This window comes from Condylostylus longicornis, unplaced genomic scaffold (assembly GCF_029603195.1).
Source record: "Condylostylus longicornis isolate FDR11 unplaced genomic scaffold, ASM2960319v2 ptg000004l, whole genome shotgun sequence".
Taxonomy (NCBI): Eukaryota; Metazoa; Arthropoda; class Insecta; order Diptera; family Dolichopodidae; genus Condylostylus; species Condylostylus longicornis.
This window is the reverse complement of record NW_026577973.1, coordinates 10,623,379-10,695,467: the sequence shown is the minus strand read 5'-3', so window position 1 is coordinate 10,695,467 and position 72,089 is coordinate 10,623,379. Positions and strand designations below refer to the sequence as shown.

The following is a 72,089-nucleotide window of genomic DNA, read 5'->3' as shown; positions in this document are numbered from 1 at the left end:
TGCAATATTATTTTCTTTTGCTTTGCTCATTATGCTTACTTTATAAGATATAAAAAATCAATGATTAAATGAATGAATTTGGTTTCGTTTTTATTTGTTAAAATTTTATAAATATGGGAACTCTGTGCTTTTTTTTCTCTTTTTGTAATAATTTTTATTTATTCATTTATATATTGAGTTTTTGTTTTTTTTTCTTTCTTTTAAGTTTTTTTTTTCTTTCTGTATAAATTTACATGATAAACAGTCGAATTTTAGAAATGTTTTAGTGAAATTTAATTGCCTATAAAAATAAGCTTTTTGAAAGAAAATGAGGAATCATCTTCAAAACAATTTTTTTTTTCACCAAACAAAATTACTATTAAAATAAAAGCAAGAATGTGGACAAATATATTATATTATACTTTATTAGCGATATTTATAAAACAGTGACTGCAAAACTTTGAATATTTTGGTCCCATTACTACTTTGTTACATTCAATTCACATTAAACTTTGACTTTTTACGAGATTTTCTTGATCATGTTCGCAATATCCGCAACATTTAGGCAACATTCATTCACAACATAAAATTTTTAAGTATATTCGAAATGAGTTTCTTTAAGTTCTATCTCCGTTTCAGAGATGTTTCATACATTTCACATTTAACAAAATCTTTTCGAAATTATCAAGCCAAGTTACAAAGATTTTTAAAAATTTTAATGATCCAACATTCGGCAAATGAGGTACTATTAACAAACTGTAAGACCTAGTCTATATCAAATAATTTTTTTTTTTTTTTATTTAAACATGGCAATTTTAAAATGCTTTATTCCTCATATGCTTACTGCACACAAAGTCTGCCGAAACTCTTTATAAAAATATTCTTTAATAATGATTAAAATCAAAAACATAGTCTGCCTCAGTTTCAAAAAATTACAAATTTAATTTAAATATTAAAAAAATGGCGAACCACTGCTTGTTTGTTATTCCTGACATAATTTTTATAATAAATTTTTTTGGTTATCACACAGCTAAGGTTTGTTGCTTACAATTATCTTATATGTATAGATAATATACATACATACATTCTAGAAGACATATGTATATGTGTATTTAAAAGTTAATTTTAAAATATTTAAGAGAATTTCACCAAAATTTTGTTTGTAAGCCTATCAAATCGCATTAAACTTTATATTTTAAGTATTTGAAATAAATTATAGAAAAAAGCCTAGAAATAAATTTCAAAGATAATTTTTTTTTTACTGCGTGTTTAATATGTCATCTGAAATGGTTTATTCGATTATCGATAAAATAATAAAACCACTTTCATTTTATCTTACAAAGTATTAAATTTGAATTTTTATGACTTGTATTCAAACTTCTATAACATATTATAAAAATTAGTTAATATATAACTGATATTATAAATATACTTTGCAATGTTTCTACATACATACATAATGCACATAATACACGTATACATATAAAAATGTTGTAGGATACAGATACAGATCAATAGTTGTACGGTACGAATACGTATAGGTTTTCATAAACCACTCGAGGTAAAGTATATTTTAATGTTATTCTTGTTGACTTTGGGATATTGGTATAAAACTCGAAATTTATATGGAAGCGGCATCGAGTAGAAATTGAAACAATTGGTGTTATAGTTAATTAATTGAGCAATAGAATTTGAGCCAATGTAGGTGGTGTTTAATGTCCACATTTATTAGATTTTAAATTAAAATTCAGTTTTTGGATTAAAAGCCGCTAAACCTAACAAAACTTTCTAATCCAAAAAATTAAAAATGTCAAAAATTTTAATTAAATATAAAGTTATTAATTTGAAAATCTTTAAGATTATTTCTCTTGAATATTCCCAGAAAATAAAGAACAAAATTTTTAGTCTCCATTTTCGTAATTGTTAGAAGTAGCTTAGCATTGTGTCCATGGTTTAAGTATATTTAAATAAAATATACTACAGGCAAAGATATTATATCGGCTTCCTTTATTTTCCAAAATTATGGGCCTGATCGTCTATCTCGCTATTTTACTCGATGAGTCAGAAGAGAGTGAGTAGCTATCATATATTTGTATAATCTAATTTTCGAGTGAGAAAAATTATTCCGTATTGCGTATCTCATTTTCTTCTAAAATGTAAGTACGAAATTTATTTATTTTGTTTTTGAAAGTCGATTCAGTCGATAATTTGAGAAAAAATGCAAAAATCAAATTAAAAATATGAGTAATCTAATTGGAAAAATGAAATATTTATTAGAAAAACGGAGAATTCTGGTTTAAAATTGAATTAAAAGTGAGAAAAAAAGCGTGATGCACAATTAGATTACATTTAAATCAAGTATCAAATTAACCTTTTTAAGGGACCAAAAAAATTTCAAGAAATAGACAAGGGGCTTCATTTTTTAATGAGGAATGTATTCCATATATCTATAACTATTCCGGTTTTAACTTCTTTGGAAGATATACAAGCTTTTACAACGTATCTGCAGTTAAACTGAAAAACTTACTAGAGATTGAGTGAAAATAAGTATTCCTTTGAAAAAACCAACAAGAAATTAAAATTGCATATTTCTGGGATAATATTTTTATTACAAAGTTTTTTGCATACAATTTATTGCATCATAATTATCACAAGCATTCAATAAGAAAGTGTGAATCGTTCAACGTAATTATATAAATTGTGTATAATAGCTGTTTACTTTATGAAATATTTATGAAACTTTGGAAAGAAAATGGAATTTTGCCTATGTTTGGGTGCGTTAAATTGTGAGCTATATTACATTGCATAACGATTTGAAAATTATATAATATTGTAAAAAAATTCAAATTTTAAAAAATTTTGCTACCTTACAATGTAAAAAATAATTTTTCGCTTATGTAAGAAATTATTTGTTACGCATACTTTTGGGCGAAGATGAAAACTTTTACATAATCATCAAGTTTTTTTTTTAAATTTTACGAAATTAAACTTGTGCCAACTGGTAGGTAATGCCTTGTGTACCTCTTACAAAAATTTGAAAATTAAAAATTTAACCTACCTTAGTTTATGCAATGAAATTACCCGCCTATTTTATGCAATTTTTATGGCAATAGCTAGTTTTCATACATGTAGTACTTTAAACATTGTTTGAAAAATTCATTTTAGCAACATGTTGCTATCAAAATAAGAAAAAGGAAAGTTAATTTAATTGTTATTGTTTGAAGCTAGAAACGAATTCCAATACCAATTAGTATGTAAACAGAAAGAAATATAAAAATTTTTACTTATTTATTTCATCATTCTTGTATCATATAAAATCTTTTGTTTTACGAATTGCTCTATTTTAATGAAACTCTAATATCGTTCAGCATTCATGTAAGAATGTTATAAAATATACATATGTAGGTATAAAATAAATTACGAATTGCTAAAATTATCAAGGATTTTTTCCATTCCAAAATTACGTATGATATTGACATAGGTTCTGAACTTTTGAAGGTCATAGGTGGTGGTTTTAACCTTCAATTAAAATTAAAATTTTATAACAAAGTTTTGTAATCTATACCATACATAGAAACAAAATACATAACTGTTATACAATATTATTCTATTTTAATAATGAAACCAGAAAACAAAACAATTTTCCATAATATAAAGTCGGATATCCATGTATTTCGGGAGTAAAATTAAAAAAATTTTATAAATTTTTTGTAACTCTTATTAAACTTTTTTTAAATAAACAAAATCACAGAATTAAATGAATGATATCATAAAACCGTTTTGTTTTAAGGATAATCCCATATTATGAAATTATTTTGTTTCCCTACACCCCTTGTAATCTCCAAAAACTTTTGGTAAAATAAAAAACAAAATACCTCGACAGGGTTTTTATAAAAATTAAATCTAAAATTGTAACTTTTTATTTTTATTATAGGAAAGGAAAAATATTTAAATTATTTAATGATATAAATGAGAGGACAGAAAGAGAGAAATATGTGTAAAGAGACATGTATATGGGTCGTAGCTAGAAATTACATATTAGGAAATTTTTAAAATTGATGGGGAATTTGTTGAATAAAACATTGTGAAGCCAATAAATGTGAAAACCAAATTTTCTAGATTATTTAATTTAAGTGGTTTAAAATTTTTAAAGATAAAATCCGAGGGATAAATTTATTGTAATAGGCGAAAAAGTACATAACAATTTTTATTGAAATAGACTCATAGCAAATACTCATAATTTGCAAGTATGAAGCTTTCAAAGGCGTGTTATTTCCCTTCTCGGAATAGTATAAATTTTTGGTTTGTTTTCATTAAAAGTATTTAATTGACGAATACATTCGTTATAGTTGGCCTTCTAAGCTTCAGTAATTTGCTCTGTTTGTTGTCTTGTACGTTTGTTAATTTATTATTCTATATTTTCGTAAATTTGATTTAAAAATTTCTTTAATAAAAGAATATTTTTTACGAAATTTTTGTGAGAATATTTTAAAATTATTGTCTCTAAGGATAACCGAACATTTTTGTTTTTGGCAAAACAACATTCATACACACTGATGTAGAACAGTCGTGTACAAATTTGATGTTCAATAAATTTTAATTTTTCCTTATGTAAATATTTAACAGTTTAATTCCAAATTAATTGGGGTCAGTATTCGCCCATAATATTTGAGTATATTCAGTGAATTAACCGAAATCAAATAATGAAAGAAAGCACAATAATTCAATTATAGTTTTCTAAATAAAATTTAAATGTTTATTGTTATTCTTTTCTTCGATCAAAATAAAATGCGGAAACTTTAAAAAAATTCAATTTTATAATAAAACTAAAACAATGAGAAATAAACCGTACCTACCAAATTATTAAAAAATTTTTTATGGATTTATGAATCTATTTAAATTTTTCCCAAAAAAAATTTTTTTTGAAGATTTCAATTTCAAGAGAGTAAAAGTTCAAGTTATCTGTCTCTACGTTTCTATTTGAAAATATTTTCAAATAGAGATGTTTTTACACCCTACACTTTATAGTGAAGGTTATTTTTACTATAGAATGGAGTTTACAAACACTTAAAGAAGTTGTTTGTATAGTATGAAGATGTGAATATATTTTCGCTCAGGGTAAAATTTTAAGTTGATTTATGCATGTCCACTCATCTGCTCCTCCGCCTGCTCGGACGATAACTTTAAAACGAAAAAAATTAACATTTCCAAAAATTTTGTATTTGTTTCTTTTCGGTCAAGGACACCTGCTATTGTAACTAACTACAATAAAAAGTTCGGACAGCTGCCATAAAGCTAGAGCTAATTTTAAAAATTTGAAAAATTAATAAGTCTATCTACAGGAAAATTGGAAGTAATTTGCCCAATTATAACTAAGATGGTTTTGTGGAATAACTTGGAATTTGGCACTAATTTTCCCAATTACAACTAAGATATTTTTGTGAAATGACTTGTCAGGTTCCAGTAACTGCCATATAAACCTGAAACTAGGAAATTATCATGGTTCGGTTCGGGTGCTGGGTATAATACAACCGGTTAAGGTCGAGTGAAACGTTTCTACTTGTTTTTTTTTTTTGTAAATAATGCGTGCACGAATAAATAAAAATGGGAAGATGAAGAGATTATCATCAAATATGAAGATATTAAAATTTTAGAGAGATTAATAACAAACAGTTATTTCCATTTTTCTAATTTTGCATTCAACTTCTTTCTCTTTTTTTGTTATGTTTTTTATTTATACCTACCGACATACATAGACATTTAAGCTTTGATTGAGTTTAAACACCTTTTGTGTATGGTAAACTTTTTGATTTGCTTTGCGTTTTGTAAGAAAAATTGAAAAAAAAGCATAATTAGAGATCGCTTGTTAAAAGACCTTGAGCTTTAAATAAAAGAATAAAAAAAAACAGCAAAAAAATGAAATTTGTGTTTTTTTATAGAAAAATATTCGTAAAAGAAATTTTTTTTTTATTTTCAAAAGAAATGCAAATTAAGTCACAATTGAGAAAGCATTTTTCTTTTCTTTTTTTGGACTTTCCGAAAAGAAATAAAAAAAAAACGGTTGATAATTTTTGTTAATGATTTTGATTTCTCTGTGTATAATTTAAAATTTTGTCTTCTTCATCTTCTTCTTCTTCTGTCTTAAAATTTAAATTTTGCTTTTTTTTTTGGCATTGTAATGACGGTGACTTACAAATCTAAAAAATTTCAATACATAATCATAAATTTTTTTATTTATTTTTAAAAAGACACTTCATAATAATGAATGCAAATCCAAAAAAAATGAAAACTTTCTACGAAAGTTTTGATAGATTTCTTAATATCCACACAGTAACACATGTGTCTACACTATTATTAAGTGTGTATAAAAATAGAAATTTATAACTATAAGAATTATAATCTTTTCCTTTCTTGAAATTATTATTTATTAGCGAAAATATAAACAATAATAATCAAAGAATTATTTATTATGATTTAAAAGAAAGAATGTGTATTGTGAGAATCATAGACAAGCATGTTGATACGTCTGTAAGTATGTATGTGTAAACACCTAATTTTAGTTTTGATTATTCATTCAAAATTTTCTATATTATTATTTCGTTTTCACTATTAAATAAGGAATTACAATTAATTATTAAGTTATTTTTATAAAAAAAAATTCAGCAGTAGAAAGTTGAAATTATTGGAAATTTTAATAATATTGATATTTCTGTCCATTTGAAATAGTTTAAATTTATTTTAGTGATCAATATTCAAAAACCATTATTATGGACATATAGCATTTTAATTGTAGATAACAGTTATTGTAATTTTTTATAATCTTATAATCAAAGTAATCCCTAAATTAAAGTGATTTTTAATAATCTTTTAAAACAATTTAGTTTTAAAACAATACCTACACATTTATGCTTCAAATTTTCAACTCTTGCAGACAATTATCAATGAATATACAATATTTTATTCAGAATTTAATAGCCATTTTGAAATTATCTAGAAATAACGGGAAAATGTGCTGACCACTTTATATAGAATTCAAAATATGTAAGTATCCATGATATTCTGAATAATAAAATCTAAATGTAAAACTGAATTTTTGATTCCATGCGCTTTGACAAAAAGCAATGAAGTTTTTTACAATATTCCTTAAATTTATATAATGCCGGTTAATGTAATACTGTGATGCTAGGCCATCCAGTAATTAAAAGATAACAACACAAGGCACTACATAATATTAATACCATTTTACTGCACTTTCGCAATTAGAGAAGCTTATTTAATTATTCGTATTTGTGTTTCTGCTTTAGAAACTTCTTTTATCGGACCGTGATTATGTTAACAACAAGTCTGAAATTTGTACTGGCAATTAGAATAAGTGTTTAATACCAGTACAATCGGTTTTACAAAATTATGTTTTCTTTATAAATTTGTGATTATTTTAAATTTCAATTTAAGTATATAGAAAATTTATATTGGTTTCCGAAAATCCCCGGTATCTTTTTGCCTGTAAAAATAAATTATAAACCTAATTTATTAAAAATGTTTTAAATAAGAAAACAAAATGCAAATTAATTCACATTATTTAAGAAATTATTAATTTTATTTGATCATTTTTCGATATTTCCAGAAAGTTTTTTTAATATTTAAATGCTATTTTGTAAAAGAAAAATGATTTTATAAAAAGATATTCTAAATTTTTTTTAAAAAATATTTCATATAATTTTATTCAGTTTTCGAAACAATATTTTTTTAATTACCTTTAATCTGACATTTATTTTTTAGAAAGAAATTATGAAAAAAAGACGGCTATATCAAAGACAATAAAGATTAAAATTATAGATTAAGAAAAAGTTTAGAAAATAATAGGTTTTCAAAAATGATGAATGAAGATATTAAAAATTAAGTTGAAAGACAGAAGAAAAGAAATAAAAATACAAAGTATAACTGAAAAATATTAATAAAATAGACGACATAACAAAATAAATTAAAAAAATAAAGAGAATATTAAAACTAAATATATACAAAACAGAAATAGAGAAAAACAGTTATTAAATAAAAAAGTACGACAATATAGAAATAAAAAGAAAAAAGAAAAGAAACTGTATAAATTAGATTTACGAAAATAGTCAATAAAATTGAGAGAGTATAATGAGAAGAAGTGTTATTAGAAAAAAATTGAGAGGATAACAAGAGTAAATTTAATAAATACAAAAGAACTAGAATGTTATGACAGTAAGTTTTGGAAAGAAGATTCTTAATTAGATTGATTAGTAACAGTAGATATAGAAAAGAAAAGATTTAGAAATAAGTAAGAATAAATTAAAATATAATTAATTCCGAAATTTAAGAAAAAAGGGAAAGTAATATAGTTGTAATTGTAGTAAGATGAAATTTTATAAAATTTGAAAAAGATAAAGTAATTGAAAAAATAGAAAGATAAAAGACTAAATAATTTTTATCGTCTAAATTATTTAAGAAATAAAACATAGACTAGTTAATGAATAAAACTGAAAAGAAAGATGAAGGAAACACAGAAGTAACGTATTCTAAAACAGTAAGAAAAAAAGTTAGTGAAATAAAATATGAAAAGAATAGACGAGTAAGAAAGAAATAGAATATAATAGAACAAATAGTTAAAAGAAAAAAATTAAAGATTAAACTTAAAGAAAATTAAGAACAGAAAAAACAGAAAAAATAAATGCCTGGTTAATTTTTGTTTTAAATACATGTGGACTAGTTTCATTTATATTTTTTGTTTCCTATATTTCGTCTATATTCGTTATTAATAAATTAATTATTTTTTTTCATAAATTAGAAAATAAATTATTAAATAAATATTAAATAATTAAATCGTTTGTTTTTTTTTTTTTACAATTCATAACAAAATTTCGGCAACAATAAATTAAAAGTGTTCTCGTTTTTGTAAAAAAAATAATTAAAAAAAAAATAAAAACGCCTATCTTAACAATTTGTAAAAAACAAAATAATTCTACATACATATACAATAATCTATAATTAAAAAAAAAAATAATTTGTTAATACAAAAATTGTTTGTACTTATCGGCGACGTCTAGATGATGGTTTATATGCAGCATAAGCGGCATTATGTGAACTATATGCTCCGGCATTATCCCAACCACTACCACTTGATGCCCATCCACCGGAACCGATTGCGGCACCGACACCAGTTGAATATGTACTACCACCAACAGCTGCAACTGGTGCAGCAGCAGCACCACCACCGAAAAGACCACCTAAACTGCCTAATAATCCACCGCCACCACCTCCTAACGGACTACGTCCAGATAAACCTCCAAGACCTGATCCTAAACCACCAAATACAGCTAATGCTAAAGCTAAAATTGATACAATTAAAGCTTTTTTAGCGATGAATAAGATACCAAATAATGATGCTAATTTCAATAATGCAAATTTAGCACCTAATGCCATTAAAATTGGCATTAATTTTCTCATTAGTTTACGTTTTCTTAAACGTCCTTCAACAACTAGTTCTTTTAAATCAGATTTAACTTCATCTGGCAATGAATTTGATATTGAACGAGCTGCATTAGCAAAATTTAAATTTAATGATCTCTCTTGTAAAAATCCTGTAAACTTATCCCAGAAATAATTTTCCATAACATTATTACGACCTTCAACTGTGTGCACTGTTTCAATTTCATTGTCATGTATAGATTTACCTTGACGTACGGATTCTGGTGTCCTATCTAATGATAATCCACCAAATAATTCTATTTTTGGATTTTCAAAAAATGATTTTGCTTTCCGGAAAATCTGAAATTATTGTAAAGAAAATATTAATTAAATTGTTCTTCTCTTTATGTACTTATATAATATATAATATAAATATTATAAAACATAATTTTGTATAAAAATGTACATTATGTAAACAATTTGACTATAAAATTAATTAATGTGGTTTGAATTTTTCATAATAACGTGTATAATTTTTATGAGGTATAGATTCGGGAGTTTTGAAGTCAGTTTGTACGACTTGTAAAACAAAGTAAAGGTTTCATAAATTTTGGGTGAACATGCTGAAAATGAATAAAGCAACTAAATTTTGAAAAATTTTTGAAAATTTTGCGATACGCATTAAAAATTTTTTTTTACTCCTATTTTTTCTACAATCTTTTTAATACAAAATTGCATCAATTATTGTACAATTAAAAATTACAAAAAATTCCATAGTAGAAATATTGTTTTTGAAATCCTCTCTTTAAATAATTTTTTTTTTCGGAAATTTGCATAAATTAAGGCGTAAACAAATTTTTTAAAAGCAATAACTACCATTTGCAATAAAATTATATTAAAAAGTGAAAATAATTGATGGTAATTTATTAATTTATATGATTCACAATATTGTGTCTTAAACTGAATAAAATATGAGTCCTAATTGTTGTTGCATAACATTTAGAAATTAAGTACCAGATATTAAAATAAAATAAAATAGAACCGGAGTTTTTTGTCTGACATGAATGCGATTTTAAAATTTTAGAACTTAATTACAGTACTTGTGTGGAAAAGCTTATGGTGTTCCCATAAATATTACAAACTTGGAAATAGTTATCGTAAATGTAGAAAAATTTACTACTCTTCAACAACAATATTCAAAAAATTTTCACTATAAAACCATTAACAACACTTAATTTTATATTAATGATGCAAGTCACGGGGGTGTCTAGGAAATTTTTACTAAGAAAATATTTTATTGTTATTGCTCCATACTTAAACAACTCTTCTATTTATATTAATTATTGTAATTCACAATTTTTCATTATGACTAAATCATGGCCACATTAATAACAATATAGTCTTGAAATTTGTACTTTTCAATATTTTAATGTTCATTTCACATTTGAGAATAATTGAATTTTTTATTCATAATATACGTTAATCCTTTTTGTTTTGTTTACGTTTTTCTTTTATATTTTTCTAATTTTTCTAATTTACATTTTATTTTATAATTTTTTTTTTAAATATTTTGTAATCATACCGTTAATTGAACACAGGAAATTGAATCCTTTTCTAAACAATTTTGAAAATCATCTTTATTTACTACATTTTCTTCGGCATATACACCACTTAAAACCACTAGCACGCAAATTGGTAAGTAAAATAATTTCATATTTTCTATTTTTTTTTGTTTGTTTTTTATTATTTTTAAAAAAAATTCAATTTAAATTGAAATTTTTTTTTATATAATCATATATGTTTTGTTTTTTTTTTTTTTTAATATTTTGGCGTTATTTTTTTTAGAGTATATCCTTTTTGGTGCGTTTAATAGAGCGTTTTAAAAAAAAATTTAATTTAATTTTTATTTCTGCGGATATGTTTATTCGGATGGAACAAACTGCGATTTGACATAAACTTTAAAATTACACTGTGCTTTTAAAGACTAAAAATAATCATCTTTAGAACTGAAATTTTCCCACTGAAGATTGCGTATTCGTAAAGATTTTAAATGCGGAAGAAATGGTGAAAAGAAGAAAACAATAAAAGTACAAAAAAAAAACAAATATAAAGAAAGATGAAAAGAATAAGAAAAATAGTAAAAAAAAAAAAAGAAAACAAAAAACCATGAAACATAATAATAGAAAAGAAATGAAATCAAAAATTCATCTCTTAAGAAAATGAAAACGAAAAACGATTGTAAAAAAAACAAAAATATAGTATAGCTCCCACCACCATAGTATCATCATCACCATCATAGATGTATTAAAATCACAGCCTCCAGTCTTGAAATATATGATACTACAATAAAAAATATGTAACATCAGTGAAATGAAATCAAAGATATTTAAACGTGGAGCAAAAATCTTATATGATAACCGAAAAATAAAAATTAAAAATTCCGATAGTCAACCAAAGATTTTTAAAGATTTTTTCATATAGGTTTTATTATATGAATTATTTATTAATAAAAGTATGTTTCCACACAGGGTCGGATTAATTTTTCGCCCTTTTCAGAATTAGTATATCACAGTTTGATTTGACTTCCCCACCAGTATTTTAATTAATAAATTATCTCTTTATTTATTATTAGTCCAGTAATTTGACATTCGTCAAGTCCAATGAATCTGTCGATGTTTAATTCCATTTTAATATTTTTTTTCAATTACTTCTTTCAAAAATTTTTTGTTCGACCCACAGGTGAAATGGTAAAATGGTAATCTTTAATCGTTACGGCCATAACACATTTTGAATATGTTACGAAGTAGTTCAAAAAACTAGTTGTTGTAGCCTACTTTACTTAGCTGTGTAAACTATATGGTTCGTAGGACTGGCTTTACATAAGTACTGTATAGTAGTATACAGTTTGTATGGGAATTAATACAGATTATTAACGAATATCATTCTGGCGAATTTCAATCTGTTTTGCTGTCTTTTTAACCACCACCAGATTTTCCAAAGTTGTCTAGTTTTTAAAATCTATTAGAATCGAATTAACGGTAAATAGAAATAAGTTCTAATCTTAATGACCAACTATTAAAAGGAATTTTATTTCTATGTTCTCCATTTTATATTGTACATTTTTTATTCTAAATTTTATAAGATATAGTCCAGAACGATCTTCATAAACCACACCAATGAAAACGTCTAAGAAATATTTTTAATATTTTATTTTTATTGTTTTAAATTTAATTGATTTACGAGTTTTAAAAGCTTCCCATTTGAATGGGAATGGGTAAGAAAATAAATTGGTCATAATCATTACCTGCTAAATTTTTAGAATAAATTTGATTTGCAATTTTAAGCATAATACGAGTAATTTTCTCATTCACGAAAAATTTATGATTGTAGTGGCTTTCAAAAAATAACACCGACCCTGTGCTTTTAATAGCATTATAATATATTAGGTAAAAATATTTTCCCTTTATAGGTTGACAAGATCTTTCAACTTATAATAATTATTTTCATTTTTATCTTAATGTTCATATATATACAAAAATTTAATTGTTATCTAGATGTACATACCTTACATATGTAATACATATTCATGTAAACTTATGTTTTGTTTTTTTTTTGTTTTTTTATTTCAATATTATGCATCTTTTCACCTCACACCTATCAAAATTACATCCGCTAGCTCAGTCACATGATAATTCTGTTTTAAATTGGAATTTTTGGGAATTAATTTATTTTTATTTTTTTTGAGTTTTTTTTTGTTTTTGGGATACATAGGTGTATAAAACCTGTAAAGATAATAATTGTTACCGCGATATGTGATTAAGCACTTTTTTCTTTAACTTTTTTTTTTTGATTTTGATCTGTAATTATAGTGAAGAATTAATTTGATATTATAGAAAAGATATTGAAAGAGAAAATACATAGTTATTTTTAATTATCAATCATTAGGTTATTTGGCGCTAGATCTTACATTCGATAGCATGTATTTTGTAAAACAATATATTTTTGTTTGAGTTTCTTATTTAAATTTGGCTTTAATAGAATGCACTGAATAGAAATCGAAATTAATTTAAAAGACTTTTTATTTGCTCTATGATCAATCACCTTTAGACTTAATCTAAAAGAATATACTAAATTAAAGTTGTTACAGTGCTTTTGCTGAAGTTACAAATTAAAATATTCGTTTTATTTGTACATGTTTCGTATATGTTTTAGTCCGATTTCTAATTTTCAACCATAATCAAATGTAAACCCGGAATGCGTTTTAATTAAAGGTTCTGCCGGATTATATGTAAAATATGGAAAATTTTGATATGGAAATATCGGTAAGCTTTTTTGCTTACTTAAATATGGGTCTTTTCGTTAAATTTCAGTATTACTTAGGGATAGGCAAAGTGACTTTTTTCTTTAATGAGAGAATTTTTTTCGAATAAATTTTGTTATTTGCTATGATAAAGTTCTTGATTTATAATATTTCCAGAAGAAATATCAAAAATTTATTAATAATTATTAGATATTTAAAAATTATTAGTAGTTAATACTATTAGTTTAAGAAATTTTCAAAATTTTAATTTTCAGATTTCTAATTGTATAACTTACCAGTCGGATTACGTAACCACATATGCGTTAAATTTAAAAAAACGAAAGAGAATGAACAAAAGAGCAAATAAAACATTACTATGTGTTACGTATACATATAATATTATCTTTAAGTATATCAATTAAAAATTTCATTTATTATATAAGCATAAAATATTATTAAATTGCAATGAAAATTGTATAAATGGTGAAAAGTGTAATAAAAACCCATTTAAAATTAGATTTTTTCCACTTTTTAACAATGATTTTACGTACTGATTACCACTATACATAATATTATTTATATTTTATTATACTAAATATAACATTTATACATTATTTAATAAAATCGTGTAAGTAAATCACTATTCTTATTATTAGAATTATAGTTATTTTTGCCATTCTATACGATTGCTTTTAAAATTTAATTAAATTTTATCTTTTTAATAATTGTGCTCAATTATAATTCCTAATATAAGATTGTAATAAAAAGTTGCAAACAATATTTTATCATTGGATTCATACAGTGTTATACTGTTAATTATACAAAGTTGTTAATATTGTGTGATGAATTTTGTAGGTGAACTTGTAAAGAATCATGAATTCTTTTTTTAATATTCTATATTTCTATTAATATGAACATGTATACATTATCGCTATTAGTAATAATAATCGTAAGGGTATATTAAATTTGCCTTACCGTTTGTAACGCTATATATAGAATTAAGTATATCTTTTTGTTCAGCGCCTGAATCTGTCGATTCTTAATCGATTTAACCATGTCTGCACGTGTGTTCGCCCGCATAAGTGAAATAACAGATTGGTATTGAGATTTTGCATAAGCGAATGTGATATTGTTAGAGCTATTGTATTTGATAAAATTTGTTAAGCTGAAAAGAAGGAGCTGAAATTGTTTAGCTTCTTCTGGTAGGTGACATACAACTTGAAAAGTTATTTGGCTATACCTTTCAAACTGTTCAACCTACAGTACTGAAATTTTTGCAAAAACAAATATGGTAAAATAGCAGCTATATATTCGTTTAAAGTTGTTGGAATGTCATGGTAGGTGCCATACAACTCGAAAATCAAAAATTATATAGGGTATAGTTTTAAAAATTTGGTCAAGCAAGTTATTAGGGTTGTTATTTTTGATAAGACCGTTGAAATTTTTTAAAGCTGAAATTTCAAGTAAACGAATTTGATGATGTATGACCATCATTTTCAGTGAAACTCTTTCAAGTTGTGCAGTTTAATATGGTAATTACCATATACCTTGTATAAATTAGCACTATATATATTAAAAGCAAAAGGTTGTATAAAACTGTATGTCAATTACCCCCGACATTTAAAATCGTTTATTCGTACGGATATCTCAAAGTTGACACGATCAACTATATCCATTCTCGTTTTACATTAGTTTATCAAAAATTTTACAAAGTTTTAAATTCAAATACACACAACTTAAATCCAAATTTACGATCCAAATTTATCCATAATAGCTAAAGAAAATATAAAAAATATGAACTAGATAATCATAATGTTGTTAAAGCTTATGAATCTTCCGTGCAATACTGTATGAATTTTTATTTATTTTCTTTTAAAGTCTATTATATTTTTTATGGTGTATGGTATAAATGCAAGTCGTATGTGTTTATGCAAAATATAAAAATGTTAAAATGGTGTTCTTCATTTTTTTTTATTTCAAATGTAAAATAGTTGAAATTTAAAAGCTTCTTCATTTCGGTCAGTTTGTGATTATTAAAATTTCTAATACATTTACAATACACGCACGTGTACGTTTAAAATGTTTTCTATAATACCTTTATAAAATATGTAAAATGAAAAATTTAACTTTAATGATTAAAGATAAAACTTCTACTTTTATGTTGACTGCTTTTTCAATATTTTCTTTTGTTTTTTTTTTATAATAATTCATAGTTACAATATCATCTTGAAATTATCAACAAGCTGCTGCTTACCATCATTATGAAATTATACGCACAAAAGGAAAAATTATATTTACTTTTACATTTTTTGTTTTTTTTTTTTTTTTTTTAGGAAATGAAATTTTATTGCTTAGACGTTATGAAAATAAAAGAAAATATTAAGAAAAAAGATGAAAAAGCAAAGTATTTAATTCCATTGTTTTGAAGAATAAAGCAAGAAAAAGAAAAGAAAAAAACAGAAGTGCCACTGCCCGACTGTCCGGATACACTTAAGAGTTTGTCACAGTTTTGCCCGTAAGTCATTTTTTTTCTTTGAAAAATTTTATTTTTTTTTACTTAAAAGTTAACAGAGTATCATAAAATTGTTATTTCATTTATAACATGAGGGGACAATCTTGCGTCACAAATTGCAATTATTTTCTTATTATATACAGCATAATATTATGCAAGTTTTAGGCAAACTTTTTAGGTTCATGATAACTTAAGTACTTGACTAAGTGTTATAAGAAAGTGAGTACCCTATCGTCGTACGTACATATATTATTTTCAAATGGGAATATTGATTTGATCTTCCGTATCTCCTATTCATATGGCGATTTAAATAAGTAGATGAAAGATGCAGTATTAAATAAAGTTAGATCTAACCAACGGTATTAGAAAATAATGCTGTTAATGACAGTCCATTACATTATATAAATTACTTTAATTTATTATATATAGCCCAATACTTCAAAGGTTGCATACTTTTAGGGTGAGGTAAAAAAAAAATTGAAGGAGACGTTGATCTAATTGTCGGCTTCAAAAATTGATTGCGTCAGTTAAGATAAATAATTATATTTTGTAATGGCATTTATAGAAATTTGGGAAAGCTTGTAGAAAACATTCGAATTTTACAAATTTTGAATGCATTCGGATCTTTTCGAAAAATTTTCTTCTAACGAAATAAACTTTTTATAAATATCTAAAAGTTGCTAAGATTTTAGATTCATATCACTTATTTTCTAGATGAAAAATTATCTATTTGCATTTTTAGCCTTTATTTTGCTTTTTTAAAATTCAACTAAGCAATGCGATGGTAGAAGAAACTATTTTGTGAACAGATCCACTGATAACCGGAGGGACAGAATGAAAATAATAAGCACTTTTTTGTTTAATATTTTTGAAGAAGTCCAAATGAAAGAGTATTTAGTACAATTATATTGGTATTGCAGGGTTAACAAAAAATTTAAATAACGAATAACTTTAAATAATATTAAATTAATTTAAATTAATCGAATTAATTTAAATAATATCGAATAGTTTTCAAATGCTAAAAAGAGACAAAAAACTTTCTTCCAAAATTTTACATTTTCGGCTCCTTTGAATTGGAAAGCTTTAAAAAAAGGGTTTTGGCGTGAAGTTTTGTTAAACGTTCTTTTTTTGAAGACGTGTAAGAGGATTGTGAAAAGTGAGGATTTAATAAGAAAAAAAATGTATGTGCAGTTGTCATAAAATTTGATTTTAACAGAAATTTAGAGAAACTTTTTAAAATATTTTTAATATTTTTTAAAGTTACTAGAATATTGTTTTTATTCTATGAATCCTATAAAAGACATCTGTACTAACAACACTACCTTTCTTTTATTATTTCGAAGTTAAATTTTTTAAATGCTGGTCTTAACGTAAAATTGAATGTAAAAAAATAAAATAAAACAAAGAACAACAAAATAAGCCCTTTGTTAGCTAAATTTTTTACTTTTTTAACGGAAGTCGTGATAGCAGCTATGTCGTTTAAAAAAAAAATATTTTCTATTAACTTGAAAAAGCACGAGCTAACGGGCAGCATTTTAAAAGTTTCATTTTTAGAATTAAATTTTTTTTTCATTTAAAATTAATTTCTTTGTAAAACTATTTAAAATCAAATCTTATATAAAATGTCATAACTTTTAAATTAAGTTTTATAAAGTATATAAGTACAAACTACTATACAAATAAATTTAATAATAGTAAAATGATTGACAAAAAAAAAATTAAATTATTACGAAATTGAAAAAACAATTTAATATTTTTTTATGCAAGGTAGAAGAAAAATTTTTTGTAAATACTTCTATAAAGTTATTTACAATAGATTTATTTTTTGTTCACGTGTAATCATTAAAAATTAATTAACTGCTGGCGTTTTTTATTTGCTACTATGGGCTGGAGAAAAAATCTTGATAAAAATTAATTTATCAACAAAAATTTCCTATCTATCTCTACTTTAATCTCTACTTTAATCTATCTCTACTTTAATCTTTAATCTATCTCTCTTTAATCTCTCTTAGAGGCCATTATAAATATGACCAAAAGCTAGCATATATTCTTTCAAGTACATTACATAAATAAATTGAAGCAATTGACAAAAAAAAATTAAAAAGAAACTTTTGCATGAATATTAGGCAACTTTTCTCAACCCTTACTTATGTTTTGAATAGCACAAAAAATGTTGAACTCCAAAGCGTCAAGTTCAAGATTTTACATAACTTCTTATGGAATATAAGAAGTCGAGAGAATTCAAACGTCATAATCAAGCAGATCAACAGGAAGGTTCTATTAATCTCTCATGCAATTTTCAAATCTTTATTTTAATTAATTGCAGATTGTTTTCACAATCAAAATTAAAAAAACTCGCTCCTTCTAATATTTTACTAATACACAAGTATAAGTATAATAATATATAACAATTAAATCTTCTTATTATTGTAGAATGCTTTAATACCATTAATTGTATACAATACAATCATTGAATATTCCTTTTTATTACAGTTCCCATATTGTATGCACATATAATATGAAAATATGTATGACAAAATTTATTGATTTCAAAAAATAAAATAAATTGTATATTGTCCTCAATCTTCAAGATTTACATTTAATTTTATAGGCTAACATTACAAAAATTTCATTGAATCGCATTGATTGTGCTCAATGTTGTATAATAAATTAAGTATTCTAAACACGATAAAAACTTTTTGCCAAAATACAATTTATAACAATTTTTTAAGAACCAGAAATGATAAGGTAACAAAATTTTGTATGGAAAAGTCATCAACACCAAAAATTTGTATGTACGGCAAACTAAAAAAATATAATGAAATATCTACATTTTGTAGGTGAATTTTTTTTTTTTCCTCATAGGATAGGATCTTTTGCGATCCCCATCCCCCTATATTAGCTCTATTCCTAGGCCTCCGACAAACCGCAGTATGACACCCACATCAAGCTGCGAGATCCTCCCCGGGGTCATAAAGCCCCCCACGAAGCACCTCAGACGCAGGCGAGCCAGCCCACTCTTACTCACACAGTAAATGCTCCATGGTTTCGTCCTCCTCCAGGCATAAACGGCAGACCTCATCCTTCCAACCTACCCATCCTTCTCATGTGGACCCTCGTGAGGCAGTGTTCAGTGAGAACCCCCACTAATGTTCTCAAATTTGGACGAGTGAGCAAAGTCAGATTCTGCCCCCCCAATCCCAGGGGACGCTCAAATTTCCTAGAGTGCGACAGGCCCAGGCAGCTGTCTCAGTGTTCAACTCTGGCCCGCTCCTCCCATTCACTGAGGGCACGCAAGACCGTTGTCTTGGGCATTCCAAAGCATGGCGCCGGCCCAAGAAAGGGAGTGTATGTGAATTTAATAGGTATAATGATAAATAAAGATTTGAGTATTTCGTGTTTAAATTTAAAAATAATAATAAGGTATTGTCAGTGGACACCACACCGAGAATTAATTACCAATGGCTATTTTGATAAATATTTTCATAATTTTAACCAATCGAGAATGTTACTCCACTTAATTCGCAATAAAAGTACAACTCTCAATTATACAAAATTAATACGGGGTCTGTTCTGAAAAGAAGGCGGAAATTTGTGAAGGCGTTCACTACATATGTAAATAATTAAAACAAATTTCAACAGTAACAATTTACATTTCTTAATTATTTAGCAAAATTTTGAAATTGATGTTATAAACGTTATATTAAATTAATTTATAATCTATATTCCAATAATAAACTTTTATAAAAATAGAAGAGCAAGAGAAAATTATTTTACAATTTTGTGAAATATTTTTCGCTAAAAAATCACGTAATTTTTTTTTAGCTTAAATGCCATATTATTTAAATTTTTGGTAGTTTTCTTTGATTACTCATTTCATAAAATGTCGAACAAAAGTATAATAATTTTAATTTTATTTACTTTACTTATAAATCAACACACAATAATGTGGATGTATGGCTGTATGCTTGCACGCACTTTATTTGCGCTATACAACTATACATAATATTGGATCTGTAAACATCAACATAAATTAAAAAATGAAACCTTTAAGTTTTTTTTAACATTTTACGATAAAAATAGATTTAAAGAAAAGAAAAAAATAGTTTCGATGTTACGAACATTGAATTTGGCCTCACCTAGGATTTACACATAAATTTTATTGTAAAAGAAATTTAGTTTTTTTTTTTTTGGACAAAAAAAAAAGAGTCATTAACATAAAATCATAATAGAGGAAAATTTTTCCGATATAGAAAACGAAATTTATAGAAATTAATGGCAAAATATAAAACAAATTTTTCTGCACCCACTCGATACAATAAATCGGAATACATAATCGGAAACATTATTTTTTCTTCTTCTTTTTTTTTTGCTTTTTGCATGGAGAAGTAATTTTACTATCATTTTAATAATACGACAAAATTCAGAAATTGCGCTATAAAAGTAATATGTTTGCTTTTTTATTATCTCCAAGCAATTGTCTTGTTTTATTGTGACTGATTTGCTCTCTAATAATGTAAAAGGAGAATATGCTAAATTGTTGAATTTTAGGTGTCAGTCTGATGTTATGTATAATATAGTCATAAAATGTAATACTTGTGACATATTGTTGCAATCAATGGTGGAATACTAAGTAAAAGACCAGATTATAAAAGTGGCCAGATTATAAAAAAATTCGTAAGTATTTTATTAAAATTAATGGTGGCAGAAAAAATGAAATTGTTGCAATAAAGTAAATTCTACAGTAACCTCATATAAGATAAAAAAGAAGAATTGGAAACAAAAGTTTAGAACAAACAAAAGATATCATAAAATATTTATGTATGATTTTAGGGATATTTGATTATTTAAATACTCTTTATAATTTGGAAATTTATTATTGTTGCCAAATCCGAACTATATCTTTTCATGCATCTCAAATTTTGACGAAAAATATTATCGTATTATTGTGCAGTACCAAGATATAATTCTGTATACATTCCGAAGAGCAAATAGTACGTTGCAATATTTTTTCAATTCATATAAATTAATTAATTAAATTAATTTTAAATTTTTTTTATCCCTTTCAGACCCAAGATGTAAGTACATAAATTTAAGAGTTGATTAACTTTCTTTTTTACTAAAGTTTGAACACTAAATTTTTTCCACATAAAAACTTATAAGCACATAAATCTTCTTAATGCGTATAAAAAATTTTCTATGGAAAACTTCAAAGCAATTTAAATAAATAAATGTCCAAATTAACTATGTAAAGGTAGGGGAATCGGAAAGCTCTTGAAATGTATCGAAATTTTGTTCTACACACAATTTAGTTGTTACATTTATTGTAAGTTATAAGCCGCGCTGCCAAGATTGAAAAATTTTGTGTGTTTGATTTCCATTACGTACTATTCTAAAGTTAGTGGAGAGATAACCATATTATGCCAAAAAGACAACGGAGCAAATGGTTTTTTCTTGCTACTTCTTCTTCCGTTATCTCGTTTATTATCAAGTTCCAACAGAGAAAAGCAAGTATAATTGGTAGCGAATAACTACTATTTTAGAGCAAATTCAATTTCAAACTCTGATTTCTTAGGTAAATTTTAGAATTACTTAATATAGGTACTGAGTAAATAAATTACATTAAATTTTCGCCTGTTTTTTTATTAAATACAGTCCAAAAAAAAATTTACCTTCATATTATTTCACTTTCATTCTATTTCACATTATTAAAAAGAGTGAAAAAAATGCAAAACACAAGTATGCGCGTCGCCTCGACATATCGTTATTCTTTATAGAATACAAAAAAAATGTTATCTCTCTAGGGTTAATATTAATAAAGGCTCTTTGTGATAAAAAATTTTTCAACATAAAATGGTGAAATCTTGATCCGCCAATTTTAGTAATTCCTTTTTTGAATTTTTCTTGTTGAAATATAAAGAAAAATGTTTGATAAAACTTTTGAAACTTCTTATGAACCGAATTTTCTAATTTTTAAATTTTCAATTATAATTCTTATCAAAAAAGTAGATGTAAAAGAAATTATTTTACTTTTATGTCACCATGCAAATAAAATGCTTTTGATGTTAAATACCGTTAGGCAAACAAATTTCCAAACAAAAATAATGATAAATTTTCACTTTGATTGATATAGAAATGAAAAGAATTGAAAATTATGATTTAAGGTTGGGTTAATAAACACCGGGTATAGGAAAGATCAAAAATAAATGTAAAATTTTTTATATAGGTATTCCTTTTGTCTTAAAAACATAAAAATCTTATTGAATAATGGTGCACGATAACATTCAAAACCCTCTACCATTATAATTTGTACACTTATTTGAATAATGTACACATCAGAGTTATCAAATTGAATTCAATCGCTTATAAACCCTAAATGAAAATCTTTTCTTTACTCATATTTTGTACATGTTCTTGTAATTCAATTTGAAAATTATAAAGAAACCAATTTTTTTTGTCGAAAGTTAAAACTTTTTCTGTTTTTGAAAAGTGAGATTTCAACTGGTTGAAAGTAAAAAATAAACATTCTTCAAAAATTTCAAGATATGCAAACTAATTCTGTAAATTATAAATAATATTTGAATATTATGTGGAATTTTCCCGATTTCCTGTTGGGAATTCATTAAAATATGCAATTACGATTAGTTTTTCAAAGGTTAACATTTAAATCTGGAATATCGAGTACTCTAACGAGATGACGATGCTTTTCCTCCTAAATCTAATGAATACCAATCTTCCTGATGAACTCGAGCAGCTTGTGAGCACATTCACATATAGAAATATGTATAAAATTTATTTAAACAATTTATCTTTGGTTATAATTTAAACATAAAATTGTAAGTCTTATACTTTCTCTTTAGCTTTGTTATATTCCATCTAATTAATTGGTGTTGCTATAAAATAAGAAAGCTACTTTCTTTAAGAACATTTCTTGTTTGTCTATTATTACATAGTACCATTCAATATAGAATTAGCTAATATCAAATAATATAGCAATTACGTTATTTGCTCTCTTGAAAGTTAGAGAGCTTCATTTTATTACGTCATCCATCTGTTCTGCAATTTTTTGTAAGACTTACTTTATTAGTTAGTCAACAATATAAAATGCAACACAATAATACATAATATGTGATTTATCTAAATTATTGCAAAAGAGCTAAGTAAACAATATAAACTACTATAATCTAGTTTAGCTGATAAATTTAATTTGAATTATCACAGATTTTGGACCAATGAGCACTATTTCTAACTTTACGACAAAAAAAATTAGAATTAAAAAATATCATGTCAGCAAGTGTTGAAAATTTCAATTATTTTTGAACTATCTGAATCAGATATTCAGCAACAAGGGCGGCATGACAAGGAAACTTCAACTCTTCCGCTTATCCTATGTGATTGCCACAATACAATATTATTTTACGCAACACTCATTTTGATTTTTAACATCATATTTGTTTTTAAAGTTTTCGTAATTTTTTTAAGGATCACCATTATAATCAAAATTTTTTGTTAAAGGATAACACAAATCCCACACAGTGTTTAAGATAAAAAAAAAAATTTTTTTAAACAATACAAAAAGAAATAAAAAGTTGAATCAAACCAATGGTTTGTATTGTAGCACTTTTCCCTTAAACAAGTGAAAATACTTCTTGTAAATGCAGTCTACGTATACCTACCACACCATTAAAATTATTTTCATTCATACACGAAACTATTTCTAGGATTGCATATATTTAGGATGTACGACATATGCAGTTTTTGAATAGAGCAAAAATTAATATGAAGAGGGTTTGACATAATGCTCGATTTTAAGGGTTAATTGTGTGAGTTAAGAAAAATAATTATATTTTTTAATGTCATGGAATTTGCTGTTAGTTTTTTGCATTTATAGAAATTTGAAGAAGCTTACGATTTCGGAAATATGATGCGCAAAAAATTAAAATTTTAAAATTTTAAGAGGCGATAACTTGAGAGGGGGTGGAGGTGGAAAAAAATATTCTTCCAACGAAATAAAGTATTTATTAGTGTCTATGGCTGCTGAAATTTCAGACTCCTGCAAACTGGGGTCTACAAGAAAAACGACATCAAAAATTTGGAAAAAACGGATTTTAGATAATGGTACATTTTAGCGGCCATTTTGTTTTTTTTTTTAAATTCAAGTATAGTATGCCGCGATAGAGGAAGCCAGCCAATATATTTCTACGTTTGAAAAATTTAAAAAATGCATATGGTTATACTACAGTAAATAGTTCAAAAATGGCATTTTTAGGGTTTTGGGGTGTATAACTTTTAGAAGGGGGGAGATAGGTAAAAGTTTTGTTCTACGAAAATTAGTTTCTAGTAAAGATCTATGTACGTACAAAATTTCAGCTATCTTCAAGGGTGTAGAAGTTTTGTAAACAGACACACGGACAGACGGACGGACGGACGGACAGAGTAAAACTAATAAGCACTTTTTTCAAAAAATCTTTTGGAAAAGTGCTAAAAAGAATTTTTCTTCCACTATCTTGTAGCTTCAATCATGCTAATTTCGTTTAAGTTTTTGATTTATAAAAGATTTAAAAAAATAATTTTAGTGAATCGTTACGGTGGATAATTTCATGGTTACATTAATGTTTTCACATTACATTAACATTACATGAAATTGAAGTTCAAAGACAAAAACAAGTTAGAATTACCATCATATTTATATTTTCCGAAAACTTTTATATTAATTTTATCACTTACATTTCTCCTTATAAAATTAATTATATTTAATTATTCATAAAAAATTTTAGCACTCGAATAGGTCAACTATTATAATTATTTTAATTAAGTATGCTTTGTATTTGTTCAATGTTATACAAAATGAAAAAAATTATAAATTATTTACTGTTAAGTCATAAAAGTGTAGACTAAATAAATTACAATAATTATTATTACCAATACCTAAATTATAATATTCATAGTAATAATTTGCTGGCATCCAATGCTATATTTCTTGGCAATAACTACAGACTCTCGATAGAAAATATTATTAATTACTGAAGTTGATTTGATTTTACAGTTCATTGCACATCATTTTTTTTTACTATTTTTGTTCTTGTTCAATTACTATAATTTAATTATAGATCTCTGACACTCTTTGAGCCAGTATAACTTAGTTAAGAAGACAGAGGATAAATTTAGAGAGCATGAGTTTGACAAATAAAATTTGAAATAAAAGAAAAAACTCCTACAAATTGTAGAAATTCAAAATAAGAAACATAATTTTGTTATTAGCACAAATTACTGTCAACAGAACTGTTGTGCTCCGTTATATTTTGAGGTGTTTTTATAGTTACAAAAGCAGTGTAACCGCAGATATCCATGTGAAATATTTACATAGCTAATATCCGTTTAGGGATGGTTTATTTTTAACAATATTTTTTCTCATATCCATAAAATATACATGAAAATAATAAGAAAAGCATTTAAATGAAATTTTTCTACTTTCATCTTAAATTCAATCATAAATCATGTTACTCAAAAATTCATACTCATCAGTTATACATTATTTTTTTAACTATAGAAATTTGTAGTATGCACGTACGTTGTATCTAATTTTTTAAGTACTGTACAGCAAAAATGTTGCATGTTAAAAAATTTAATTTCAGATAAAACAAACTATAAAGTTTTTAATATTTAATCTTTTTTTGGTATTCGTCGAAATCAAAAATTTCTAACAAGAACTGAAATCAAAAGCTCTAACAATATTATAGTTATGATTTTAGTTGTACAAAATTAAAGTTTTTCTCCTCACTAGGAAATTATATTTACTGAAAAATAATAAAGTAATGATGTTATTACAAAAAACGAAAGAAACAATATATTTTAATTTTCAGTGGACTTACGAGGTCTCATCTATTAGGTATAGGAAACAAAGTTTCACATATAAAACTTCAGATATTTGTACGTTCATTAGATTTATGATATACTTTTAAAATTTTAACATAGTAATTTTATTTTTAACCCATACCAAATTTTCCTGAAATGCAATTAATTTTTATAAAGTTATATATACGCCTGTTATGTAACCATATACTTATCGCCATTATACTGAGTGTTTCGCATACGGAGGCATATAAATTCAGGGATGATTTTTTTATCAATTTCAAACAAAAAATGTTTATTTTCGATCTGCGGCCTGTTAAAAAAAAATTATCAGATTTTTACTATATATAAATAAATGCCTTAGCTTCGGAACCATGTTACATAAAGTAATCATCGCTGCTGGTTTCAAAGGCGATTGATTGCTCTTTATTTTCGGTTTTACAACCAATTTGATTTGAATCATAGTTTTCAAGTTAAAGCTCATTAAACTAAGATATTTTTTGTTTTTCAAAGCGAAATTTTTTGAAAATAAATAACAAAAAATCGCCTGTAAAACAAGCAACCGGTGGTTACCTTTGTCGCATGGTTCCGAAGTTATGAGTTTTAATATGCTCCCCTCACTCGTACAATGTTGTGCTGGAAATTGATTAAAGAATCATTCCTGAAATAATTTGCCACCTTATGCGAAACACCCTGTTTATAATACACTATAATTATAGTGTTAAAAATTTTAATATCATATACTTAAGGTATAAATTACACAAGAATTTCTTATATGTGTTAATATGATAGAGTTTGAATATTACACTTTAAAAGTTTGTGTATATATGTATATGAAAAATTTAAAAAAACTCTCTATAATTTTTTCATTAATAAAAATAATTATTATTTAAAAATAACATCATTTTAATGGTTCATAACTTTATTTTCTACCGGACATGGGTTTTAAATTTCATTTTGAATTACACACTTAGGTGATGTTGTTGATCCGTGAACTTCTTCAAATTATTTTTCTTCCTTCAATGTTTATTGTTTTACTTTTAAAAGTATTTTCTGTTAGTTCACGATCATGGTCATCAGCAACTGCCACTACATATATAATTGAATATAATTTTACAATGTTTGTATAGGCATATATTGTACACAACTAAGACAATTTTAAATTTTTAGTTATTTAAGCATCATAGTATAAATTTTTATTCATCATTTTAACATTGTCTATTTTACAAAATAATTTCCATAATTATTGCTTATATTCAAATAAGAAAAATGGAAGAGAAAAAAAAACTTCAATATTTTTTTTTTTTATTTCATTTCATTATGTAAATTAATAATATTTTTTTTTTTTTGTTATGCAAATGAGAGTGAAATTTTTTCTTCTGAACATCTTTTAAAAGAAAGAGTCATTGAATTCTTTTCTAAAGCCGAAAAATGTAAAATTACAATATTTTAATTTAAATCTCATTTATATAAAGCCCAACAATATCCTAAAATAATAACCTAAAAATTAGGCCCATTGTTTATAAACAAAATTACCTTCTATGTATTTTTAGTAATTTTATGAGATAAAATGACCAAAAGATGGATAAAAGATGTTTCTAGCTTGTTTTTTTCTTTCTTTGTAATTTTTCATAATTTTTTAAGTTTTTTAATAATTTCATAATTTATTCATTTCCATAATATATTCATTATGTACAATGTTTTCAAAATTAGGTAGGAAATGAAATTATCCTTATAAATTGAAGAGTTTTTTGTTTTAACTTCTATGCCCATAGTTTGAATTTGCAATAGGATTTTTGTTTTATTGAAATAAATGAAAAGCCATAAGGATAATTTTGTAGCCAAAATTATACACTTACTCGTACAACAAGTCTGTATATCTAAAAAAGTTTTGAGGCAGATAATTTTCTCGTTAAGCAAATTTGTAAATAGTTCAAAAATTACAAAAAAAAAGAAATAATAGGAAAAAAATAGAAAGTTCACTCGAGTCTTCACCCTTTTAAAATAAAATAATAATTTCCTCAAATATTTCAAAATAGTACACTTCCGACTCATTTATACAAATCGGTTTTCATATGAAAACGAGACTGTGTAAAGTTGGCCGTGTTAATTCTGTGCTACTATTACGAATGAATGATTTTAAGAATCGTGTTATAATTGCCACATTGATGTTTGCGGTCTCTCGTTTTTTTTAATTATTTATAGCGCCATTTTATAAATGTGTATAAATATATGACAGCTCAAAAACTTTTACCTAAATATACCATGCAATCTCAAAAACTTTTACCGAAATACAATATTAATAAATCCGTTTGAGCAAATTTACACAATCCGTTCCAGCTATATTATTACCACTATATTACTTTCTTATTTGTATAGAAGCTACCATAAGCATTCAGGCAATTCCAACGAGTTTTATCAAAGATAATATTAGCTTAACTTAGTTTAATTTCAATACTACAGCTTCTATAATTTCAAGTACATATAACCAAGTAACTTTTCAGTTGCATGGCAGCTACCACTCGAATCACGGATTCGATGACAGCCATATTAAAAAATTTTCTAGCATTTCCGTTTAGGATTAATTCGAACATAAGATCGTACGAGTGTAAAAACTGCTCAAAACACAAGAAGGAATATAAAACTGCATACCTCCTAAAAGTATATAATTGTACATCACAAAATATAGAACGAACTCAGAGTTATATTATGGTATATTATTAAACTTTAAAAAAAAAAAATCATACAAAATTATAATGAAAGCTATAATTTGAATAATCTCCCAATTTTAGTGCCGCGTTTGCAACTCAAAAACAAACAGCTTTCTGCAAAATAAATAAAATTTCCTTAAAAAAAATTAAAATAATTACAATATTACTTCAGCAATCTTATGTTCGTGTGTAAAATATAGCAATTTGTTATTTAAAAATAAAATAATAGAAAAAAATATTAAACAATTTCCCTTTTAGACTTCGAATTTATTTCATCAAATTATAAATTAATTTAGTTTGATGTGCGGAAGTTTAGATAAAGAAGTCATCAAATAAATATCTCATTGTTTTCTAACTAAAAGAGAAAACGAAAATGTTGAAATGGTCAGCATCTGATATAGCAATCGCATTCTATATTCGCAAAATAGTATTTAAAGTATTTATTTCCTAAAGAGTGCTATAAATAATAATATTGCTATAGAGATATTTTATTTTGATTAAAAGTATATGATCTCGTTCTTCTAAAGATTCGTAATCTGAATTTCAAGCTTTTCCAATCTGAATTCTAATCGAATTAAATAAGCCTCCTTTAAAAGTTGGGTTTTTAAAGCTAGACACTTTCTAAATATTGATAAATTCATCTATAAACAAAACTTAAATATTGATTTTCGTTAAAATCGATTTAGTCGAAATTAAATAACGTAGCAATGCACAATGTACTTATACAAATAAAACGACTAACGTATTGCCTTAAAATGTTTCTTTTACGTCTGCCTAGCACTACAAATTTTATTTCGGTTTTAATAATAATTCGACGTAAGAAAGTTGGTGCTATTACAATGCCTCAAGTAGAGAGGTCAGTCATAATGTCTAGTACTCAAAAATTTAAATTAAATGCTAATGCCTCTTTCTAAGTTTATCCAAATAGCAAATTCAAAATATTTCTTCACGGTATCCATAAATTTTTATAACTACAACGAAAATAGAAGGAAGCCCAAGAAGAAGAAAGAAGAAAACGAAGAAAAAAACTTTTCGTGTTTCAAAAAAAAAATAAAAAAAAAAATTAATTTGTCGCTTAGCGATTATTAAATTAATGTAAAATATTTTCAATTTTTTCTTTTTATATATGATTTTCACCTCGATTAGATAAGAGTTTTCTAGTTTTTTCTCTTCTTTCTTCTTTTCTGTTATTTTCTTCCTCCCTACACAGGTAGATATAGCTATGTGAGTGTTGGGACTTTTAAAAGCAAAAGTGTTTTATGCTGCGAAGTGCGAACAGATGAAAGTGAAAGGGGAAATGCTATACAGTTACATAAATATATAGGATTTTTTAATTGAGCGTAATTGTTAGATTTTAATTATAAAATAATAAAATAATGTTTAAAGTCTATGACCACAAGTATTAAAATAAGTAAAAAATCTGATGTGATCATCACATAACCGACGGCAATGTTAATTTTCTAGATTAGTAAAAGTATAGAAGATTATGAAAATGTGTTTTAAACACTTCTTTACAATTTTAAGGACGCTAGTAATCTTTTAGTTAACATACCTAGAAAAATGTGAATTTGGCTCTTAGTAGAGTTTCACTTTGTGTCCTCCGAATCATACGAAAACTTTGTCAGTAAGTTCTGGTATTAACCAAAGCTTAAATATTGAATTTGAATAAATTCCATTAATTCGTTCCACAGATATTGCGAAAAATCTAAAATCGGTCCCCAGATGAGTTTCCGAACCCTCATCTTTTCAAAAAATTTATAGATTTATTAAATCGGTTGATTATTTTTCTTTATATACGCAAAAATTTATATTTAGCCGGTAGTAAACGTCCAGTTGCTGACACCTGATTTCTTCCAAAAGTTCGGTGGTTTCACAAACGGTCGAATGAAGCTTATATATGAAATTTCAAGTAAATCTGTTGAATATTTTCTTTAAAATGATCAAAAACGTAAAATAGGCTCACTAAAAAGTGCAGTTCCCGAATTTTGATGTATCCCAAAAGTTGATCAATACGTGCCATAGTCGAAATAAACTTTCATATAAAATTTCATCAAAATCGGTTCAGCCGAACTACACGGGCGCACACACAGACCGACAGGTTGCTAAAAATAATTTATTTACACTTTCCTACTATGGAGAAGTGCATTTCCACCGAAAACTCGATATGCAAAATTTGTTGCCATCACATAACCTAGCATATTGTATACAAGATGCGGTCGGTAAAAAGTAGCCTTAAGTGGAAAAATTTCGAATCCATAAAAGTATCTTAAAATCCATGTTATATTTTAATAATTTACATTTCGTCGGCTTAATTCTAATAGCAAATAACTCATTTTTGTCATAAATTTTTTCATAATTTCCTGTAACTCATTGTTCTAGGTAAATATATTAATGAAAGGTAAATAAAGGTTATATTCTAATTAAAATTCTTTTTAAACATTAAATTAATTAAAAACATTCACAAGCAACCATATAAAATATTGTCACAAAATAGTTTTTTTTTGTCTCCTGTAAAGTAGAGCAAAATGAGTTATTTGCTATTAGAACTAAACCGACGATTTGCAAACATTCAATTCTGTTTCGCGAATTTGTAGTTTCTCCATTTTGAACATTTTTCGTAATTTGGAAATTCTAAATCCTAAACTTTATGGCATGTTCTACTAATTAAAATTTTTTTTTTTGCAAAAAAGAAACGAATTAATTTTCTAAAACCTTCTATCAAAGTACTGTGAAATATTTTTCTTTGTTTTAAATCCACAATAGGATGTATGACATATTTATAGCAGTAGTGTATATGTAGTATATGCACTAATGTCGAAACTTCGGATCACGAGGTACATGCGACTTTTTTGTATATTTTTTGTAATAATTTGTAGCTCGCGATAGATGTACTAGAGTCCACTTTTAATTTTTATGTAGTTATATTTTTTAAAAAAGTTACGATCTGTTTCAAAATATTTTTTAAATTACTAACCACAAAGATGAAAGAATTTGTAAATTTTTATGCAACGTACAGTGCTTTGCAGAAAACAATTTGAAAGAAAGTACCATATTATTATCTTGCATCAGTAGAGGTGTTTAACGTGCCGTGGCTGCTGTAAAATATTGCAATATTGAAAATAGCGTGCCATATTACTATTATTTTATATTCAAAAGTATTTTATGAGGAAATGTCGTCTTGATTTAGCAGCTTGAACATGGTTGAAAAATTTATAATATATACTTTTATTGTTTGTATGTACACTTATTAAAAGAATCTAATCACATAAAAATAGGGCTTTGGGCTAAGTTAATGTGGGCGTGTGATCTTAAAGCGTTTATTATATATTAAAAGTTGTGTAAAATACATTGGTTTTATACTAAAGCAAATATTCAGATGCATCCGTACCAAAAATAATGTCATTAGATTCAATTCATTAGTCTCTTCCTCCTAAATCAAAATTCAATTTACGTTTAACAAGATGAAGTCAAAAGAGTGAAATTTTTTAAGTTTTGAATTGTTATGAATATTTTACACTTATAAAATTACAATTATTTTAACTTAACAATTTTTCTAAAAATTCATAACACATTATGACTTTTTTCCTCTTTGAAAGTTTCTGTTCTAGAATGAGTTCGCGTTCATGAAAATCTGTATGACAGAAAAGAGGGAAAGCTTAAAAGAAAAAATTTGAGTTAATTTAAATTGCAAAAGTTCACTGTGTTAATTTTCTCTTTAAAATTGTACTTTGTTTTTTAATTCGGTAGCAGTTTCGAATGCAGTTGTTAGTATTCTTATATACGTACAATATAAAATAATACCAAATGAAAAAAATTTTCAAAAAATTTGTGTTTTGACTTCGTAATTTTAAGATTAAAATTCATAAATGAGAAAATAATAAAGTTCATAATTTCTTACAGCTCCATGCATTTCAATAATTTTAAAAACCAACTTACATACGACAACAAAATTTTCCATTTAGAAAAAACAAAACCTAAATCATTGGAATGCTTCTTGTCATATTAAAAATATGTATATGAAAAAATATAAAAGCTAAATTTGAAAAAACTTGAACATATTTCAAACTGAATAAAACTAGAATGACAACTTCGTTGTCTAAACTACTAAATGGCAATTTCGTTGATGACAAAAAAATATTTATATTTTTTAAAGGGACTCCATTTGTCATTAGTTTTCTACATTTATAGAAATTTAGAAAAGCTTACAGTCTTGAAAATATAAGGTGCCGAAAATTCAAATTTTACAAATTTCGAGAGGCGGTAACTTCTGAAGTTTATAATTTTTTTTTAAATAAGTAGTCAAAAAATTGCATTTTTAGGCCGTTGAGCGGTTATAACTTTTATACGGAAAGGACATACGTAAAGATTTTTTTTACGGAAATATTTTTTAAGTAAAAATCTATCTACATATTATGAAATTTCAGTTCTCTATTTTCAAGGGCGTAGAAGTTTTTTAAACGGCTCCACGAACGAGAGGACAGACAGACGGATTGAATAAACGCTTTTTTCCAAAATTTTTTTGAAAAAGTGTTAAAAATTAAGATTTCAAGGAACTCAAATTATGCCTATAAATTTTAAATAATTTTTGTCGGTTTAGAATTGCTTTTTCATACATAATATCTCATACATAATTAATCCAAATTTCAAATTCATCTTAATTTTGTAAAATTCTATTAAAACTTGTGTTCTCATCACTGTCTGCTATCCATATTAGAAATAAAGCTTAATAAGGAAATAAATGATTGAATTCATATTCTACATATATAATGTGATTTTAAAGGCAAAGTACTTCAGTAATAACCTAAAGCGTTTAACTTTTACTGAAAAATTTCCATCATTTTGGTTTTGCTTTATTAAAATGTTGGTATATTAAGAGATAATAATATTATGAATTTGCTATTTAATTACGGATTAAATTGATAACTGGAAGCAATATCAATTATAAATTCTCAATGGTAATTTTGTACATTAAATCTTGAATATTACTATGAATATATTTGCACATTTCTTCATAGATAAAATTATTTGATGATATTTATAGCAAACTTCCAACTCTTTGAAACAAAACTCAAATCGATATTATAAAATAAAAGTAAGAAATTTGATATATTGCTCCTCACATGCTTAAAAATCCTGTAGCAATGTGAAAAATTCTTGTCCTACTAAATTTTTAATGGCAATAGCATTTTAAAAAATAGCGTCTCTTTCTTTTATTCGCTGATTGAGAGAAAACAAGTGATTACAACAGTTTTATATAACGTTTTTGTATAATTTTTATCACTTTGTTTTGGTAGATCGGCAACAAAGACTCTTCGATATTTCAAAATCTTCACACAATGTAGTAAAAAAAACTGGAAATCCCAATTGAGAAATGAGTAATACTATTCAGAAAATTACATATTATATTAAAAGTTGCGAATCCGAGTTTAAAAGTGAATAGCAGAAGTGAAAAAATAACGGCAACCATGTCTGCCTTAAACTGTTTACGATAAACATTTTTGAAGTTTTCGTTAATCATATATAAAAATCTAATCGTTTGAATTCAGCATTGTATTCGAATATTGAATGAACGCGAACTTAACGCGAAATTCAGGATATTTTTTATCTTTTAAATTTTCAATTATAAATTCCATCTATACGAAATTAAGCTCTAAGCCAATGAACCGTCAAAATTTTTGATCGATTAAGTTATTTCTCCTCCTTACATCTTATACACATATACATATCTTTTTGAAAAATAGAAAAAAAATATCTTATTTAAATTTTTTATTCAAAAGTCAAAAGTTTATTAGACGTGAACTTTTCAACTAACAAAAATAAACTTTGTGAATAAAACTTTATCTATTATAAGAAAATGTGACGAATATGTTGCCAAACTTTTTCCATAATATATTTCTAAACTTATTTTGTATCATTACATTTACAGACATATATATATATAATATATATTTGTATATATATATGGCGAATGTATAATTATGAACTTAAATAAAAGTTCCAAATACTCACTTATAAAATTTAAAATTTACTAGAAAGCCAAAATATTTTGAATACAACTAGTAGTAAGCATAAATCCGACGTTTACAATACATTGTACGCTAAATTGCGTAGCTTATTCATCTTATATAATATAACAGATTTCTATATGACCAGTTGGAGGAACATTTATATTAAAATACTTTATTTAAAACTATTCTTTTAAATATTTTGACCCAAAATTTTAGTCTCTGAAAGATGTTATTCGTGAGATTTTCGACACATTTTGTTATATCCTAATGAAGGTTATAGTACAAGCTCTCATTTCCTGCGAAACAACGATAAGTTGTTAATTTGCAGTTTTGAGTAAATGGTAATTAAAGAAAAATTAATTTTTTCAATTTTAACTTTGCATTTAAATATCTCCGAAACTAAAAAAATCTACGAACCAAATGATGCACCATAAGAATTCGATGAGCTTCAAAATGAATGCACAAAGTTGGATTTATCTATCGTATTCTCCGAGTTATAAATAAAAATTTAAAAATTAAGCGGTTTTCAGAAATTCGTTTCTTGAGGCCTCGCATAACTAGAGAAGAAGGGTCCGAAACGTTATATATCACCACGTGTTTTTTGTTTATCTGGAGGCATTCTATCACCTTGCTTTCGGAGTTTCCAATTCATTTCACATGTGAAAAAAACCAACGTATAACTTTTTATTTCTCCTTAATAGGGGTCTTTTGGCTCGACAAAGAAGAGCTGTTATTTTTGTCTCTCCAAAAAAGAAAAGTTAATTGCCTTTAAAATTTCGGTAAAATATCTTATAGTTTTCGAATTCTCTGTGTTACAATAAATAAAATGATTGAAATTTTACAGTTTCACTTAAGCACGTATACACACGCAAAATTTTTTTTTATAAAACTTTTACTGATTAAGCGATATTTGTTAAAGAAATTGTCATCTTAAAAAATAATCGTCGTATGCGACAATATTCTCGAGTTTCACTGTTTTAATTGATTTCAATTAAATTTTTAGTTGTTTGAAGGTTATTTCTTTAAAATTAAATTATTTCTAGAGCAAAACCAATAATTTTTACATTTAATATTTTTTACAAAAAGTAAAATCGTAACACAATATTTCTTTTTTAATTTAATCGTAACACGTTGTATCGAAACTTCTGAAAATGTCAATTTAAATTAATTTTGTAAAATTTGCTACATAAAAAGGGAATTTTTGTTGAATACTTAGCGTTGTAATACCTAAAAAACTAAAATATTGCCATGCAAGATTATGTGATTCGGCTAATAAAATGTACTAAAATCATCCTCTTTGAATTGTTTGTAGATTTATATAACAGGGGTAACAGTGCACCGGGACCACGTATAAGGACTTATTGTGCTCCTCTTCTCCTCTTAACCGCGGGGCATACCTTACAACACATGCAACGCGTGGAATACAAATCTACAATCTATTCTCTGAATAGCTCAAAAATGTTTTCAAAAATATTTCTATTTAATCCTTTTTTAGACAAGTTATACTCAAATTTAATATGACGTATACCTATACTTTTTTACCATATTTTAAAGAAACTCTCAAAACGATTATTTTGTGATATACGACAAAGACTTGTAAGTGAATAATATAACGTCTATAAATTAGTCTATTTAGATGATGGCGCTCTAAGAAAATATTGTGTGAAAGAAGAAGAAAAATTTGCAACTTAATTGAAAATAAGAGGTGTAAATTAACATTGAGAAATAAAAATACATCACGAAACCGTGAATTAATTTATAAAAGAAATTTTTTTTATTCAAGAAGAATTCTTGTATAAAAGTGTTTTAGCTTTTGCTCCGTTTACCAACAAAAAAAATAATTTTTTTTTGAAAACAATATTTTTTAATTGAAACTTAATTAGAAATTTTTTCAAAATGTTTTTCTTTTAATGATCGATGGTTGCTTTTTTGTTTTTGCGATGTTTAGCATTTAATCAATGATGTAAATCTGTAAATGTGGATTCCAATCTTAGTGGTATGAGTTAATATGAGTTCAAGATAATGAACCACATAAATGTCTGAAAGTTTTTCAAAAGCCACAATAATTCTTTTCATTTGAGTAAGTTGTTTACTTAGGCATATGACCAACAAAGAAGTATTTCTCTATGTAAACATTAAGTATATGGGCATTGAAAAAAATACTGCTGATGATTTGAGAGGAGCTGAAAAAGAATATAGAGAAAGCACAAAACATTGAAGAAATCTTCCAGTGTTTCCATATTCAGTAGTGTCGAGAGGTCTATGGAAAAAAACGTCAATACGATATGCCGATAGAGTATTTTTTGCTAAATAATATCGTTTGCTTTACTTATTTTATTATTATTGATTTATTGATATTTTTTATATTAATAGCAAATTTTAGAATATTAGTTTGGGTACTAACTGAACATGGCTAATCTGAAAAAGATGTCCAAATGGAAAATACATTATGCCGCCTCTGCCTAGAACAGAATGAACAGCAGGCAATCTATTTTGCGAAGTAGAAAATGCACTCATGTAGACGAGGGCGCAAATCACTAAGGGTAGGGGTGACAAAAAAAAAATATTCATAAATTGTGGTTGTACTTATAATACCTTTCATATTTTTAGTTTAGAAATAAATTTTTTTAGAACATTCATTTCAAAAATTTTAATCACTAAAGTTTTTTTTCTCGAACTTCCGATTCAATATGAATTTCATAATTTGAATTTAATTAAAATGATTTAATTTTTGATTTAAAATTTTAATATCTGAGACTTTATTTCTACAAAGTATAAATGTTGATTTTGGTGTGGAATACTCTTTAATGATTTACACACATACGAGTATGTACGTTATGTATTGGTAATTCAATAAAAATTTTTCGCAGGATTCACCAGTGCATAATACCACAAAATGTACACATTTCAATTGATGTTCAAAAAATAAAATTCGTTTAATAATAGTTCGACGTTGCATAAATTTTTGTCTATAAAAAATATATACAGGTAAATGGTAATATTATCATTTAAGTTTTTTTGAGGTATAAATACATTTCGATTTTCAGAATTATTATTCAAAGGTAATTATTATTTCCGTACACGTTATAGGTATTGTAGTTAAATAGCTTTTATTTTGGAAGAAATAATGCAATTATGAATAAATAGTTTCATAAATAAGTAAAATGCGTACAGTGATTCCGAAAAATATTTGAACATCTACATTTTTAGAATAATTAACGAATATCAAAGTACAAGAATTCGATAGTATACGGCCGTATGACTTTAACGAAATAGAAATAATGTGTTTGCTATTTTTGTATATCTGGAATATATTTTATTTAACAGACATTTCTTAATTTTTCTATTAATGAACTGTTTCGTAAACACTTTTTAATCTACTGCAAACATAAAATAAGAATTAAAATTAATTTGCCCGCACGTACGTTCGTTCGTTTGTCCGACAGCCCAGCGCTTCAAAGCCGGTTAAAAAGCAAATAAAAAACAAATTTTTTCAAATTTTTGATATAAACAAAAATTTCTAAACATGTTGGCAGAAAATTTTTATCCACTTACGCCCCCATTAAATGTTCTCCCCTCTTGACATTTTTGAGATTTAAATTTTTGACATCTTATATCTCCGAAACTACTTGTTTTTTCAAATTTATATAAATGCAGAAAGCTAACGGTAAGTGTCATGCCATCAAAACATATAATTAATTTACATTACTCACGCAATTAAGCCTTAAAGGGAGTATAATGTGCCCTTGCGCTTGATTTAATTAGGAAAAATTTTGCAATAATGCACCATTTAATTAATCTTTTATTTCTGTGGCATTTTCTTTTTCTTCCTAAAGCCATTTTTTTTCCGATATATTTTGAAAAATCTCACCATTATCACTTATAAGACACTGTAGAAATTCATTACAGTTACTATTTATTCCGTTATCATTAACAGATACACTTATGTCTTCTTGGTCGGGTTCTTCATTATTACTTCAATCACTGCTATCATTCATTATCAGGGTTATTTTAAAATATAATTGCCTTGCTTTTAGAGTTTCGATAGCTGTGGTAACAGTTATTTCATAAATTGTAATAAAAATTTTCGAAATTCAACACGCTTTTTGCCATAAATATGATAAAACATTCTGGGGAGAATTACGCACAATATCTAGCTATAATGTTATCGCAGATCGTATTAACAAATATTATGTGTGTTTAAACATGTTTAAATATGCCACGTATATTTAAATATTCTACTCGTATGTATGTACATATATTTTTATTTGCATAACGAGTACAGCTCGTCGCTGGGCATTAGATATTAAAAATTCATGACGAGTTCAACTCGTCACTCTAGAACAAGAGGTTAACGCCTCTTTAATTTTTTTTTCTCTCATCCTATATGTATGCAATATTTGAAATATTTTGATATATGAGTTTTTGTTTCTGTAGTAGTTTTATTTATATGAGTTTATTTTATTTTGTAATATTAAAAGTATTTCTAATAATGCCGGAGATTGTTATCAAAAGCAGTATTTTAATTTGTTGAAAAGAAAGGTGCTTCTTTACAAGCCCATTGGTTTGCCTTCCTTTATTTTATTTATTTTTACTAGAAATTTTATATTAACTTATTTTTTTTCATTTATATTAAACATCGATAAACTGTGGATCTCACTGCACATAATTTAAATTTACTAAATATTTCTTTAAGAGGAAATAAATCATACGAAGTGAATACCGCAATTTTAATATTGAATATCGTATTACGTATTATATCTTATTTGAAATAAGTACCATTGTGCTTTTGAAATTATAATATTGGTAATGAAAACCTACAATAAAATTACATAGAAAAATTAATTTAAATTTTTAAATTAAAATATAGCTAGTAAGCTTCTTTATTAACATCGTTTTGAAAAAATGCAATTATAGTGAACAACGTCAATAAAAACGGAAAAGGATTTATAAAATAGTTTTGAATTGCTTTCTAAATAAATTTAATATACTCTCGTTAATTTATTTTCAAATAGTAATTTCCATTAAAATTGCACTTTTATTATTGAAAATTAATTCCTATGTTAATGATATCACTGTTAAATATAATATTGCATTATATAACTGTTAACTATTTTAAATTACTACGAAAAACTCATTTATTAAAAAAAGTAATGTTTTACAGCGAAAAGATTGAAAATTTTAATTTAAATAAAATCATACTCAGGAAACACTGAAAATAGTTCTATAAAATATAATAATGTGTTAAAATATGAGTAATATTACATACGTAGGAACTAGAATAAAGAAATGAATTAAATGTTTTAATTAAAATAATTTAAGATTTAGTATAAGTATTAAAAATTTCAAATTAAGTGTATATGGAAAAGGTTGCAATAATAAAAATAAATATTTTAAACATTTACTCTATCTACATTCTGTACAAAAATGTATGTAACTCTTAATGTCTTGCTACAACACATAGTACTCCGGTATCGAAATAGTTTTTGTAATGGTAAGAATAATTAAAAATTACTCATGAACTTTGCTTAATTAGTTAATGTTTTGTGGATTATGTTTGATGAAAAATATAAAGGACAACCAACTCCTATGAAACCGCATTTGTTTGTTTTATTGAAATTTGTACAATTGGGATGTACCTTTAATACAGAATTTCGACAATGTGATCTTAATTTTAGTATTAAGGAACGGTTAACTTTTATCGTAATTTATAAAAACAATATTTTACTATTGTAATAAAATTTGTTGTCTTTAAAAAAGATTTTTTTCAGACAATACCCACAATTAAAAACCAAAATATTTTTATGTAGTATCAACATCGCAACACACATTTCTTCTTCCTAAATCTTTTAAATTCGTGTTTTGCTAAAATTTTAGCAAAATGTAACAATAACATTCCAAAAAGAGAAAAAAATTAGTAATCAATAAAAAGTAAACTTCGATGTGTTTATTTTTGCTTTTGGCCTAAAAATATTTTATGACACTCTCATTTTCATTTTCACTTCATTCTTCAAAAGAAAGTGATGAATTCCAAATTTAAATTTTTTGAATATGAATAAATTAAAAGAGAGAGAGAGAGAGATATAGGAAAATGTTGAAAAAAAAACAGCAACATTACTAATATAAAATCGTTCGCATATGATTACTATTTTTATTTCCATTACTATTAACCCTTTAAATAATAAAGTAACGCAAAGCAAATTTTGTTTCCATTTACAACCCGTTCGTCCATTCATACGACCCTAAAAGCTAATTTTAAATATTTTCGTGATGCAGGTATGATTATGAATATTAAAACTTTGACAAAATGATCAGCGACCACTGGTATATTAAGAAAATTTCCTTGGCATATTCTAGGTCTTCTCTCGTTTAATTTGACATTTGATATTTAAGCAATCATTTTTAAGCATAAACTTTAATTTGCAAATTAAATTTTAATCTTGTACTACCTGCAGTCTAGTGAAAAAGCAACATTAAGTATTTCAAAAACGAAAACCTCTTTTAAATAAAGAAAATGCGTATTCCAATAGTTTAAACACAATTGTCACTTTAAATAACATTAAACTTTAAAGGGTTAAAGAAAACAAATTTAGATGAATTAATGAATAACATTACTGTAATCCAATATTATTATTCGGTATGAATAAAATAATATTTTGTGTCAATGATAAATCCAGATTAACCAAATGAAATATGGAAAAGATTTGAAAAATTTTTGATCTTTCATATTACGTATGTGTGTTGGTTATGATTTGCTTGTGGAAACTTAAAATTAAATTTTTTGTACACACGCTAATGGTAACATATACAATTTTCTAAAGATTGATTTTTTTTTCTTAAAAAATTCTTTTTAGGGTCTTATAGAAGAGTGTTGGTTAAATTTTCTTAAATTTCAATTATCCTTTTGCTGCCACACCTAATTTATGCGAAATGATAATAATTTTATATTATTTTATTCTATGAAAAATGTGACCCAATTACATTACCTATAATGAAGATAAACTAATTTATCTTTGTAAATTGGATAATTTTTTCTTAATTAGAATTGTTATACATGAGTTTTCCGTATAATATAAAAAATAAAATACAATATGTATTTTATGTCAACTATACTGTACTGTGTAATGATGTAAAACGTCAGTCCTATGTTTCTCCCAGTCTTATGGATTATTTTATTATCTAGATTACTTATTAAATAACTTTTTTTTTTCGGTGAGAACTTATAATATAAAGAGCAAATTTGTTAAATGAGAATTATTACTGGTAAAAGAAAATTATATGATAATTTTGTAGCATATGTTGCAAAGAGCATAAATTTTGTACATGAAAAATTAAACAAATACATACTATTATATGCTTGAGTAGTATGTTAAATATTAATACGGATAAATAAATTTATACAGCTACGCTTTTGCTTTAAAAAATATAATTGTGCGATAGTCAGAAAAAGAACTCCCAAAAGAATCTGCAGCCTTTAAACTGAAGATTTTTAAAATTTGTTGTTTTTTAGTTTACTAAGAAGATTGATTATACTTTACTTACTTTTAGAGTTGTGAATTTAATTGCAGTAATCTACAATAAAATCTTAAATCGCAAAACTATAATATTCGTGATTTTACGATTTTAAATTTGGGAGAAAATTTTGGAAATTATAAAGAACTTATTATATAGATTTTGTTATAATAAATGAACAGCTTAAAATTATAAGCATTATAAAATACAAAGAAAATTTAAAATGAAAGATTAATCTTTAGGAAATTATCGCGTTCATTAATTTTTATGAATTGTGTGTGTTACACAAATAAAAATATAATGAGAAGTAATCGTTAATTTTTATATTAAACTGTTAATAATGCTCTTAGTTCTTTGTACTGTAAATACAATACTTTTATTTAAATTGACCTTTAATATTTATTATAAAAAAAAAAACAAATGGCTAATTGAAGTCAATTACATTTTTGAATTGAAGGTGTAATTTTTAATACAAAATAATTTGTTTCTTTTTAATATGAAATCAATTGTTGTTATTTCAATTGTTTACAGTATAAGAAATGGGGAAATTATTTTTAAGGGTACTTATAAAAAGGAAAATATTTGAACAGCTGATGGTATTTTTAATAATTGCGAATATTTATTTTTTTCTTTTTTAAATATAATAGTGAAAAATTTTAGGGTAGAGTTGAAATTTCACTCTTGTTACTTTACACTTTTTTCGCTAAACGATGATGCAAGATTCATTCATTTTAACAAATGCCATTTTATTTTATTATTTCATTTCACTCTTGAAATTGGGCTTATTTAATTTGAACGTGATAAAAAATATTTTACAATAAATATTAATTTTTAATAAGAAAAATACGCGATATTATTTTACTTTATTTTTCGATGAATCATCATAGCATGGTGTTAGCTAAGCCCATTAAAATGTTATGAATCATATTAAAAATGTGTAAATTATAATTACATACATATAAATACATACATATTATTTAGTGATAAAATATAATTATCACGAGAAGTGAAAGTTTCTGCCTTTGCATAACAGGGATTTGAAAAAATGTAACTTATGTGTATTTTTAGACTTCAGATTCTATTATCAATGTTTGGATGAATAATATATTATATTTAATAATTATTTGTGGGTACCAGAAATAAAATACATATTATGTTTACAGCTAACAAATTTAATCTAATTATTTTAGAAATGTTATTTTTATTTTGTAGAAGAAAATAGAGCTAGCACGTTTTAAAATCAAATATGTAGCTTGATCGTACGTGACATTCGTAAACTGAGTTTTAAATAATACATAAATTTAATTACCATTGGAAAACGTGTTAAATATTTTGAACATATCCTATACCGAAATTAAGTATACAAAATTAAAAAGCAAAATTTTAAGTCATAAAGTGTTATATAATAAGTGTTAAATCCAATGTTTTATTATACAAAATATGTACATATCGATGGTGAAGCACACAGCTATACCGCGTAGCAAATTTAAAATTTTGTAAGAGAGCATTTTGAGAGTTTGTAAATTTGCGAAAAAAGGCAAGTTAACGCTGCATAATTACATTTTTATTCTTCATTTTTTTTTTCTTAAACTAGCTACTTAAATTAGTTCCTGATTTCAAATAAGTTTTTTTTAAATAAAATTTGGGTTTTTGCACAAAGTTTTCGCGAACTTAGCATAAAGTATATATGTATGTATGTGTTTCATAACAATATCAGGCTTTGTGATAGAAACATTCTAGGAAAGCACTTTTTTAGGAAAGCACTTCTAGGCAAGCAGGAAAGTTTTTTCGCTGCTAAAACCTTGCACTTAACTTATTTGTATCAGCTGATCTTGGAAATTAATAGTTGTACGTTGTTGAAATCTCTACCACAGAAAGAGGGCTGTTCGAAATTAGTATTAGTGTAAAAAAACGAATTTTGAAATAAATTTTGAAAAATCTGCTACTCCACCATCGGTATATGCGTACTCATACCTCAAAATAAATTTCCGTACAATATGATATTTTTTACGAAGGTATAGCAAATAGTAGTAGGAAGAATATAAAATCAAATATTTTAAATTACAAAAAATTTTTTGTGCTTGTTGAATTTCACAAATTTTAAGTTTTTTCGTAGTTTAACTAATGCGGGAAGTTTCCTAGAGAAAATTACTGAAATATATTTTTATTCAATGTGACTTAAAAGATGGCCCTATTTGAATCCTTAATTACTTTAAAGACAAACGTAAATAATTTTGAAAATTATCCAGCAGGTACTGTTATAAATATATTTTAAATTTAAAAGAAAATTTATATCGTAATTTAAAAAAAAAATATGTTGTGTAATAAATATTATTTATAAATTATTGAAATACTATAACTTACCAACATTCGATATACCATTATTTTAATAATCTCAATATCAGATTTTATATCCTTGATGTGATACAGAAAAAAAAAATACTTTATCATTATTACAGCTTATCGTGATGTTCATTTTTTTTTCTTTTCTCTTTTTTTTTTGATGTATCCTTTTAATGCTCAATTCAATTCAATGGATGCGTATTGAAGAAAAGAATTTATTGAATCAAAATAAAATGGTATTTTTAATGGTACAAATTGTCAAAGAATTAAAGAAAATTAAAATTATTTAAGGGGAAAGAAGAGATAAAATAAAATAAAATAAAATAAATAAAAGGATCTTAACAATTAGATATTATTGATTTATTGTTGTGTCCTCGAATGTACGTATTACATATATAGCAATAAATGATTTAAGAAAGCTTTTGAATTACAATTTAAAGTGATAAATTATACAAGGAATTTTGTTTTTCATAATACAATCGTATGTAATGTGAAAGTGTAACTTGCTTATAATATGCGTATATGTATGTATGTATACACAATACACACGCATATACAAAAAGTCTATTCTTTACAATAGAAGAAAAGTGATATTTTTCGTAAAGTATATTATTACTATATATTTTAACGTATACAATATACAAGGACTTGAGAGTGTACACTTGAATATATGCAATACAAAGTTATATTTATATGTATATATAGGTATTTATGAGAATTTTTTGAAATAATAAAGATATTTGTAAAATGTATAAAAAAGTGGCATTTTAATTTAATTGGATAAAATATTATATTATTTCCAGTGAAATTTAATAAATATTTCGTTGTATGAACATCATAATATCCGGACATATATATGAATGGGTTTGTATGTATACACATTACCTAGAGTATTTTAATCTAAATTAAGGAATTTTTATTAAGGCAATCATAGTTTAGGAAGCATAAAATTATTTTCGTAATACTATATAGTAAAAGAAATTTATAAAAATTTCTTTAATGCCGTAATTACAACCCCATTATATACATATTAAAATATACATGAAGTTGTGTTTTTTTTTTTTTTGAAAATATCAGAAAGGAAAAGTTGAATTTTTCTTTGAAACTTCAGTTGAATTTCGATACAGTTGTCAAATCTATCATACGGTTGTCAGATCTATCAGTTCAGAGTGGAGGATATTAACTAGGGTTTTCATTAGCTTCCAAAACTGACTAACTATTCGTTTTGATCTATCGTGTTTATGTGTCTACGTTCCATGATGGGAGGCGCGAAGGTGTTCTTATGGCACTTTACGCTAAATTCTTAAGGTCTCGTTTGCTTCAGTATTTTTGTCCAAATTCCCTCCCTCATAAAGCGACGAGCCTCATGCTTTTCCAAACACGCCCTATATTTCCTTATTTCTCACTTAATAGTGAGTTCCTTATTTCCTCACTTAATTGGGAACACCCAGATCCCTATGGATGTCATTATTGTACATATACCAGAGAGAACCCACCATATCAATATGGACCTTGTTCTGGAAAGTTTGTATTTGTTTGATGTATGTTTGCTTGTTACAACCCCATAGCTGCAACACTTACGTCAAAATAGGCTTTATCATTTGGTCATATATCGACACCTTATTGTATATTGCCAATCTAGTCCTACGGAGCCAAAAGTTTTTTTCGATATTTCTATTCTTTTCTTCTTTACATATTCTTTTGGATTGATACTACAACACCATTAAAATTCAATTGTGGTGGGATTACTAAATTTTTATTTCTGGAATTTATATGTACAGATTTACTTTAATTTAGCATTTTCATTTCCATGTATTGTCACTTGTTATTCGTTGATTTTGTTACTTGCTTCCTATAATTTTGTTTTGTCGGTTCTTCAACATTAGATCGTACTACCAATATTGCAATACTTGAACAAGATATTGTTACAAAAAAATAGGCTTTTGTTTTAATTTACTTTCATTTTAGCTTACTAGGTCATTCTCTACTTTTCCATTTGATAATAATAAAAATCTTAAAAATATTAATTTAAAGATAATCAGGTTTTTAGGTTTAAAAAATCGAAAACTCACCATATTCTATTTTAATTTCAAATATATTATTTAAATTTTCACCTATTATTATCAGTTATAATGTACAAATAATGTAGTTACATCAATTTAATATGAATATTTATAACATAATATTTTGAAATTCCTCAAATATCTATGATAATAAAAGAATTTCAATTATACATAGCTACCTTTTATTTTTAAAACTCATATCTTGTATAACACAATAATCAATATTAACAATTATCATATAAATTATAGAAATTATTTAATTAAGAAAATTTATAACTGTAATAAATATATTTTTAAAAATTGAAATAAAATAAATTTTTCTAAATAAAGTGAAAACTTTCTTCAAAAAAAAAATAATAATATTACAAGTTATAATTATAGTATATATATACATCTTATAACTATGTACATTATACAATGTAGGCATTTAAAATATATTAACAAATAATGTGTTTATGTATAATATGTTTACAAAGGAAATTCTATATTTAAAAGCGAAAACGGCTTAAGTCAACTAAACAAAAATATAAGAAAATATGGTAGAATTACTCCTAAATTTCGAGTCCATCGTGTTTCTTTCTATGTGATTGGGTGGGCCTTAACGACTCAACCCGTCCCAACTTTACTGTTCAAGTTCACCACGTATTAGAAAAATATTTAAATTATTAAATTGACTCATCATAACAAGAATAGTATAAACTTAAACTTAAAATACATTAGGTAAATAACTTGGAATGTAAATCAGGTAAATAAATATTTGAAAATCACGTAAATTTATACTTAAATGTTTATATTTGGTTCCAGGTACCATAATTTAATTTCAGTCAAAAGTTTTCAACCCCAATTTTTTCAAACATAATTTCATTTATATTTATTTGCATATGGGCTCAACAATCTTAAATTATTATTGAATTTCTTTTATTGAACATTTATTTAAAATATTACTAAGATTCGAATATTATAGAAACTCCATTCAATTATAATGTTCTGAATAGAATTATTTTTTTTATGCAAGTAAGTACATACTCGTATGGTTTTTCCGAACTAAAGCTAAGTAACTTTTTCTGAAAAAACTATTTTCTCATTTCTCAATAATTCAGATTTTGTACTTGTAACATACTTTACCTCGGTATACAAAATTAATGTTCTACGTATGTATGTATGTATATGTATTATGTGATATATAAAGAAATTTTTAAAATTATTATTATTATTCATGTTTTATACATATAAGAAAATGAATGTAAAATCAATTTTTTGATGAAAAGAAGAAAATTAAAAATGTGAAATTAAGATTACAACGATTAATTTAATCTTATAGATCAATTTAAAAATTACTAAATTATTGTTAATTTCAAAAAAATTACAAATGAAAATCGTAAAAAAACACAAAAAATAAAATAAAAAGAAAGAGTGAAACACCTTTTATGAAAAACAATTCAATCGCTCATGCATCCGCTCATATACCTACTGCTGGCAATAATACACAATCATTATTATTGTATTTCTATAATAAACACACGTAGCCATAGTCTCATTCCGATCTATATATTAATGTCATTTTCTTGATCTTTTTTTGTATTTCAAATTTTATTTTCTTCTATGGATTTTGATAAATTTTATTATAGATCCAATCATCCGCTCTATAAATACAGCGTGGTCCACAAACTATAATAACTCTATGATGATGATATCCTGAAATTTTTCAGAGAAAAAATTATTGGTGTGAAGGAGAAGAATTGGTATGAAGGCCTAAGAGTATTTTTTGTGGGTTAAAAAAAATCAAAGAAAAAATTATTTCTGGCAAAGTAACTGTAACAGCTTCGAAGCTACTGAAGCAATTTGTTTTCGCAAATTTCTTTCTTAATTAACCGTTTTTGAAAATTAATCAAAACAAGTAAAATACCACATACTTGATATATTTTTCCGAAACGCTGTATCATTTTCTACAACTTGGTCGTACATAATTTTAGTGCCATACGCACATGGGAGATGAAGCAAATCAATAGTAAATAAAACTTTTCATCCCCCTCCTCTGTCCGTTCTTCTAACTCCGTCAACCACACTTACATATTTAAAACAAAAACAGTGCACTCTTCCCTAGAATCACTCAATGAAAGGTTCGGACCACCCTGTATGCTCCTACTCCACATATTAAACCGATCTATCATTTTTTTTTATTTTTTTTTTAATATTTTGAATTTCTGTTTTTATTCTGTTTCAGTTTTCTTTTTTCTTTTGATATTAAAGTATAAATTTCACTTTCGATAAAACTTTTTATAAAAATAAATAAATAAACAAAAAAAAAAGTTGGATTCCAAAAAAAAAAAAAACTTAATTTTTCTATTTTTATTTTATAAACCTAAAAAATAAAATAATCATCCATTTATATCTAATTAGTTCCGTGAAAGTGTAGAAGAGCATCCGTTATCTATCTCCATATTATTATTATATATTACGATGATAGCCTTAAGGAAAATACACGAATATTTTAGTTTTTAACATTGCCGAAATATTAATAAAAATAACGATAATGTAATGATAACAATAGCATTGCTATGTCTAATATACATACATACAATGTACGCACATTCTCTCCCATAATAAAGTAATATACATATTTAATTCATATATTGTGCGAATGTGTGTATAAAGGTATGGTACAACCGCGAGTACCTTTACGATAACTTTAATTTTATTATGTTTGTTCGTTTCTTTTATTTTTTGTAATTTTATTCAATTACGTAAATGAAAAGGTTTACCATTAAATTTTAAAGCTCATAAATCTTTCAACAAAATAGGTGTGAATACAGGTGATCAAGTATAAAGCATAAAATAAAAGAAAATAATATAATGTCTATTAGAAAAATTACCTGAGATATTTGTACATATATTTGATGTACGTACATGTTCAACTATACTTTTACGTAAATGTTAGAAAAGTTTTGAAAAAAATTTATAGAAAAATTAATGTAAATATGTACATATTATGCATATTATACGTGTAAAGAGTTCTCGTGTCGGTAAGAAAAATTCCATGCATACTACACCTTTAAATGTGCTATTTTTTACCTTCTCCTGACAAGCGAGATATAAGGAAAAGTAAAAAATTATTTAAAATATTTCTACTCATATAAGCCAAGACAGGTTAACATGATTAAGTTTCTATCAATATAGCCGTATTTAAAATAAATATGTAATTAAATTATTTTAATTCTCAAAAGGGAAAATTGAATGTGAAAAATAAAAATTTTTAATTGATTGAACCAACTAATTAAACCAACTAATTTACAAAAGTTTTAAATAATTTATTTTAGGTCTAAGGTTCATTCTTCAATTTTATTGTCTTTGCCAAATGTCTTTGAAGAATATCAATATACAAGATATTAAACATGATACCAACGAGTGAATTTCTAAAAATCTTTATCATTTTAACATTCATTTGCGAATTTTGTATGTATGTATTTTAACGTACTATTCAGCATTGTAATATCTGAAATGCAACTTGAATAAGGGTTAAATTCAACTTTAAATATATATAACATATTTTTAAATTACTAGTTTTCTATATCTAGCAGAATGTTACACCACATACCTCTTAAGAATTTTTTAATTTGCACTCCGAAAATTGGGTACAATAATGATTGGCATATGGATTTCTTTAGCTATAATACTATTGCAAACTTGCAATGAATACAAAAATAAAGACGTATATTTGTTTGGTTTTTATCATGCATTGAAACAAGGTGTTATTGGTAAATGATGGTGAAAAGAGATTTGAAATTGTACAAAAAAAAACTAAAGAAAAACCGCTTAAATTAGAAAACACATTTTAAGAAAATTTTTGTTTTTTTTTTAAATAACGTTTGCAATAAAATAAAAGTTTTAAATTAAAAGCTTTTTATAGTCGCCAAAATATATGCAATTTAATATGAATAAATATTTTTTCCAAGAAACCAACACAATATAAATTTTGTATAAATCTTTCTGCATGTACTTAGGATAAGAAGTCTAACAAAATATTGTTGTTTTAGCATACTTACCCTAAGTATATGCAGAATTTCGTAAAAAAAATTTCAGCACTGTGACTTCAATAGTTGCCACAACATACAACCAAATGACTTTTGAAGTTGTATAGGAGTACAAGTCAAGAAATTTCTATTTGGTTTATTAAATATAACCGCCTTAGTTAAATATTTACTTGAGCGAAACTTCAATAATATACGTAGGTTCTTTAATTACTTAGATAATGCCAAATAATTTTTTGAATTGTAAGGCAGCTACCACAAGAAGTCAAGAAATTTCACTGTCGTACATAATCACTAATCGTACATAACAGTGAAATTTCGATATTATAGACTTAATAATTTTTGTGATTAGATTTGAAGAGCTATTTCCAGAATTTACTATAATTATGAATCATTTCCGGAATTTTGGTGAACTTAGCTCAATTAGTTATCGTTTGGACGCACAGGTGGACGGAAGGACAGACGGATAGACGGGAAAACATGGTTAAATCGATTCAAAATTCGACACTGATCAGAAATATATACTTATGTCTGTATATCTGAGACAATGCTTTGTAAGCAGTGCAAACGATAGGACCAATTTATTATTCGCTTCGAGCACACGTTCGTACGGGTATAATGATTGTATTTAAATTTAACTGTAATTATTTTTATAATTCACGTTAAAGCTTTAAATCTTCGTGTATTGGATGATGATTTTACAACCTTAGTTATCACATTTATAAATTGACATATTCATTCTCTTCTCTCTACTGTATTATATAATAAAAAAGGTTTGTAGTATATGAAGAAAGACTTATTATAATGCATATCTAATTAAAAATAAGAGGATCAAAGTGGATCAATGCTCTAATGACAAAAAAATTAAAAAATAAGTAAAAATGTTTCAGTCAGTATAAACCAACTGAATAATACCCTGCACCTTGAGAATCTGAGCTTAAAAATTTATTTTTGAATTATCTGGAATTAGGTTTCATTGTTGTATACCAAATACTCGATATCTCTGACTTATAATAGGACATAAAACTGCTAAGTTTCAGGAACCTAACTTTATTATTTTTCTGAATATTTTTAATTTGCTTTGGCAGCCACCCAAATATGTCAAGCCATTCCAACAAAACTTCAGGGATATATGTGGCGTACAATTGGGCACATGACTACAAAGTTTTATGAATCTGATTTTATTACTTTCCCGAATATATAGAATGGCAACTGGAGTTGTATGGCAGCTACCCGAACCAGTGTATCCATTCCAATAAAATAATAGTAATTGGACACATCTTTTCAAAATTTGATGGTAATATCTTTCTTATTTTTTAAAATAATTAAAAACTTCTAAGTTGTATAGCTACCGAACCCGTTGTCCGAATTGGTTCAATAGTAGCCATCCTTCGAAGAAAAGAAACAACTTGAAAGTTTATTCATTTATGAGCCATCGTGCGAGTGGACGGACGGACGGACATGTCTAAAACAACGCAGAATTTCACACTGAGTACCGGAAACGACTTGTTCAAGTGGTTGCAAATTCAATACCCAAGTGATAATACCTTTCACGAAGGTGCAGGGTATAATAAACCAAATATTAGAAAACTTAATAGAAAAGAATTCAGTAACTCAAGAGAAACAACAGAAATACTAAGCATTTGTTTGAATACTTTTATTAACCAAATCTGCATTCATCATTGACAAATTACTTTTATATTAACGGAGTAATGAGCCCGTTATAAGGCTTAGCTTTAACTAAACCATTATGTACACACGTAATAAATTTTTGCTGTTAAATTTAGCAATAATAATTTTCATATAAAATTTCCTAATTCAAAAAGCATCTCTTTGTTTACAATCAAAATTATAAATTTACTTTACAAAATCATCTCAAAAATTCTTCAAATATGGCATGCACGCATTCATAACCGAGTGGAATGTGTTATTACTTTAAAATTATCACCATATTTATATGAAAATGAAATATAGTTTGTAAACATCGTTAATTAAGTATAAAACTTGTTTGTGTAAAAAATGTAAATCATTTGCGGCAAGCATCCATTTTAACTGTTGATGCTTTCAAGAGGTTTGCGGTGAAAGTTGTTTTTTTTTTTTTGTGTTTTTGTAAATTTTTCTTATGGTAATTTCTTGCTTTTATGATAAACACACATATACACTATACATATATGTTATATTATGCTTACATACATTTGTTCTGATCAAATTAACTTTAAATTATCAGTGAAATTTAATAGAAAAAATAATAAAAAATGAAAATAAAATTTATAAAATTAAATTAGAATCAATTTTCAAACTGGTTCACTACCAAATTCATTCGTGATACAATGGACAACATTATAATAGTCTTTTATTTTCACAAGAAAATTCACCTAAATTGGTAGTATAATAGTGATCAAGTGATCACCTATCCTATTCTGCATACAATATATTTTATACTAACTACACACATACAGTAATATTTTCATGTTGTTTAAAAAATATATGGTGCTGTTGACCATTGTACCATTTTATCATTCAATTTACGTGTATTTCTCTAAAAAACAAAAAAGAAACATTTTATACACCTAAATTAAAAACTATAACAACTTAAACATTTCAAATATTTTTTTTTAGATTCTTTGTTATTGTTTTAAAAGTTGCATGCGAGATATCAAGAGCAAGTTAAAGAAATTTTTATTAAATTGGAAAAAAAGAAGGTATAAATTGTGGTTTTAAAACTAGTTATTTTCATTGTTAAGACCAAAATAAAAATGAAAAGATTTTTGAGCGAAAAATAAAGCTTGAAGTAAAATTTATGAAAGAGATCTTTTGAAGCTAAGAGATGCCACTTTTAATTTAAATGTAAACGATTAAGTAAAACAAACTACAAAACAATATTATATAGAATATAAATTGAATTTAAAATAAAAATATTAAATATAGAAGTTATGCAAAGTAGAGCAGCTGTAAGCGAGCGTCTAAAAATTCAAATATGTTCTGCCGCGATAGAACAAGCCAGCCTGAGCAACTTTTTTTCTGAGTTTACAAAATTTAGAAATTGCTTATGGTTTTGTTGCAATAAACAGTTGAAATTTATAGTTTTTCTGCAGAGACTATAACTTTTAGAGGGGTAGGGAGATAAATGCTAAAAATAATTGATTAAAAGGAAATGCTAATCTTTGTTTATAAGTATAAGGTTAAGAAAGCATTAACCTAACCTTCCTATATCCTAAAAGAAAAGTATCCTTACTTTCTTATATTAGACGAAATAGAAATAATTGTCGAGAAAAACGGCTTTGTGTGTGTAATATACATAGAATTGAAAATTGTGCACCTTAATAAAGGATAAGAGAAAAAATTAATTTTGGGTTAAAAAATTTACTACATTTAAATTATAAAATAGTTCCATCTTTACACAAAATCAAGAAATTTAAAAGACGAAAAGAGACAACAAATAAATTGAATATAAAAATAAGGTGTATAAAAGTTGCGTTTTTCATTTTTCTCTGTGATTTAGTTTCGCCTCTTAGTCTAGAGTTTGAAAGAAAAGAAATTTTCTTAGTTTTTATTGAAATTGTATTTCAACTGCAGCAAATTAACCATTAATCTCCATTAGTAAAAGATAAAAGAAAATGAGTATAGTAGGTCGGTCGCTGACCAATTCATAAAATATTTTACTCATTCAACCGTTACATTAACTACAAGTGCATAATAAAAATTATATATGGAATTGCACCATATATAGATGTGTGGGTATAAGTAAATAAATGCATTTATTAAATAAAATATCAAAAATTTATTTCTTTTCTTATATTTTTATTGTGCTTTATTATATTTTAGTGAAAAATTTTTTTGAATTAATTTGGCATTTACATCTAGTTTTAATTCAAGACTATTACGGTTTTGCATTTTGCTCTCACTTTCTTTGTTGGAAATTACGGTTTTGCATTTATATATGGAATCGTGTTATTTTCAATGCAAATAATATTCTTCAAATTATTTTTCTTTACGTGAATAGGTAGATACTATTGAACAATTTTCTTTCTTTAAAAATTTCTTTATATGTAATTCTAATTAAATTTATTAATAATTACTTAAAAATTCAACTTGAAAGGGGATGTACTCTAAATTTTACCAAAAAAATTAAAATTTCTTATGAAAAACATGACGTGTTCGAATAAATTTTGAAATTTTCCGAAATTACTAGACTAAATATTAAATATTTTATATTATACAGCAAATAATATCCAAAATTACCGAAATTATGACGCTCTTAATTTATCAGTTAATAGAGAAATTAACACACTCAGCATAGACTTATAGTATTAACACTTGTGAATTTTTTAAGAACAATTCCAAAATATTCAAGCATAGATATAATGGTCAACTGCTGTCCGATTTAAATCATTTGATTTTCACAAAAATACGAATAATTGTTCTTAATTTTTCTCCTCAAATTTAACATTTTTGCACATTTTTCCTAAAAGCAGGAGAGCGCTAAAAATATATTAAAATATTTTTCGAAAACTTTATAAATTATAAAATTTGATATAAATAAAACACCAAAACAGCAGAAAAAAAATTTATTTAGAGCTACATTATAACGGAAAATCAGTATCAGCGACGAGAAATTAAAAATCTTCAATCCCAACTGTGCAGAACCCGAGACCCTTCGGTTAAAAAGATCGGTGTCATAACCACTGTACCAATGGTCATTTATAAAAACTTGTCGCATTTATAAAAACTTAGAAAAGCTTGCAGCTTCGGGTATATAAAGGACCAAAAATTCAAATTTTACCAATTTCGAGAGGCGATGGCTCAAGAGAATAAACTTCTTATTGGTGCTTAAATGCTGTGAAAATTTCAGGCTTTCATAATCTGTGGTCTAGAAGTAAAACGATTTCAAAAATTTGAAAAAAAAAACGAATTTCAGATAACGATAAATTTTAACGGCCATTTTGTTTTTGTAAAGTTCAAATGCATTTATTTATATGCAGCAAAAATTTGGTACCTTTTTTGCACAGGCTGTAGCTCGAAAACAAGTATATCTGCAACCCGCCAACCCCCTCATTTAATTTTTTGCTGGAAATTAATCAAAGAATCATTCTGAAATTATTTGTCGCCTAATGCGAAACACCATGTATTTTTGAAACACGTTACCGCTACTTTTATATTTTACAAGAGACAACCAAGAAAATGCAAAACCGGTCAGATCACTACAAAAAATTATATTCAATATTATAGCTTAATATAATAATACTTAAAAAATAAAAAAATTAGAATACAAGCAATTTTCATATTCGATACTCGTATTAAAGTAAGTAAAATAAATATCAATAAGCTTAAATATTAAATATAAAGAAAAAAATCTACCTAGATAAAAAAACCAAGTTAAAACTATATGGCGCAATGAAACTGTGGCATGACTTAATAGCATCATGCACTAGCTGTATGCTTCTTCTAGGCGGGAGGAAGGAAAGAAAATGCAGAGAGCTAAAGGTAAATTCCAGGTTATTTAAAAATATAATTATTTTTCTTAACTCCGGGAATTAACCCTTAAATTCGAGCATTATGTTAACACTTGTTTAAATTTTGTTTTTGTTTTATTTCAAAGATTGCATTGCTCATCCTCAATGTATGCAATTTTTTAAATATATTCTTACATGAATGAAATTTATTAATGTTACATAGGTAGTTAGATTGCTTTTTAAAGCAGTATTGTCGCTTGTTAAAGGGAAAAGTTCCCGCTTATTAATCAAATTTGTACCCTCAAAAACAAAAATAAAATAATTCTATATATTATGGCATAACAAGTAATGTAAGTGCAAGTACTAAATTGCATTATTGTTATCATTCCCAGTTAAATATTGTTTACACAGATAAAATTTTGTAAATGTTCCTTGCTTCCACTCGTGTTTTAATGCACAAAATTGTAATAGTGTTATCATGTAATTAAGATACTAGTAAAATATTGCAATTATCCTTGGAAAACTATATATTTGTAATGCAATTTTAAAAGTGCTATTACAGTCCTGAAGTGGTAGTGCTTATTACCTCATATTAAAGATTAAATTCATTCACTTAATTGTTTGCAAATATTTTTAAAAATGTTAAATAGAGTATATTATAAATAAAAACCGCGAATTATGTATTATTGCTATTTGTAATTACTCTTTTACATGTGAATAAAAAAATTCTTTAGCATATTCATAAATAATCAAAATTGTATACTTAACTTTTATAATATGTATGATGTTTGTAAACATGCCAACATTCAAAAGCTTTTCAACACTATTTTGACATTGTACGATTACAGTAAGGAATTTATAACATTTTTTAAAAATAACTGTCTTAAATTTTTTAAAATTGAACGGTCCACCAACTGAGCTACAGGGGTATGAAGAAATTGCCGACCAATTGCTCTTCACATTGCTTTACAGAACAATATATGTGATTTATAGCTTAAAATGTAAATGCTTTACGATGCAGTATATGTGATTTATAGTATAAAGCGAAGTTAAGAACAATTTGTCGGAAATTTCTCCATAAATGTACGGCTCATTTGGTAGAGCGTTCGCCTAGAAAGCGGTAAGTCATTGATCCAGCTTGAGGAGAAAAATAGTTAATTCTTTTCCTTTAACTCTTGCCTTTAATCATGTCACCCATCTGTTTTGCAGTTGTATGAAGAAATTTTCATTTATTTAGTTATTCTTATTAGAATTAATGATAAACTCTATATCCAAATTAAAAACTTGTTTTGTGCATAATAAAGTTGACCTATAAAATTTTCTGCCATAAAATTTTTTCTGAAACTATTAATAAATATTTTGTATCTATACCTGCATATTAATATTAAAGCCTATTAATTCCTCTCTCTAAAGACTTTCGAAATTCTTAAATATTTAAATCTTTAATTATGAACAGTCTACTGAAATTACAGTTCTATTACAGCTGTACAACACTATTATCTGAACAATGAATATTAAAGTGTGTCTTAATCAACAGGATGACGATTAATAGTGCTATATAATAAAATATTTATGCTGTAGTTTACATTAGAATATAAGAAAATGATAATCACAAAATAACAAAAAAAAAACTAAAATTAACATAGGGCTTAGATTGTTTAAGAAAAATAAGATTCATTTTCAGTTTACGACAAGGATAAAACGTTGATTCTTCTTTTATACATGGAAAAATTCCATTAAATTATATCTTTATATAATTTTTATTAAGGTCACTATCATAAAAATGCTAAAAAATTACAAAAATAATATTTTTAATAAGTATTTTTTAAATAATCTAAATAGTATACAACAAAGCTAGAGGAATATTTTTTTATGAATGTTTTATGAATGCATTTCCAGAACTAAACTTATACAATATACAAAATTACGACTGGGATTAGAATATTTCTCTTACATAATGTTGACGTAGGTAATGAACAAAAAAGCCTTAACAGTACTTTCTGGATGTTTCGCTTTTTTTTGTTGTTATAAATAAGAAAAATCTTGTGTACATGCTCATATGTTCATTGTTTTTGTACAAATTTCTCATACTTTGAGAAATTAAAAAAATTTCTAAATACTTTGCAAAATTAAAAAAAATGTCTGATTTTTCAACTATCCTAATTTAATTTATGTTAATAAGGCTTGGAATTAGTTTCACTCCGCTTGTACATTTGGTAATCCATCTGTTCGTCTGCGCATTAAACCGTTCAAGATTGAAATATTAAATTTTGCGTTGCAAGTAGATCTTAGTTTTCTTTTTACTATTCAGGTAATTTAGATTTTTTTATCACTTTCAACTAAAATATAAGTCGTCTGGATGACAGGCGGGAGTGCTCGTAAGTTGTAGCTCATTAATTCATATTCTAAAATACAACGGTGGGCACCAACGTAGAAAGTGATTGATTATTTGTTGTCAAGTGAGAATAGATTATCTTTTAACTTTCGAGACACGCACTTCTGGTAGGTTTTTTACTTAAGATAATAACAATTTTGTTATCTATTTGCTTTCTAACAGCAGCTAATATTCTACATGCCACATCTCTAGTTCAGCAAAATTCTCGATTATTTAGCCAACCACGTTGAAAAACTTATTCTTTTGCTGCCATATACGAGTTAATGCCAGAAAGTTGGTAAAGAGCACAAAATTGATAAACAAAGCAAGGTAAAGCGTTTTTGCTTCTTTGTTTGACCATGTAGTTATAAATTGTTATTGTTTCTGCGGTATTTGAAAGAGTTTGAAAAGAAGATTGTAACTCACCATAAATGTTAACAGCTTCGACATTCCTCAACTCCAGTCTAATATGTCACCTCAGTCTCTACAAAGAAAACTTCGACCTGTAAGACCATGGAATGGTCCTTTATGTAAAAATTCCATCTCATTCCTAATAGCATTATTTTTCAGAAATTAAAGTATTTGCATTATGAATTTATATTTTATTAAATTTTCAAAAAATTTTTAAATAAATTAAATAAATAATAATTTTTTCTAAAATAAAGTATAAAAATACAAAAGCTTAACATACAACAATAGAAAAAAAAATATTTAAATGAAAATCTCAATTTTTATCTTCTTGTCTTTGATGTAAGAAAATCTGTATTTTCGACTTTTTCTTCTTTGGTATTATACCAACCTCGATATGGTAACGGTATTTCTGATGGTGTTTGATGCTCTAAAATATGATGATTAAGATTTCTTCTACGTCTATGATGTCCTTCATGTGCTGTAATATATTGAACATGATGACCACTTTCCTCATGTCCTCCATGAGTTAAACTTTTCAATCCAATAATGCCAGCTAACATTAATGCCATCATTGAAACACCTAATGCTTTCATTGCTAAAGCACCAATACCGCCTAAACCAAGTGCTGCCATCATTTTAGCCATCATTAATCCCATAATCATAACAGCACCCATTCCTTTATCTTTCTTTCTTGCCTCTATAATGAAAATTGAAGAAAAAAATCAAATATGCATAAATTAAATTTTGCGTGTCTTTATCAATAAAATTATATGTGGTTAAAAAATTTTTTAAATTACTTTATTTGAATACTAGCCATTTGGAAAGTTTAAATGATTTCATATAATTTTATTAAGTATATCATAAAAAGTCAGAAATGCCACGAATTAGAATACTACAATAATATTGTACTATTAATACTTTCTGCCATATTGTGTTTCATGTGTGAAAAAAGGGTGTTATAAAAATATGAATCGAAAGTTCTTTAAAGTGGAACGGTAATATCTTCTAAGTTACTTTAAATTTAGAAAAAAAAACATAATATTTAATCCTAGCATGGAAAATTTATATAGTGTTATCAAAAGCCGACATCTTTATGCTATTTTACAAAAAAAAATTGTTTCATATTGTTTGTGCCAAATATAGTCATTATTTCTTTACCTATTCCTCGATCAAATTAACTTCTATAAGGCAGAAGTAATTTAAAGTTTAAACATGGCCTAGTAATAATCAGTAAGAGGTCACATAGAAGTTTGTTTTTCAAAATATATATAAAAACAATTTATATTTGTTATTGTGTATAAGAGTATGTTCAATTCTGATGAAAATTTACGAGGATCGAGGTGAAAAATCAAGAATTTTTATTTAAGAGGCTTATGAATTCAATATATTTCTTAAATTTTGAAATAACAATGTGACAATATAGTAATTTAAATTTTTAATAATTTATATTTTAGGAGTGCCTAGCTGTTGTTAGAAATAATCATTTTCTGTATTTGCTTTTGATTTTTATTATGAATCAGTTTAGGAAAATGATTGCTTATATTATATGCACATATACAAGTATCCGAGAACAAAAATTTAACAATGATTCAAATGATTAATGCGGAAGGAGCTAGAAGAATGAGTGCTTATGCATTTCAGTATTAAGCTAATTTAAAAAATAATTGATTCTAGAACAAACCCGAATATTGAATATTTTATAATGGCATTTCTAATTATAATATTTAATTATCCTTAAGCAATTAGATTAGAAAATTATGGAAAAAGGAATAAATTCAAGTTTTCTTTTTTTACAAAATCATATTGACTAAAATTAGGCAAATTTTATAAAATAAATTATTTGAAAACATGAAAAAATCTTACCACTAATTTCTTTTCCTTCATCAAAATTTTTTAAGAAACCAATAAATGTTTCTTTAAAATCATTTTTTTCAATTAAATCGGCAAATTTAACTTTTAATTCATGACTTCTTAAATATTTATTAATTTTACCAAAAACACTATTATCATCTGTGACACCATCATCATTATTATTATTATTACTAATATTATTATCATCAATTGAATTTGATCTTCCATCAAATGTTGTTGTTTTCTTAACAATATTATGTGATGGTTTAGGTTCAACATATATAATTTCTAATCCTGGTATAATCTGTAATGGTGTATTATTATCTCGAAATGATTTTACAACACTACGTATTAAACGTGAACCATGACATAAGACACTTGATTCATTATTCTTACAGTCATTAATGAGATTATCAAGAGCTTCTGTATAATTATTATTTAAAAGAATTACACTTAATATAGAAAAGATTAAAAAATTTTTTCTTAAAAAATGCATTTTTTTAATTTTTTTTTATAATTTTTTCAATTTTGTTTTTTTTAAGTGATTCACTTGGTATTGTTTTCAATTAATAGCAAAAAAAATATAATATCCTTGTGGAAATTTATAGCCTTAAATTTTACCGGATCCGTTTTTGTTTTTCTTATTTCTCGAATTTTGATGACAAAATGCCCTTTATTTTTTTATTTTTATTTTAAAACTTGAATTCAAATCAAGGTTCAAGTACAAACTGATAGTAACATTTTGTTATTCACTAGAATTTATAGATACAATATTGTCCAAAGAAATAATAAAAATTAAAGAAGTAAATAAAAAAAAAGTACCGATAGTTGAAAAAGTACTAAAATTAACTTTTTTTTTTTCTTTTAAATTGCTCTTATTATTTACATTTTTCCTTCCTATTTTATAACTTTACTCACGGTTTGATTTAGAAAAGGAAATTAGACCGTATAAAATTAAAGGCATAAGTATATAAGAGCACAATATAATGTACATTAATATTGTGTGTACTGAGATCCAATAGCGTGTAACCATTCAAATATAGACAGGGTCTTGTATATAGTACAACATCGTAAATATATATATAAATGTATATACATACTATACATAATATAGCACTTACATGTTCATTTATTCTTGTCGTACATTACAAAAATATTATTTTGATAATGTGTAACAAAGACAGTACTAAAAATAAATGTTAATAACCAAACTAAAATAAAAAAAAAATAAGAAAATTTGAAAATTTTAACAAGTACAAAGAAAATTTTTTTTTTGTTTTTTTCAATTTTAAATAGAAAGGCGGATAAATATACACTTACTTAGTTAACAATAATCAGTAAGTGAATATGAAAAGTAAAGCGTTAACCTTTTTTCTTTCTAGAAAAATAATGAAAACTTTAAAACCGAAAAAAATATTATTCGTAAAAATCATCATGATAAAAAATTAATATTTTTCATTTAATAAAACTACATTTTAGTTAACAAAGCTATGGAAATGCTAAGCAGAATTGTATTGTACCTCCAAAAATAAGAATGATAATAAAATTTTCTTTCACACTATACATTTGTAACAATGTATATTTGTGGTTTTTGTTGTACAGACATGGACAAATTATTTTCTGTTTTATAAAAAAAAATATACCAAATTTTTAATTGTGAGAATAACATAATTCTGTTGGTAAACAAAAGATATGCAGGGTTGAATCTAAGTTTCTTAATAAAACATGAGTATAAACTCATAGTATCTATTCTTATTGGTTTAGTACAAAGGTGATCTCTAGTGAAGTTTTTTCTAATAAACGGAAATAAACTTCAATTGTAAACTCTATAACTATACGAAATTGAATGTGAACACAATATTCCCTTTGTTGTATGTGATGGGACCTTTGGTAGTAAACAAAAACTCACAAAAAACAATGCTTTTACTTCAATCGATCTTAGTCGAATTATTTAAATCTTATATACATCAGAATAATCTGTTTATAAAATTTAGTGAACTAGCTGCATAAAATTTTGAATTGTTTATAAAATTTACTTCCGGACATTCTTACCAAATTTTTATTTAAATTAGCATTTACGATTGTATAGCAATGGCAGCTACCTGAGCCTGTCAAACCAGTTCACCTTACTGCCAGGATATTCCTGAATTGCAATTGAACCAATGCCATAGCTGCCGAATTTCATGCAGCTATGGCGTTTTTATTTGTTCAAATATCTAAAATTAGCTTCTACTGTTGTTTGACATCTACGCAAAGCAGTAACTATTTCAGAGAAAATTCAGGACTAGAATTCAGCTACAAGCAGTTAGCTTTATTAGCTTTATTAGCTTATTATCAAATATTTAAAATAATGTAACCTGTTAGGTATATCCATTGTTCGAAAGCATTTTCAAAATTAGCTTCTTCATTAATTATTATTATGTTTGTGTTTTACAAAATGTTCATATGCACTTATTTGAAAATCAATGTGTTATTTGCATTAACATGCTATTAATATAATATCATTGTATATGGACCACAAAAAATCATTAGTGTAATCCAGATAATAATTAAAATATGTTTTTTGTACACAATTACCGCTTAAGTTATTTTTCTATTCCCTTGAGATATGAAAAAAAATAGCATTTCTCAAATCTTTTAATTCCTGTTATTTTGAGATTACAAGGGGACTAAACGAGGAAGTGGGCTAACAATCCCCCAAAATTTGCTCTTTCAAAAACATTTTGTTCAAAGTTCATAATGTTTGTTAGGCTGGATAATGAGAGCACACTTTATTCGACATGCATACTACCATAATTTTTTTCAAAAATCTTACATTAGTAGCCTATGTTTTCAGCAAATTTTGATGGTAATGGATAAGAATAAAATTGTAAGGATTAAGCTTTAATTATCATTATCATACAATTATGGAAACCTTTGAAATCATAAATTTTTTGAGTCTTACATGCAGAAAGCATTTCTTTAATAAAAAATGTTTTATTTTCAACATCGACAATAATTTGACCAGTACTGTTTAATACTAAATCAAATATCACAATTTCCAAGTATATTTTATTATTTTATCACTTAAATTTATTTGTTTTGCTATTTGAGCTAAGTAGTAAAATAAGTTATTGGAAATTTTGGCATTATTCTTTAATAAAAATTTTCATTACTTTCATTAAAACTTAAACATATACGAGCTCATTTATATAGAGTGTAATAAAAATTTTTTATTATGAAAAGTACGATAAACTCGTACCCTTTCTCTAATTTTTTTAAACATTTTATTTAATCCTAAATAACCTAAGTCAAATTTTCTTTTTCTTTTTTGAATAGTGAAAGAAAAAGTTCTTTTTATATATTTTCTTGTATTTATATAGCACGCTTCATGAGATATATAGGGAAAAATCATTTAATACTTTTATTATATCAGGTGTAAACACAAATATATGTATATTAATAATTACTATAGAAATATACGAGTACAAATTGTAAACTACACGTAGCTATAAGTTGACTAAGTTGATAAGTTACATTAAAAAATTTAGCGCTTACATGATCATGAAAATCATTTAAAAATTGTAATGAGAATAATAAGATGAAAATTAAAGAGAGCTAAAAATGTAATGAACTTAAAATGTAATAAAGATGTTTGTTTTAATAAAAACGACAAAAGCAAGACGAAAAAACACATTGTATTATAAAAACAACTACACTACAATTTAGTAAAAATTTTATTTATTATTAGAAAACAACTTTTCATGTATCATTGAGTTTTCCAGTTGTTTTCATTCGTATTCTCTTTATATTTTCATTTTCTTTATTTTATTTAATTAATTAAATATAAACTCGATTCGATTTTAGAACTTTTAAAAATAAATTAATTTGCACACTCAGAAAAAAAAATTAAAGAAATACTTTTCCTTCAACTTTTACTTATATTAAAGTACAGAAAAAGGGAAGGGACTAATTAGTTTCTTTAAGAATCATTAGGCCTACGCTTCCTTCCATCTGTGAAAGCTTCTTTCGAGTGATAATGATATGTTTATACCCGTACGAGCATATTATGTTCGAACGCTAGAAAATAATGGTTTATTAGGATATATGCATAAGCGTGTTTTTGGTCAGTGTCGAATTCTGAATCGATTTAACCATGTCTGTCCGTCCATCAAATTTTTATTTAATTTTAAAATGTTTATATCTCTTGAATTTTTTTGAGTGAACTTTTACTTCCATGTAATTTTACTTTTACTTCTTTCAATATTTTCCTTAATGTTATATATATATAGAAGAATTTGCCAATTAAAACAAATAAAAAATTAAATGGAAGCAATTACAAATAAATCGTAAAGAAAAGAGAAAAAACGAATTGTAGAAAACGGTATTTCTGATAAAGGAAGAAATTATGTAGAGGAAAAATTTTTTTTCTTTTCTTCATACTTACGTATACAAACAATTAAAAAATTGCATGTGATTGTTGAAAAAAAATTGTCATTTTGTTAAAATGTCGCTTTCAAGACTAATTTTATAAGAATTTCTATATGCCACAAAACTATGACACTAGCTGACACAGAAAAGCAGAAGAACAATACATGGCAAGTCTTCAATTTGAATGAAAAGTAAGTGGTCATTTCAATTTCTACCAACATAAATTTTTAATTTTCATTGTAATAAAATTGTGAAAATTTATTTGCAAATAAAAATTATTTCAGTTTTCTAATAAATTTTTTGTTATAAATTAGTAAAATAGCACATGCACTTTCATTTTATATAAGAATTTCATTAAGATTATGACAAAAATTATGTTATTATGAAAATTCAATAGAAAATGCAGAATATATATATATGTATATATATTTTTATGTTTGTTAATATTTTGTGAAAACAAATGAAAAACTCTGAATTTAATTTGAATTGCCATAAAGAAAGAAATTTCTTTACCACCATGTTTTCATTCAAAATGCAAATTATTTTATTATTGAAAAAATTTCAAATGGTTATTATGAATTTAATATCCTTATTAAACAAAATAAAAATAAATTTCGCCACCAATGCAAAATAATTTTTTTCTAATTGGATTCTTATAAACAAATTTTAATTATTCAAAATATATAAAATTTTTTTAAAATGACTATTGGAAAAAATTTAAAAAATTATAAAAGCAAAAGCTATTTCTAACACATATTTTTATTCATAGAATAATAATAACAATTGAACTAAAATAAAATTTAATAAAATCAAAAATATGGAATTTATTTTATAAAAAATTTCATTTATTACAGGAATTTTCTATTTCTATATAATGCAATATAATTCATTAAAATATTCTATAAAGAAAATAGAGAAATTTGGGTACTTAGTGGAATAATTGAAAATAATTTTAATTTACATAGATATAGGGTGAATCAGTAATAAGTACATGCAGTCGTAGCTGAAGTGCATAAAATATGAAATCAAGTAACATGTTAATTTCAAAGCACTTTTTTATTGAAGCTCCAATCAATTTTATAGCGTATAAGAAAAAACACGTGAGAAAATAAAGAAATTTAAACAAAAATTTTGTTAAAATACCTGTATCTCGCTAACCGTCGAGCTTTCACATTATCTATGCTCAGAAATATTACCCATTTTTCCGTTTCTAAACGGCTATATAAATAGTATTAGACATGGCTATATAAATAGTACAGTGGAGTCTCCGCAACTCTAACATCTGGAAAATCTTCATACCTCGAAACTATATGACTTTCCTTGATGATATTGGCATAACTTTGTTTATAAAAATTATTCTATATAACTCGAATTTGCTCAATTCGAATTTCTCCTTAACTCGAAATAAAATTCAGTTCCCATAAAAGAAAAATTATCTTTAACTCGAAAAATTTTAAAAAATTTTGCACAAAGCATATCATATTCGTACATATTTATATATACATACATGTATATTATTATATTATACATAAATGTTTATTATACTCATGTTAACACGTTATACATATAAATACGCTTGTTTAAGTTGTGGTTTAAAAATTTTATGAAGTGTTGTTTTTTAAGAAATGCTATGCTCAAATTAAAAAATATTCTTTAAAACAATGTGCCATACTTATTTAATTTGAATTTATACAACTTTTTTTTTCTCTTCAACTCGAAATCTCCATAACTCGAACTCTTTTAGCGTTCTCGTGCTAATTCGAGTTATAGAGATCCCACTGTATTTCCATTTTTAATAAGAGCAATATACTTATTATTATAACACTAACTACCTCTTCTATTATTAGTTTTACTGAAACGAGTCGGAATATCTAGTGAGTAGATCATCATATAAAGCAAATAAAAATTTTAGATTTATTTTATTCAATTTAAATTGCATTTTAAATTTTTTTTTTTTTTTTGAAAATAAAATTATATACAATTTTCTTTTTGATACGCTTTTGATTCGTATAACAAATAAAATAAATTCTTTATATGTACTTATAATTTTCTCCATTGCAGTTTTTATTGTACATTGTGGACATAAAATGTACCTGTACATATATAACTTTGTTATACCCATAAAATTGTTAAAGTGAAGTGTTATAAAATTTTCTTTGTATAAGTAAAATTTAATTGTTATACGTTGCTAGCAAATTATTATTGCAATATCTAGAGTTGATTGATAACTTCATTATTGTATGTTCAGTAATTTAATAATGCTATAAAATTGTATTGTTGTTAGTAAAATGATCGAAAACCTATTATTATTTGAAGAAGTAGAGAATAAAATAAATTGGTTCGAAATATTAATGTAGAAAAGAATTATAAATTTTTCAAAATTTACTTGTATTGTAATTTGTATTGAATTTGTATTTTTGTGCAACAAAAAAAATATTAGAGTTGAAAACTTTTTTTTAAATATGTTAGTTTTTCTTTTTGTAAAAGGAAAACTTTTTTTCAAATTATTAAATAAGATTATATACAATTTTTAATTATGTAAAGTAGATCAATGAGTTCACATTTTAGTTTACTTAAACTTATTGTCAAAGAATTTCTGTAAATTTCTACACATATAATTCAATTCCAGTAATTAAGTTCTAATACCATATTGAATAAATGAAATTCAGGTTCATATTGTGAGAATTGGCATAGAAAATTGCATGGAGCTTTTTTAAACACAACCTTAATTTTTATTCCTAATATTTACAGAAAATTTATTAAATTAAAAGTAACAAAAATTAAAGCATTTTAAAGTAAAAATTTAATTATTATTCAAAATTTTAATGAAAACAAAAAAAAGAAATTATTTTTAAACAAACCTTTCCTTTTATAATTATGTTTATTACATGTAATAAAATAAGATTACACATAATGTATGCGTATATATACATTTATATTTTAAGAGGATTACAAAGAATAAATTGTTATATTATTTCAATAAGCTTATTAATGTTTATATAAATAAGTCCTAATTGAATTGTGAATATTTTTAAATAAATAAAAGGTGTACCAAAATTCACGCAAAATTTCGATTTTGCACCATTTTTTGCCAATAAAAAAAAATAAAGTGTGACAGCTTACAGTTCAGGCTTGTTAAAAATGGAGTGCTACACAAAAGAATAACGCATTTTTATTGTTGAACAATATTTTGTAAATAATGAAAGTTTTTCAAATAAAACCTTCAGCCATGAGACTCATTTTCATCAACTTTGCAAAACGGTCGAACTTTGGGTTTAGAGTGTTTCACTGTTTGCTGCGAATTTTCGGTTGAAGGCATCCTCGGACCATTCTTCATTTAAAGAGCAGCTTCCCAGACAGTAACGGTTAATGGTGCTCGCTATCGCGAAATGATAATCCAGTTTTTTGTGTCAAAATTGCAAGATATGGATTTTGTTGGCATGTGATTTCAACAAAACGGTGTCACATATCATAAAGCCGGAGAAACAATTAAACTACTACACAAATCATTTCCTGTTCATGTAATTTTCTGTTTTAATGATCAGAATTGGCCAGAATTGGCCAGGCGTTCAAGCGCCTGATCTTGGCGGCCAATTTATGTAAAACAAACATGGAAATTTTCAACAAAAGAGCGTGATGTGCTATTCCATACATAACCCTAACTGCATAGTATATAAATCAATAAACAATTTACAATTTTTAATTATACACCTTTGTTTTGTACCAGATTACTTCTTGCGTGAATTTTGGAACACCCTTTACATGTATTTTTAATACAGAACTCATATTTCAACAAAATGTTGTAAGTACATACATGTGTGTACGTACTTTTATTCAAACAAATTGCTGACAACAAAAAATTCTCAACATTTTATAATTAACTTAAAAAAAATTTAATTTAATGAAGTAAATTTCTCATATATGTATAATATAGCTATGTATATACATAATTCGTAAACATATAATATTTGAGATAGATTCAGTATTTTTTACAGGCTTTTTAAAACAATTTAGTTACTTAAACAATTTAATTTTAAAATTTTGAAAAAATGTCTTTTCTTCATTGAAAATCTATAGAAATTTACAATTAAACCAATTAATACTCATAAATGTCAACAGAACACAATCTTTATATTAGAAATAATATTTAATTCGCACATTTGTTTGCGTTAAAGCTTCGAATTCTTCTATAAAATCCGTCGCTAATCCACTATCAATTATCTCAATTCCTACTTATATGTACGTACATATATTTACATTTTTTTCTCTTTCAATTCTTTAATACCCATTGCTTATTACATTGCGATTCCTTTTTTGCTATAATAACATGCCACAATCAGACCAGAAACTTTTTAATGTAAATATAGAAATTGAATCTGTACATATGTATGTGTGACTCTATTTATCATATTATATATTTTAATATTCGCAATCATCGCGGTTTCTTTTCTATAATTGCGATTCTATATTTTAATTTTAAAATGTTTTTATCTTAATCAATTCAATTTATTTCTATAATAATGATAAATATGTAGTTTGAGAGCTGTTAAGTGCAAAAATTTCTTTGATTTCACTCCGATTACATTCCATTTATCCATATAATATGTATGTTTATTTATATGTATGTTAATTAAAGGTTTTTAAGTCCAAAACAAAAATTTCGAAAAAGAAAAGTGTAAATGCTTAAAGAAAAATTGAAATAAATGATTTTCATAAAAATAAATTTCATTCAACTATAAGGTTACATGCATATATATACTTAATATAATATCAAAAAGGGTTAAAATTTTTGTTTGGAACTTGGTGTACAATCGCAGCGATTGTCGAGATACAAGGATTTTATCGATTTTTTATAATTGAAAAAGTTATGGGTTTCACGCAAATAATTTTTGAAGGGGCTACGTAAAATATGAATTTCCCGAACATTATATTTCTGGAACTACTAGCTTTTTCAAATTTTTATAAACGCAGAAAGCTGCCGGTTAATGCGATACCATCAAAAAATTTAACAAATTATTTATTTTTTATCTTATAATTATATTATTTAATTCACCAAATTAATCCTTGAATTCGACCCTTATATATTAACGCGTATTTTTTTGTTCGACTTATCCTAAATATATGCAAAAATTTTAAATATTTTGGTACATGAATGAAAGTAATATTTAAAATGTAAAAGATTTAACGGCAGCATTTCCACTTGTTCAAGCAAAATATTCAAACAAAACATTGGTGTGATGCTACTTTAATGAGTTTAAAAATTTATAATATGTAAATTTGAATTCCAAGGGCTCAGGCCAACATGCAATTTTTATTTTTGCTACTGTTTTTTTGCTTATTTGTATTCCGTATGTTTATATTCAAGCACTCACAAATGCAACTATGTGATCTCATGGACATACAGTAATCAACCAGTTTAAAATTTTTTAGAAACTGGCTGTAATTTTTTGTGAAAGGAATCGATTTGAATTAACGTTTGAATTAGTTGACTTGTTAAGATGTGGAAGGAACGATTTTACAATCAAGCAGTAATAGCAAAACAAAAAATGTTTGTCTGCCTGACCCCTAACATATTTGACTATTGAGTACCTATATGAAAATGTAGACTATACGGGTATTACATTAAAACGAATCTTGAATTCAGCAATGCAATCAAATAAACGAATATTTATTTATAATGGATGTGAATTTAATATGCAATTCCTTCAATTCTTTGAAAGATTTTTTTATTACGAGTATATTTGAATTTCCACTTTGATTTTGATCTCCATTTTGAACTTGAAGTTTGTACAAAACTATATTTTTTTTCTTTTTCAATAAACAACGATTCAAATGGAAATGGAATAAAAAAATGCTGAAAGTGACAACTAAAGCAAAGCACAAATTAGACGAGCGTGAATTGTAATGATTTAAAAAAAACAAAAATAAGAAAAATCAAAAGAAAAAATATTGTAGAAAATGAATGAAAACTCCGATTCCATTTGGATTTTCACACTTTTATGGATAATTGTTACACCGAAAATTAGAAAATTGAGACAGAAAATGAAGGTAAAAAAAATTATAAAAGAAAATAAGAATAAAAAACGAGAAAGTAATTTTTATGTAGTTACTACACTTGTTTAATACTTTTAATATTGACTATAAGCGCATGATTTTCCAGTAAAGCATATAAGAAAAGACAAGAAATGAAAGAAATTAATGAGTTGGACTAATTAATTCTGTTTTTTCTTTAAATTCATTTGAAATCAATAAAATAATAAAGAATAGAAAACTACAGAAAAAAAATAAATATGTTTAGTATTGGAAAGTTAAGAACAGAAAATCAATATCCTCCGGAAGCGAAAATTTTTTTAAATGGAGTAATATATGGAATGACTTGCGTTGACACTACACACATAAAAAGCTTAATTGTATTAAAAGAGAGGAAAATATTAATGGCTACTACAACTAATTTAATTTAAATGAAAATTTTCTCTTTTCAATTTCATTTCTAATAGCCTATAGCCTCCAAATATATACTATGTTATAAAATATATACATTAGAAGTAAATTAGTTGTGATTACTCCCATTTTAAATACGATTATTCAACAATTATTTAAGTAAAACTACTCGGTGCAAAATTACTTTTATCTAGTCTAATATGATAGTCGAAGTCACTTATTTATGTTATGCATGTAATGCAATATGCATTATGAATATTCATTCATCAAAAAATTAAATGTCATGGTATTATAGTTCGATGCATAAAAAAGAAAATGTTCAGTTAGATGTTTTATATTTGATTCCAAAAATTCAATTTTTATTGCTGAAATGTTTTATATCTCTTTAACAGGAGATTTAATCTAGAAT

The 72,089-nt window shown here is 25.4% G+C and overlaps 2 protein-coding genes across 2 annotated transcripts; both read right to left on the bottom strand.

Annotated features, from left to right (window-relative positions):
* Positions 1-9,033: 9,033 nt before the first annotated feature.
* Positions 9,034-11,125, bottom strand: LOC129613106 (keratin, type II cytoskeletal I). The gene is made up of 2 exons (XM_055527037.1): positions 10,994-11,125; positions 9,034-9,771 (listed from the first exon to the last, which is right to left on the bottom strand). The coding sequence occupies exons 1-2, from the start codon at positions 11,123-11,125 to the stop codon at positions 9,034-9,036; spliced, it is 870 nt and encodes a 289-aa protein (XP_055383012.1).
* Positions 11,126-59,298: 48,173 nt separating this feature from the next.
* LOC129613100 (uncharacterized) lies at positions 59,299-62,875 on the bottom strand. The gene is made up of 3 exons (XM_055527025.1): positions 62,866-62,875; positions 60,842-61,252; positions 59,299-59,675 (listed from the first exon to the last, which is right to left on the bottom strand). The coding sequence occupies exons 1-3, from the start codon at positions 62,873-62,875 to the stop codon at positions 59,299-59,301; spliced, it is 798 nt and encodes a 265-aa protein (XP_055383000.1).
* Positions 62,876-72,089: the final 9,214 nt, after the last annotated feature.

Excerpts from the sequence above, each read along its gene's own strand:
- LOC129613106 (XM_055527037.1), bottom strand. The coding sequence starts at position 11,125 with ATGAAATTATTTTACTTACCAATTTGCGTGCTAGTGGTTTTAAGTGGT. Across the intron at positions 9,772-10,993 it reads TTTCCTGTGTTCAATTAACG|ATTTTCCGGAAAGCAAAATC; the intron begins GTATGATTACAA and ends CAATAATTTCAG.
- LOC129613100 (XM_055527025.1), bottom strand. Across the intron at positions 59,676-60,841 it reads TGAAGGAAAAGAAATTAGTG|AGGCAAGAAAGAAAGATAAA; the intron begins GTAAGATTTTTT and ends TTTTCATTATAG.